Source organism: Aythya ferina, assembly GCF_964211825.1.
Source record: "Aythya ferina genome assembly, chromosome: 16".
Lineage (NCBI taxonomy): Eukaryota > Metazoa > Chordata > Aves > Anseriformes > Anatidae > Aythya > Aythya ferina.
Genome location: NC_140315.1, coordinates 6,591,542 through 6,663,630, shown reverse-complemented (window position 1 = coordinate 6,663,630; position 72,089 = coordinate 6,591,542). Strand labels below are relative to the sequence as shown.

Below are 72,089 nucleotides of genomic sequence, written 5' to 3'. Positions count from 1 at the left end.
CTTGTGGTGTTTTCTTAAACTTTTTCTTCAGAAGCAGGGACAGTTTTAAAAGCGATATCTGACAATTTTAGTTTATCTACATTTATAGATAGAGGTGTGTATATATTTATGTTCATACAAAATGTATTTATAATATGTGTGTTTATAATATGTAAGATCAAGTGGGTAACTGCTTATAGTCAGTGGCTGTGGTTTACCTTGTTTGCATAAAACCTGAATGGAACCACTTGAATTCAGTGTCCAAATATTTTTAATAGATTTCAATTAAAATACAAAATCAAACTCTTAAGAGAAAATGTGGCTGCCTTGCAAAGGTTATGAGAGCTTTCATGTCAAAACCAGGAGGTTTGAAATTGGAGTGAATACATCTCCAGTCATATGTACCAGTGTGGTGGGGCTGTTCAAGATTGAAATATAGGACTGGTTGTGACCCTGTGGTACAATACCAGATACCAATAAGCATTTAAACATTAGCTTTTCTTAAGTGTGTTTCATCCTGTCTAAATGTGGCAAAGATGACCTGAACCCTCAGGAAGAATCTTCTTCTGCTTTCTTTTATATTTACAAATAAAATGTCCTAAAGAGAAGCTACAATTATTTGCAACTAAACTACCATCTGCTTATGTGTGAAAAAATTTCATAGTCACATAGTTCTGGGGTTAAAATGACAAACTTAATTATCAGAAAGAAAAAGAGCAATTCACATATAGAAACAACAAATTTCAGCAGTACTCAATATTTAACTTTAAGGTACTTCCTGAAAGTTCAATAGATGCTGTGGTTTTCTCCAAATTCAACACAACATTTGGAGCAAAACTGTTGAGATGTTGCATTTATGAAGCATAACAAAATGTAGTTTATTGCATGCCCCAGTGTGGCTGCTATACTCATTGAGTAATTTCCTGTAATTTCATCGTTTATACTTTTGTGTCCTTTATCAGTGGCTGCCTACATTGCCAAATAACTTAGTTTAGATTACCCAAACTCATTTTGTTAAATCAAATTGTGTGTGTGTGATTTTTTTCCTTTTATTCCATTAAGAAGGCATGCTACATATGGTCCAATATTACACTTGGTCTGAATTGATTAGAATTCTTTTTCTAGTTATTCTATTACATGAAAAATATCACTTATATTTTTTCACATCATGGTTTCTTATAGAGAGACATAATACTAGAATGACAAATAATTTGGCTATGAATAGATTTTTTTTTTTAAAGTTGCTTTTATACTTAACAGATGTTCTTCTCTGTTCTGATTAGTATCCACATCACTCTGAATTTGAACATTTCCTTTTATTTCTCTGTATGACAGTTTCTTTATAGTTTTAACATATTTTCAGATGTTGCTTCTTCAGGTGCCTCAGTCTTTATTCTCAGATATCCTGGATCGGTACCACCAGGCCCCAGTGAAGTGCTCAATGTTACATAATGTAATGAACTTCTGTAACTCTTTTGTTCCCTCAGTGTATGGTCAAGCTATTCAGCAATGCATATCTTTCCCTTGCTACATGCTGAGATATGTTCTAGTTTAAGAGCATTTTTCTAACTAGGGAAAAAGTAAGCTTTTGTCAAGCTGCAGTATTATTAGACACTTTCTCTTCCAGTGGTATCTGCTGAAGTCTTCTAAGATTTCTCAATCACTTCAGTCTATGCCAACTCAGATGAAGCATTAATACTATTTCAAAGGCACTGAAAAGGGCTGTTTTGTTTTTCTCTAAAGAAGTTGGCCTACCATGCAGGTCAGCCACTCTAGAGTTCCATCAGGGAGCAAAATGGTAGATCCAAAATCCTCTCTATCAAGGTTTTTCTTCCAAATTCATTCCTTGAATTTACTGTTGAGGGAAAATGATTCCAATGTAAATTGATGCAACTAAAGATGCAGGCAGAACCATGGAGCCACATTTTTGTGATTAACATTCCTTTGCCCCATCTAGAGCATCTGTATATAATGTTAAAAGAATTTAAAATGCCAACAGATGACAACCCAGATTCCAAAAATTTTGTTATTACTTGGATGCTGCTTTCCACTAATTTTTAGATTCTGGATATAACTAAAGGAGGGTAGATTTAGATTAGACATAAGGAAGAAATTCTTCATTATGAAGGTGGGCCACTGGAACAGGTTCTCCAGAGAGAACCCATCCCTGGAATTGTTCCAGGTCAGTTTGGATGGGGCTTTGAGCAACACTATCTAGCAAAAGATGTCCCTGACCATGGAGAGGGGACATGGGGTTGAGGGGTGAATTAGATGGTGTTTAAAAGGAATTCCAGCTCAGACTATTATATGATGCCATATAGACTCATGCAAACATACATCTTTACGACATAAGTCAGCACTAATGAAATTGCTTGAACTCCTTGTACGGTCCCTTGGATTTGCTGTACTGAACATTGTTGTGTTCACTAATGGCCAGAGTTTCTAAACTATCCAAGTTTCAACGGCTTTTTTTTTCGATTTCTTTCTTTTCATTCAAGACTAAAATTTTGGGTTCCACATTCATTTTTTTTTTCAGTCTTTACATGATTTCTAAGACATAATATTCTACATCTTAAGAATCCTCCCTCTAGTGGCTTTAAAAAGTATTTCCAATCCTATGCCTGCTGCTCCCCTCTAGTGGGTACGCTTTACTCCTTATGTATTTGACATAAATCTCTTGCTCTGTTAATAACATGATTTGGAAATAAATGCAGTTTGGCCTCTCTTGTATACGTGGCTTGACCTGCCTTCATCCACAACACTAACTCACACAATCATTCTCTGGAACAGGGCAGGCTTTGCTTTTGATTTTTTGTTGTTTCGTTTTTCAATTGAGTTGCTGAATGTTCTTGATTTTTACTAAATGATGAGAGAAAGTTTGTCCAGATTGCTCAGATGTTTAAATTCAATGCATAAATTGCAACTCGTGCATTTGTAACTGAAAAAAAAGTAATTTCTATATTGGGGAGAGAGAGAAAGGAAGGATAGGAATGAACTTTTTTTTTTTTTTTTTTTTTTTTTTTGGAATAGCAAAAAGACTATTTTTTATATGAGCTTTTCTGTATTTTACCCTTTTATGTCGCTTGTAGTTAATTTTCAAGTATTATCCCTGAAATTTCTGTAATACAGTTCATGGCTAGTCTCCTTTGCCCAGCTTAAAAGAAAGCTATTTAAAAACATCAAGTATTTGAGAATAAGCTATTGTTGGGGAAAAGGAAAAAAAAAATAAAAGAAGGCCCTCTGACTATCTTTCTTTTTACTGGCACTACTCCTGGCTGATTCAAAAAGGGACATTATTTAAGCCTTCTGTAGCTGCCCTCCAAATTACTGGAGAATTTCAACTTTTACCATTTTCTTTTTTGTTGTTGTTGTTTGATTTTTGTTTTCTGTGTATTCTCATATTTCTGTATAGGTCTGGTATTTTCTTCACTAATTACACTCTCTGACACATCCTTTGCTCAGTGCTTCAGCTTTAACTGATCAGTATTACCAAGTACTTCCAACTGTTTCCTGGGCTCCTTTGTAACTAAAATGCATTGTTTACTTTCAGGGTTTTCCTTCTAGGGTGATATACTTTATTACTTAATTGATCTTGAGAAAAACAAACAAACAAAAATTGTTTTCCTTTTGTGTGTGTGTGTGCGTGTGTGAATTTAATAATATAAAACCCCTTTAAGTATAAAGAATGTTCAGCTTTTGGCTTTATGAGAAGTCTTTGATGTTCCTATGAGATCTACCAATGAGATTTTACTGCAGGTAAAATAGACAAAAGGTTTCCTTTGAGTTGTAAGTGCCCAAACCATCATGCATCTTGGCTGCTTATTAAACTAGATTATTAAACTAGATGAACCAGTGGAAACACAACCACCTGATTTCTTAGCCTACTAGTAAGGTGTTTCTAATAGGAAAAATGGTCCTATGTATTGGGCCAGTTATTCAAATGAAATGCATCCTGTGAATATAATTAGGCATATAATGAATCAGAAGATACCATGCCTGTTGGCATGGAAGTTGTCCTGATAATCTTACCTGCAGCTCAGATGTCTTTCAGATAATGGGAACAGGCACTATCTCTTTAGCACTATCACCTGTATCAATCTATATATGCCGGGAATAACCATTCTCAGATGCACACACTCTGTAATGATTAGGCTGAGAAGAGTTAAAATGAACAGGTATGTTAAAATTGATTGTGCCATTTGTGGGTTTTCATTGTTTAGTAAGAGAGTTGAAAAAAGGCGTCCTTTCCTTTTTCCTTTTTCCTTTTTCCTTTTTCCTTTTTCCTTTTTCCTTTTTCCTTTTTCCTTTTTCCTTTTTCCTTTCTTTTCGTGCTGCTAAGATACTTGAATGTCTATATCAAGTCTAAATTTGATCTAAATATCATCTAAATTATCCATTTCCCCTTTTGAATGGACTGTTCAATCTTCAGGAGAGATTTAGTAATAAAAGTGCCTCATATTAAACAGGGCTAAAAAGCTCTGCAGGTTAAAGCTGTATCTTTCAAAAACTAAATTTTACATTAAATTTGCAGCGGAGACTTATTTCATTTGGGGTCAGTCCTATATTTTGCTGGGTTTGCACAAGAATAAAATCATGCAAATAATACACTGAAGAGCCCTAAAGAAACTCCCTCGCTAACTCCTTTTCCTATCACCTTCCCCAGCTTTCCAATGCCTCTATAAACTTGCGCTTCTATTTTGCACAGAATTGAATGATTTCAGAACTCCCTTTCTCTGTATATTTGGGCAAAATTTCCCATCACAGTTGCAGCATCAATGATCAAGCTATAATTGGTTGTGATCTTATGCTCCTAGTAATTGTGTCTCCTCTAGCTTGAATGCAGATAAAACTTCTATTAGACTCTGAAGGACTCAGACTTCAACCCAGTCTTTCTAACTGAAAAATATGAAAAAGTAGAAGCAGCAGAATATGCTCAGCAGGAGCAATATTGCATTTGAACAGATACGCTTAATGCTTTCAGTTTACAGTAAGGCCTTAGTCTTTGTTGCCAGTGTATGGCACAGGCATTAGCTTTAGATGTGGTAGAAGGAATTTTTTCCCAGATGGCAGAATATGACTAGATATTTTCTGTGATCTTTTGTGCTACTCCAATTCTTTCTAAGGAGGATACATGCAGCAGAGAGAAATTCTTGTGCTGTTCTCAGCCCTTCCTCAACCCCTGTCCCAGTGCTTGAAATCTGTGGGGTAATGTGCCCTCTTAGAAGTGTGCTCCTTTAGAAACACCTCTACTACTTCACCTTAACTTTACCCTGCAATTCTTTATTGTCTAAGACCCTATACCACTCCAAAAAAGAACAAATCTTTGCTCTTCACTTCATAACATTTCTTTTACCTCTGTTGTAGGTTTGACATTTTGCAGAAGTAGTCTTTGTGGCTTTAAAGAATGTGAGAGTACAACCAGGTACTAAAATGTATATAGATTTTCCAGGGAAATGCAAACAAACGAACATTAAAATAATCTTGTAAAATGGAATGAGACCATATAGTCTGATCTTCAGCAAAGGAAAGAATAGAAATTTTCCCATAGTAATTTCTGCATCAAGCTCAGTGCTTGCCTGCTGTGAGCAAACATCTATATCAATATCATCTGTTTGCATACCAAAAGAATCTAGTATAATTAATTTACTGTTGCTTACCTAACATCACACATTTCCTGACTTAGATGTTTCACAGTAGGGCTGAGCTCCCGTCTCAATTTGCAGGAACATTCTGTAAGAAGATTCTCTAAGAAGAGCAGAACAGGGTTTACCAGACTCGTTAACTGTTTATTACAACTGCCAGTGTTATGATCAATACATAAATTTTGAGCTTCTCCAGTAACCATAAATGCTTTGTTTCTTTGACAAATATTGCAGAACACACACACACAAGCATTTGCAGGATTGATTCTATGGATAATATCTTTCATTCTAGTTGCCTTTCAACCCAGTATTGCATTCAGAAAGCTCTGGTGGACGTTATACGTATACATCATCCTCCTTATCCTTTTATTTTTGGACTGGCCAGCTAATGTAGCTCCTGCTATCCAACACATTTCATTTAAAACATATACCAAACTTTGTCTGTGGTTGTTTTTTTTTTGTTTGTTTCTTTTTTGTTTGTTTTTGTTTGTTTCTTTTGTTTTTTCCTACTTGCCTTCAGTGCTGAAAACTGCATAGAATAACTACAGTACAAGGCTGCCTGATTTCATTCTCTTCTCTATTTCTATTAATGCTTCTCTGCCCCCTGCTAGTAAAACAGACTAACTTAACATTTTCTACTAAGCAGGGCTACCAATTCTTGTTGTGAATGGTGTTGTGAAGCTTCCTGTTTAATTAAATGAAGTTATTTTTTGCTTTGGTGAGAACAGAATTTGGTTAGCTTAGTACCTGAATAACTTACTAATGTCAAATGTTGCTTTGTCAATTCTTGTATGCAAGACAGAATAAAATTACATATATGAAGACGTTTTAAAATACAGAAGAATAAAGTAGTAGAAAATTAAGAGACAGCTCATTAGTCCTTTTGGTGTTGTTACTGAAATGTCATGATTACATTACCACATTGAGACTGAAATTAAATGTAAGGAGTAAAATCTATTTTAATATTTGCCCTTGTATGTAATTCTTAGATAGGAAGCAGCTTGCATATAAAACCAGAAGAGAAAAACAAATATCTAATTCAAAGAAGCCTGAATGTGATAGTGTTGACAATACCACAATTCCAAAAAAGCCCTTGTCCTCTTATTTTTAAAGCTCAGTATGCTTTAAAAGAAAGCTTAGAAGAAAAAGAGAAAGGGTAGAGCAGAATTGCCATGAAACTGGTGGCTTCCCATATGTGTTGAGTTTCTGTGCTCATCTGTTCAGAGACTCTGTGCGAAGTGTAATAACATGTAATGTAAAACAAAATAAAATTGCATTTATAATAATCCTAATGGGATTTGGAAGGTATTTCTTAATTCATATACTCATTAAAAATAAATTCAAAGAGCATTCCATTGAACAACATATCTACAAGCAGTTATTTCCAACTTTTCCATTAACTGAAAGTATATCAGTGCTTTCTTGTTTCATGTTCAGAGTTGAGTTTCTTTGGCCCCACTGTTTCTGAAGTGTTCAGATCAAGCTAAATGGCTTCACATTGTTCAACATCTTTCCAATTTTCTCCTGCAGAAAAACAGATAGAATATATGCCTTGCCAAGTGCTAAAATGGTAGGATCAAGTGTTGAGTTTCAATCTCAAGTTTCAATCTGTTTCACATCTTGTCGTCTGATTTACAGTATCATTGTATCTGTTGAAATAGGTGGTTAAGCAGCCTTTATTATAAGGGTTTATGCTCACAATAATGCTAACAGTCCAAAATAGTATAATTCTCTGAAAAAGAAGCTTGAAGCAATCTCTGAAATCAGACACAACAGAGGCTCCTTGTTCTGGCACTCAATGAGGTAGCAAGGAAATATATGCACTAAATGGTGCTTTTAAGGTGCAAAGACAGCATGTCTTTGTGTTGTTTTTTTTTTTTTTTTTTTTTTTTTTTTATTATTTTGCATGGTATTAGGAGAGTACATTAAAGGAGAAAGTCTGGTTCCTCTTTTTCATATAAACAGTAAGACGTTAAAATATTTCATAAAAGATAGCTCTGTGAAATGTAATGCTTGGACTTATAGAAAGACCCATCCTTCCTTCCTTCCTTGCTTGCTTCCTTCCTTCTTTTCTGTCAATTCATTTTTTAATAAGGAAAGGTTGTTGCGGGGGTCCTTATGTCAAAGGCTCACTTCATCCTGGGTAATAAAAATAATAAAAATAAAATTCTTGTTTAAGTACAAGTTTATTACTCTATGACAATTTTTACTATAGCAACAGAGCAAGTATTGGTTTTACCTTCATGAAGACAAAGCTCTTTTGAGTTACAGTAATGATGATTTTGTTGTCTTCTTTTGTTGAATAGGAATAATCTGAAGGAAAGAACAGGGAAATTAATCAGAAGGAAAAAATGGGATGCTGTTAAAAGATCTTTTTCCTTGTTTTACAAAATAAATCAAAACTATGGAATAGAAAATCTAGAACACAGTAAAGCATGAAAAGGTGGCATCTAATTCAGGGAGAAGGTGAGACAAGATAGAAGTGAATTTTAATAATAATAATAATATATGTTTAAAAAAAAGCAGTTGCTATAGAAAGGACATTTAGCTGATCTCAAGAAACTATTTAAAGTTTTAAAATAAGTTCAATAGGAAGAAAAGTATCAAAGTTCTTGGAGTACTGTGTAGATATTAATGAGTAATGACAGTTATTGCAAAGACTGTGAGCCATCTTCTTTTATGTAAGTTACCAGAACTTTTAGTAATGGCTTCAAGTTTTAGTAATGGTTTTAACAGAGAGGTGAAAGTACTGGGTCTTTTATCTTCAAGGAGAAAGACAAGCAGATTAGCTAGCTGGTTACTCTGTGTGAAGTGGTAAGATCTTTCCTCTAGGCATCTTGAACTACAGTTTTTCATACTTTATTAAAATGTAAGTATTTGCATTTTTCCTTTAAAGATGTTGAAAATTGAGAATCTCACTGGAAGAGCCACCAACACAGACACACAGGTCCATATATTTCTGAGTTCAAAAACATAGCAATTCTGTGTTCAGGCAGTTTAAAAATGCCATTAATATGTTTATATGTACAATGTATTCAAATACAGATGGAAATTCATGGCTTTACATGACTGCTCCCCATACGGTCTTGAAGGAATTTGCTCTCTATCAGACTAACAATTGCTAACTATTGCTAACAAATTCAGGTCACTCCATGAGGAAGACAATACACTTCAACAAATTTGTACTGGTGCATATTCAGTATGCAGGCTAAAACTTTGTGGCTTCCTCATGTCACTGTTGTTGTCAAAGTTTGTGCTTTGTAATTATTCATCTTTTACTGTACAATTAAAATTAAAAGCAGTAGAGTATCACTTTTTTTTTTTAACTCTATAGTATTATTTTATTCATGGTAAATAACATTTGATCTTGATCTCCATATTTCTACAATTAAGACATATTACAGTGAGTAAACAATGCTCCAGGCATATCTGTCTTCAGAAACTTCACAGTTCTAAAATATTCCTGGAAAGGGAAACTGTATAGTTTTATTGCCAATTCAAATGGGTGAAAATAGATCCCATCAATCTTTTATTTTCTTTAATAATTCAGAAAATTTCATGAATCAGCAGGTAATTGGTTCTTACAGACAACCCTCTAAGCATTTTTTCTAGTATTCAAGAGTTCTATGGATTTATGCCTCTGCATATAACAGTTAGTGCCTTTAAACAGGGACATTAAAAATTTTCCACTTACATACAAATGACCTTTTAAACAGCACCTATGATTGATTTGCAGTAGGTAAAATAACATCCCCTTACTCCCTGGTATTTAATTTACCTGACAGAACTGTCTCTCCCAGGTTTTCTCAGGGGATTTTGAGCAAGCTATTCTCGGGATTATTGTGTATCAAATTACCATCATTTCTAATGAAGTAGTAAATTAGAGGTGCTGAGTAGATAACTGTTAATTTGGATATTCCTAGCTGACTTGAACGCTTGTCAGTCATTCTCATACATGTATTTGGGTCTGAAGGGGGGGAGAGGTTGAGTAGACTGAAATATATATAGTAGTGGTTTAGAAACCCATAATGGTTTCATGTGTTTCTAAAAACTAAAAATATGTGCATGGGATTATATATCTTCCTGGATGTCCAGGGCAAATTAAGCTCCTAATTCTCTTTTGAAAATAGTATCTAGTTGTTAAATCATTTGATAGTTTTTCCCCAATGTTTCTTTATTTTCTTCTGCTCAGAGTTTGCACTGGAAATCTGCAGGCTGACTCCAGGGCAGGTGGGCTATGAAGAGCGCTCTTCATGAAGGGCTGCTGCTCTCTGGTTCCTTCCCTTGCAGTTTTGAAGCATTCGTATCTTCACATGAGTGATGGCTCCCTGCATCTTAATCCTCTTGTTGGTTAGACTGATCAAAGTGGAATTATTCATCCATCCACTGGACTCCACGCCCTAGTGACAGCCACGTGCCCATCCTGCAGGGACAAGAGCATGAGCTCCAGCACTGGTGAAGCCTGGTTTCCTGTGGATGATCCTTGAGACCATTCTCCTGGGTAGGTTTGCTGATATGTCTTAAGCATGGCATCTCGTTGCCATCACTATTAACTCAATCACTCTTCTCTGTCTACTTTGATGAAATTTCAATGAATTTACTAGCTTAGGATAGATCTGTCAAATGGAACAGGTTATAAATTTGGTGTAACATGTTTGGAAGTTATAAAGACAGCATGCATATGCACCTACATTATGATGATTAAAAGAAATAATTTATTTACAAAAGCAAGCTTTAATAAAAAGGAGGGGGAAGGGGGCTATTCATTTTGGTCACAAAGTTGAACATAATAAGGTTGAGTTAGAATAACTATAATTAATAAACCAAAGCAACTTAATTGAACGAAATCAAATTGTTAGGTTTTCTAGATGTCTACTTCTAAACCAAATAAAAATCAGATTCCCTGGCTTCATTGCTGTTTTAACCTGAATGAAGAATGTTGCATTTTTTCAGTATAGCTTTAGTCTGCCTTGTTTTTCTCATTCTCTATTGAGCAAAAATGATAGTAGAAAATATAAAAAAAAATAAATAAATAAATTGGGAGGAAAAAAAATAAACAACCACCCTTGCATTAAAAAGACCAAAAGGCATAAAATACCCTGGAGAAAATGAAATAAATGTAATTAAAATGACCTTTTCCATGTTAAAAACTATTTTCCAGTGAAGCACAATCTATTGAAGTAGTTCTATTACAGAAGATTCTTCATCATAAATCCTGTATTACAGGATCAGTGATTTAATCAAAAAGACTGTCTTAATGAAAATGCTAATTCTTCATTTGGGTTAAAAAAAAAAGGCACGGAAGCCTTGAATAAAACCCCCAAGCTGGCACTGTGACACCTGAGTCCTGCATCAGACCTCACTCCTGTAGACAAGATCTCTATGCCACAAAAATATATGTTCTGTTCCTCTTCTGTGCATTGATTTGTTAGCAGTGATGTAGCCAGTCTAAACTCAAGACGGAGGATCACTTCGTGAGAAGTAATCGTTGCACAAAGCCTGGGGTTGGAAAGAGTTATCTGTATTTCATATCTAATATTCTTCACAGGCTTGGTTCTAGAATTTATGTATTCACAATGGTGTCAAATACTATTGCTAATAAAACCTGAGGCATGCTGTTAGAAAGGTACATATCACAGGGGGCATGACAGTGTAACTGAGGATACATTTTCCATTCTTTGTGTTGCAGAACGGGAGTTCTCTTCCAGGAGAACAACTTGCAGTCACAAAATATACCACTAGAAAATGAACTAGAGGCACAAATCAAAGCACCTGCACCAGTAGCTACACGCACAGTATATTCGATTGGAGAGTTTTCCTCTCCGAAATTTGACCCCAGCTGTAGTTCAATCAATCAGCATCAGTCTCAACAACTGTGTTTAGGGCACGTCTGCTTTTCTTGATGAGACACTAGAAGCAGATCTATTCGTTTGCAAATGAGCTATTAGATTATACCTTTCTGTATATTTGCTTACTTTATAAGACCTTAAAAGTACATGTAAATGCATTCACCATTGGGTAGACCTTTGCAACATTAATTAATCTGCTTGCATCTCATGAGGAAGGGATGACCTGTTTGCTGGATCATAGAGAAGTCACATCTGTGAGAACTGATTGTTTTGAATGAAGATTCACTTATGGGACAAGCACTTCCAGTTTTACCAATCACTAAAGCTACAAGGACCATATTAATGATTAATTCATAATCACTTTTGATTTGTAATGTAGAATCAGGCCACTTACAATCTTATCAATTTCTTATCACTGCCTCCAGACCTGAACTGAGAAATCTAAATGGTTGCAATCTGATTCTGAAAAATTCAATATAAAATGAGATTCTGACATAAACTGTCCATGATATGATGAAAGGATGTGTATGATTTTTCTTCAGCAGAATTAAGCTGTTTTTGAGCTTAGGAGGCTGTCTTCAGGACTCTGATAGGGAATTTGTTTTTATAGGACTAGGGTGTTTTACAGAGATTGGTATATTGCATCTAATATCCAATTCTGCAAACACGGAAACATATGACTTTGACATCAGTAGATGTACTCACACAAGTAAAATTGCTCTCTGATTGTCCTGTTAGTAGGTTCCTAATTAATGACTGTGGTTCTGGTGTTTAGTAAATTAAGACAGAACAGAAGATTGCTGTTGATACAATTATGTCAGGGAGTTTTGCAATTACTGTTCAAAATTTCATCTTAGTACTTCATTCAACTCCTCCTTCCCATGCTAATGATTAAGGTCCCTAGTCACAAAACATCCATTAAATCGCGTGTGTTGTTTGAAGCATTGATATACAGTCCCATCAGTTACTGTATAAGCTCTTATTTCACCTTCATTTACTAATATAGTCTTCAATATTAAATACTTATGCAAGAAAGTAGAAAAAATGTCCCCATCAACATTTCACATGTTGTGTAAACAAGACTGATGAAAACTGACTCACCTGTGCCCACTTAGAAGATTAGTGTTGTACAACCTTTCTTAATTACTTTTTAATCTTATCTTTGAATTCCTTCCTATCCTGACTGTAGGCAATGCCTCCCATCCTGTCATACAAACTCTTCCCTTTCTGCTGAGCAACCAGCACTTACTTCATCGGCACTGAACTTATCAGCTGAAATGAGGTGACACATCTCTATGTTGCTATGTTGCTATATAAGGCAAAGAGCCTTTCATGACACACAGCTGCTATGCAGCCCCTGTAAAGTTTATGCTTCTCACAGCCCCACATTCTTTATTCCATTGCCAGCAGGGACTAGTTGTGTTGCCTTCACTAATCACAACTTGGTGGTAAGACCTGAAGATATTCACCAAACTCTTACTTTATAGCTTTGGGACTATCTCACTAATATGTAACTGGTCCCCATGCTTGTTTCACATGCACCTTCTCTTGCTTGCTTCTACCACACCTTCACACTGCCACAAACATGAAATTCCCTTTATCTCAGTGTAACAAATTATCTTAGATCCAGGACTGATATTTCTTTTGCCAAAACCAGTGAGAAAATGCAGAGGAAAAATATTCTGTGTTTGGTGGCCAGACATTCACCACTATCTGTGACTGATAAAATGAGATGAAAATTGAACTTTCATTCCCAGGCTCTTTAGATGAGCATGCTAACACAAGACTGTTCTGTGCTAGGCTTTCTCTTCTTTTTATATTCACAGAGAAGCTTAGAAGGGACTTGGTTTTATTCAAAGATGAAAGAAGACATTTTTTTCTTCCTTTACAAAAAGAAAAAGTTTTTCATTTGGAGTCTGAACATATACGTGATGTGAAGAAGGATCTCAGTGTGATAAGAGCAGCATCTTTCCATCGTGTGGCTGAGCCACAAAGAGCAGTACTAATGGGATGGGGAAGTCCTACTCTTCCTGATTCTGGCCCGTTCAATTCTAATTGTGCACTGCCAAACATCACGACATTGCCAGATTATAACAATGTCAAGGTAAAAATTCACAGTAGAAAGTGCAAAAATGTCCAAACCCATTAACAGACCTTTCAAAGCATAAAGGATTTCTGCAAGTGAGAAGTAGCTAATGTGATGGAAATAATTATAAGCCTGTAGTATCATGCTTGCATTTAACTGAAGTATATCAGAATTGCAAAGGACACTATTTGAAATATACTTAGCAATGTAGAGCATAGATACTATTAATAGCATTAAAGGAATACAAATGTATTCAACCAAATGTCACAAATCTTACTAAGTGTGTATAGAATATGCTGGTTTCGCACAAGGATTGAAATTAATAGGCGTGACCTTTTTCTGACTTGCCTTTCATCCTCATAAATTCAACATGTTTGCAAAACAGGCTCAGCGGGATTTGTTTGTGATTTTTTTTTTACATCAAACACAACAAAAGTTACATTTTTTTTTAAGTCCTAGTAGTCTTTTAAATAACAAATATTGTAACAAGCTGTATCCTCCCTGAGTCATAGTAGCATTAGAAGGTTAGCATCTAGATTAATTTACAAGCAAGCATCCATCCTTGGATTAGCTTTTCCGTTAGACTGTCTGGAGGGTATTCATAGACAATAGACAAAAGTGAGAAAGCCTAACCTGAAACATAGATGGTATTAATTACACTGCATTCAGAATGCAGTGAGGGCACTTTTAAGTGGATGATTTTCAGCTTTCAGTATCCCCTGGTCAAACATATGCACAGGTATGATGATGATAAATCCTGTATCCCACTAGGCACTCATTTAATTCAAGATTTTCTATTCAATAGAGGCCAATGATAATATTTCAGAGAGAGAAGCAAGAGCTCTGCTGCAAAAAAAATTATTTGTTCCTTTAGAGAATATTTTCCTACCTCCTGGCAACCTGCAATAAACTAATGTTCTTAATCTCACTGATTTGCATCATTTGTGTTATTTTTTGTATTTTAAGTTCACGTTATCTATTTGTACAATTAATCCTTTCAGGAACAGTGGTAATCTCTGTACTTGCATGTTGTGAGTATTGCAGTTTGAGCAATATACATTGTAGAACATATATTTCATTTTGCATGTTTTTAAGGTAAGTCTTTCCCTAGTGGTAACCATTGTGTGTCCTATAGTAAGTAAAGGGGTAAACAGACTGAGCTTCCATGAATTTCTGAATATTTCATATGGGTATTCAAGTGCTCCAGGAGTTTCCTAAGCATTTGGTGTCATTAGCAATGTTTCTTCTTCCAACCATGTCAGCAAAAATACCTCTGAAATATCACGGGTTCTGTTTTTCTAGGCATTGATTTTCTGGCAAGAGACTATGGGGGTCCAGAATAAAATGCAGCTTCTTCATACAAATGACATTAAAATACAAAACATCAGACTTCACAGCTTGAGATGTGGTAGACTGAGCAAAGCCATCAGGAAAATACTTCCGAGAGGATACTTAGAGCTTGGAGTTGTGCGGTGCTCTGCTCTACTGTCCTCTCTGGGTAGCAGCCAGAATGAAATTGGGCATAGAAGAAGACCTGAATGAGGGTGGCATCACTGGTCCTTGAGAGAATAGTAGAGGGAGACTCCAGTTTTAAAAGCCACCAGAAGATCCTTCTTTCAGGCTTAACCTAATTTTCTGATTAAAAGTTGTGAATTGAAGTTTGGGTCTCACAGGTCTCTGCTTTTGGTAATTGCATAAACGACTCTCTAAGGACCCTGTTGTATCACAGTATTAACGGATTTCAGAGGTGTTCCTGAGAGACCCATGAGATACTTCAGGGGAACAAAATTCCTTAAAAACACTTTATTTTTATACAAAACCAAAGCTCCTACATTTAAGAATGCCCAAGTCATGAAGTTTTATAAAAGGATAGGTTTCATGTTTAAAGCATAGCTTTGGCAGATTGTAGCTGAAACATAAAGCATATAGCATGGGGGGGACAGGACATGACATGACAAATACATTGCATTAGTAGGCAGACATAAATTAATTTTGGAGCTCTATGTACAGAAATAGATGCAAAATGCCTCCACTTACGACAGCAGTTAAGGGATCAAAACTTTGTAAAGGCATCAGTGGCCAGAGGACTGTTGTCCTGAATTGTTACCCATAATAAGTCTATGAACGATTAAAAGAAAAGTTGACTTACATTTATTGTCTGTTCAAGCATGAGCTTTTAAATTGGTAAACATTTCCCAGATGGACTTTTATTAATTGTCTGATTTTCAAGTCAGAGTGCTGTACCATTTCTTGTGTTAATTGTTTTGAGCAACAGCCTTTAGTTGCCTAACTACCATATTCTGAATATTTCTAGCAACTGCTTTTTCCCATGAGACCTCTGTAAGGAGGCAGAGAGGCCATGAAAATAAGTTAATAAGAGGTCAGATAAACCTTTCAGCACTTTATGAAAGCCTGACAAATCTTTTGGCCCATGGAAAGCTTGCTATTGAGATAGTGATGTTAAACTGCAGGCAAAGACAACAAAAATAGAAGGCTTTATTTATTTATTTGTTTGTTTGTTTATTTATTTATTTATTACAATGGATCCAATGGGTGTCATACTCCTATGTGCTAAGATTTTTATTTCTACATAGATTAATTTTTTAAACCTGTAACATCACTAAGGAACTGCATATTATGTTAGAATAACTTTATAAGGGAGACAAAAATAATTTTGCTCAAGTTAGGAAATGCCAGCATAAAAATGCCACTACAATCTCTACTTGGTCTTTCTCCCTTTTGCAGAAAAAATGCCACATTTAATTACATGCCTGTGTGCTGCTTTTTTTTTTTTTTTTACCAGGTATTTGCCTTTTTCAATATCTGGACTGAAATTATGTTTGAGCCTATAATAGGCTGTGCAGACAAGATAGCAGTTTTCCCTTGGAGATGTTGTTACACTTTTACTCAAAGTTTACAAGTGCAATGAGGTACCATCTCTCTCCAAGGAGGAGATGGTAGAAGGAAAAAGAGTTTCAGATTAGCCTGTTTCAGTTGCATTGCTCTGTCTGGGTGTCTCTGTGTTCCTGCTGCAGCTCATCACTGATGGTGTTCTTCAGTTTCCAGATTCCCCACTTGGAAAGCAAAAGTAATTGTTGTAGTAAGAGCAATCCCATGCTTCATGGGCATGAGGCAGGATTATTTGTACAAACAAATTTACCCCACTGGATTTTGCTGTTTGGATACTGTTCTGCCAACAGAGCAGTTGTATAACATAAAACTGTGTATATGTGTATAACAAAACTGTATGTATAGAGTATAACATACTCGGAATGTTGATACACTACTGTTGGAAAAAAAAAAAAAAATAAGGTTTTAAGAAAAAACAACAACAACAACAACAACAATAAAACATGATAACCTCGATCATTTTCAGCTCCTTTTTTCCCATGCTAGCTTTGTTTGCCAAAGCTATATTTTCACTTGCAAAAGAGCTGAAGTGTGTTAAGAATTCACTATCCCCCAGTGTGTTACAGACCTACCTGCTGAAGAGCAGCCACAGAGTGGGTGAGCATCCCTAAATTGTTGCAACATAAAAGAATATGAATTTGCTCAAACTCCCTGCTGCAAATGTCTGGCTTAACCTCTGGAAGCCTTTTTCACTTTAAAGTTTTAACCTGCATGGAAGAATTACCATAATTCGTGCAAAGCTGTTCTCTGAGCTGTTCTCTGGCCCAGCCCAGCAGGTAATGCATGCTGTGTGGGTGGTTGTGTGCCCAAATGGCTGCTCCAGGATCTCTAAGTGAGCCCAGGTCTCCACAAATTTGAACCTGGGACAAATCAAGGATCAATAGGAGATTTTTCTTCAGTCTATCCTAAAGGAAGATTGTATCCTCTAATTCCAAACTTGTCTTGTGAAATTTCAGATCCATGGATTAAATGTATATTTTTCTTATTCAGCTGTTTTTTTGCAGCCAGACCTCCTGCACTAGCTACAAGTAATTCACAGCACTCTAAGAGAAAGAGAGAAAAGACAGAGAGAAAGAAAGAAAAGAGAGAGGGAGAAAGAAAAGAGAGAGAGAGAGAGTTAGGCAGTTTCTTTAAATTGTTCTTGGGAATGTGCTGCCACAATGAACAACAATTTTTTTATCATGGAAAACATCAAATTCCAATAGCTCAGAATGTTCTGATTTCTACTTGATTTGTTTTCCTTTGAAGAGAGGAGAGGTTTTAGAATAAACACTTCTATCAGTGAGAGGAAACTCTGATCATAAACCTATTCAGCAGAAATGAAGAACAAAGACTGCAAGAACAATTTATTCTAATGAGCTCATGTGTAAGGATTTAGTGGGTTTCTGGTTCCTTTCCTGTTAACAGTAGCAGTCACACAGTACAGCAATAACTGTCGTGAACCAATCTAGTTAGAGTGCTGTATAGGTGTGAGATAGAACAAAAAAATGCAAGGAATTTAAATAAGTGCAAATATCCATGCATGTGCTGATCAATACGTGACATTTGATGAGTATCTGCTACTTCAATAAAGAGTAAATCAAGTACTGGGTATTAGATAATGGGGCTAGACTGCTTCTCGGTTATTTCATCTAAAATGGATACAGCTGCTGCAAGATAGTTCTTACTGTGGAAACTGCGGTGCAATGCATTTATTTTTATATGATGCATCTCACAGAAGCTGCACAAGCACAGGAAATAAAGTTTCTACAATACCATATCTCCTCCTTTCTTCTCCTTTGCTCTTCTTGGCTGCAAGCAGTGCCAGCTACTTTTTCCATATTTAAGTGTTACTTCTGAATTGTGTCTGCCGAACTAGGTAAATTTGAACAAGTTTTCCAGTATGCTATCAGAACAATTTTCCAGCATTGCCTAGAGGATATATTAAGAACAAAAATTCAAACACAATTCCAATTTACTTTTAAAGCAGACGAACTTTTCACACGTGTGAGTTTTATTGATTAGTAGTTGTAAAACAATGGAGTTTTCTGGGAATCAGTTCTACTTTCTTATCTATATAGCTTAAGCAAATATAATGCTTTTGTTTGTTTGTTTCCTAGAGAGAGAAATATCTGATTAACTTTATTGTGTTTTAAAGGTTTTATTTATTCTCTTACGCTAGATGTAATATTGTACAACATACTGTTTAATAATTCTTTTAGATAATTCATACTAGTGATGAAATAGTTTGTCAGTAATTCTAAGTGTTTTGCTCTATGAATTCATATCAGTCTAATGCAGTAAAATGGGATTGAAGAGGAGCAATGTTACAGTATGTACTGGAGTTCTTCAAAAAGGAAATTCACTGCATTGTTGCTAGAAATGCCATGCGGTGGTATGGTACTTTATGCACTGGTTTGGTATTATATTTAAAGTAGAACTTTCTTTTCCAGCATTGCAATAAATTATTTCCAACCACCCTGATAAGAGTAGGAAATAGATTAGCCTGTCTTCTAGGTCTAAATCTCATTTTCCCGTACTACACAGTTTATTAATTGGGATCACAGGCAATTGTTGAAAATGATGGTACAGAACTGACATTTTTGATAATTTACAACAATTCTGATCACCTGAATCAATCTGAATTTTAGAAGCAGAATGGGAAATAATGTCTAAGTAGGTTAGATCAGAAAGCAATTACAAGATTTGCTTTGTTGCATTTATTGAGGAAGCCAAGTGAGAGCAGCAGTAGCACTTCAGCTCAGTTAGGTGGTAAAAAAAAATTAGAGGTGAATATATTTACCAGCAGCTGTGCATGATGATGGAGCTGAGTGATAAAAGCCAGGTTTGAATGATAGGTATTTTTTAGCAAACAAGCTTCCTGGTTGTTCCTGAGGTATGTCTTTTTCCTCTGTAGTTCACTTCATCCTGGTCCACATTGAGCAGTGAAATGAAAAGTGCTGGATTTTATCCCAGTGTCCAGCTGAGTGTCGCCCTTACTTTTCTCTTTAGCTTAGTGGTAAATTTCTCTTCTTTGGAGGGGATTTTCAATTCTTGAGGTGTTTTCTCTCACACTCCAGATGCTTATTAAACATTTCTAATGAAATGTCATGGTGGCCAATTGTTTCACTACTTCTCCTTTTAGGCCTGATCCAGTACAAACTCTGCCTACTCATGTAGCTTGAAACCAGTGACTATCCCCACCAAATTTAATGGAACCAGTCTAACTCTTGAGGCTCACCAGATCCACCTCCAGTTAAGAATTTTTCCAAAAGATTTTTTTTAATTATTATTTTATTTTCCCTGGGGGCTTCTGTTTACCTGGAGGACTGTAAGAAAGAATTTCCATAGCTTTGGTGAGCACAAGCTGGCAGGAGGATTTATAGGGAACTTGCCAGGGATGTCAGCAGTATGGTGCAGGTCAGCTGGAGGAGACTTCAAACTTCCACTTTGCAAAGCGACTTCAGACAGTAGCAGAACAGGGCTTCCAATTTGTAGTTGATGTGTTGCAACCTGTTTTATAGACAGTGGTGTTAATCACAGGCTGAACTCTGCAAACAGGCAACCACTGCCCTCTGTCTCCTTAGGACAAAAAAAAAGGGGGTGGGGAGATTAATTAATTACCAACAACACATCGTCACATTCTACAAAATCACAGTTCCAGAATATTGTGCTCAGTGGGACCTGCCATTTCAAAATTAAAAGCTAAACCATTTACTAAAAAGCTGTCATCATGCTTGTTTAGTTGCCTAATTGCTTCATCTTTAATATGTACTCATACTGTTACAAGCCACTTTTGCCAAACTAAATTAGAAAACATATATTACAAAGAGCAGGTGACTTACAAAGAGCATCATTCTAATTATTCTCTCTCATTTTTCCAGTAACAAACACTGTAATTGTTATGGGCTTAGGTTTCCTGCAGAGCAGCCTAGAGGCAAACCTTGTGCACTAATACTTGAGCATAACCTTCTCTCTGCCCAGTCTCATTATTATGCAAAAAGGTGCTGAGAATAACAAAACTTGTATTTGTTTCCTTGAAACATCATCTATCAGGTTGTGTCCTTGGAGACCCAGGAAAAAATGCAAACACGCTAAAAATAAAAGGAACAGTTGTGTCACATTCAGCCTTTATCATCTTAATATTGAAAGCTTTGAGAGTTCAAACTATTTAAGAACCTATACATGTTGAGGGAGTAGAGTTTATTGGCTGACTGTCATAGAGATAACTGAATTTAATTTTATTTTCATTCTTGGAACTAATTGCAGGCATATCTAGACCTTTGGATAAGTGCCCTTCTTGTTATGAAATAAATACAAATAAATAAATGATAATGTACATGTATAACTGACCTAAAGACAGCACTTTAATTCCACCTCAGGCCACAGAACTACATGATGGTCTAGCTAAAATGCTAACTAATTGTTAGCTGAGATTTTTCTTGTCTGTTATAGGAATCTTAGACTATTCTTGAATTTGCAGGAAAAAAGTTTTTGACCAGTGACAATATAGTATAATGTAATTTATTAAATGCACGTGAACTTTCTGTCACTTAATTTTATCATCTTATTTCATGAAGTCCTTCACTTAGTCACATTCAGTCTTCTTTAGACTTTATGAATAACATACAATTAAGAAGCACTGATCACAACCATTTCCCGTACTGTTCAAAGAGTAACTGAATTAAGTTTTTTCATATTTCTGATGCACAATAAATTTCAGATGTTTGTTTAACAATGAACCAAAAATCAGCATAACAGATTTACTTATTTGTTATAGATTTATATAGATTACTGGTTTTGAGGGTTTTGCTTGACACAACAAAAAATATACAAAAAATAATGTAGGGCGTAAGCATTTGTGCTGGACAACTCTCTGTGTTTGAGTTTGAGTTCAAGGGAAACCGTTGAAGCAGTTACCACCAAAGTTGTCCTCTGCTAGAAAACAAGAGTGAATGGAGATAAGGACGGGGAAATATAAATTGCCTGAGTGGAGAATCTCTTCTTTTTGCCTGGCTAAATGCATTTCATAGAGCACCGGCCATATTTTTAATCAGCACCAGCACAGCTAGCATTGTCATCTTCCTGCCCATGCATGACAAATCTGTGTATCTTATCATAAACTCTTTTTTTCCTAAAACAACGCTCTCCTTCCAGTTTGCTACATCTCTCGTCTCCTCACAATAGTAGTTGCATGTGCCTTTGTCATCCGTGTAGCATGATATGCAGAGACCTCTCTAAATAAAATTGAAATCATCACAGTTCTTGCTTAAAACACTGTTCATCTGGAGTATTTTAGTCTACGTCTAGTGTATTTTAAAACATTCTTATAGATCTCTTCATATTCTCTCAAGCTTTCATTGAGTTCTGTGATCTTTAAATTATGACTTTTTAACTCCTGTATGATGTAATTTTAAGATCTTCGATTTATAAAAGCTTTGATTTATTTTTTTAAAGGGAAAAAGAGACATAATCGGGTGCTTTATAAAAGATGACAGCTTCATCTCAGGTTGAGTAGGCTGACCAAACTTTAAGCTTCCATGCCAAGTAAACAATGTGTCTTTCTCTCCACATTCATGGATGCTTTTCTGTATTGTTATTTTTGCAACATTTTGATAGTTTTGTGCACAGAAAGCAAATAGTGAGGAAATAAGTTCTTTTTAAATGTTGATTAAAAAAAAAAAAAAAAAAAAAAAAAGTATAATTATTTTGGAAGAAAATTATTCTGATGGAAAACTGATTCTAAAATCGTTTTCCTGTAATTAGTTTTAAAGTAATAGATTCTTTAATTCGTATTATTCTCTGCTTTGCCTCTCAGACGTTCCTTTTGAAGATATTTGGAGGACTTTGAGAGGTTATAGGACAGCTGGTTCTCTTCCTTTTTCTTCCCCTTTGTTTTCTTTCTGTTGTTTTGTAGCTGAAAGTAAAAGGGAAGCTCAGACAAGCTTGGAAAAATAAAACTCTTTAAGGTGGTGTGATTTCTTTTTCTAAAAAATACAGAAAACAGACAAAGATGACATATTTTGAAGACATTGTGACTATTGTTTGAAACTCTGTATATATATATATTTACATATATTTTTATATTTATATACTTTTAATCACTAGGTATATTCAGTGTTTTCTTGAGATTTTTTTTTTCTGCAGCAACAGTTCAGCTAATTATGATAGATCAACATGTCACATTATGTGCAGATTGTAATTCAGAGAGGTGCTAAAATTCTGAAGATTATGTCAGATGAGGAATCCAAATACATCTGTGCGTGAATTTATCTTGCCAATAATTCAATGAGTAAAAAGGGAGGAGTTACCTATTTCCATATCTGTCATGTATTCAGTGAAGTTAAGGAAAAGTTTTTGAGGGGTTAGACTGCAAGGAAAAAGGACATAACTCTACCACTTTTGTCTTGGTAAATAATGCAGCTCTCATATTAAATTATGTGTAATCAGATAAAACAGGTAGGCTCACTTAGGGAGCTTCTTGGTGATACCTAATTATTACTGGCATGTACCTCTGTGTGTGCACACAGACAGCAAGGGTTTATCATGACCCTTTTACTCAAAAGTGATGGCAGTCATGCAGATCAATACAAATGTGTTTCAGCTATTCCATTATCCCAGCATCACAAAGGCCAGGCATTCTATACAGTACAGAAATATTTGAGATGTGGTTTGGAGGTTAATTATAATTAAATGCTTTGTGAAACAAGTAGTTAATTATAATTGTGATCTTTCCTGTAAAGCTTAGCACCTTTGTTAGTGTTTCTAACTCTACAAGTTATATAAGTAAATTAATAAATAACACTGAAGAATCTGAATAAATAAAAGAACTAATTTATGCTGAAGAGCGTGTAGCTGTTCAAATCCAGCTGCTCAGGCCCACACATATGCAAAGGTGTTGGTATCTACTGGGTCTTGTGTTATCTTCCTTTAATGGGTACAAAATTTACAACAGTTTTAATTATAGCAAAAATCTAGGTATGCTTTGGTCTCACTACAATATATGATGCCTCTTGCCCAGCCATTACTGAGGGGTTTCTAGAGAAAGCCAGGGATAACAGCTTTGGGAGGGACTAGAGACTGAGGCAGAACTAGAGACGTTGAGGCATCTGGTGGCTGATTCTACAAAATACACCAGGAAGAACTGGGGTTTCTGCACTGGGAAATTGTAGGGATATGTGGGTTAAATCCCTAGGTATCAGGCCAAGTCCATTCTGATACTGAATGAACCAACTTGTTTTCTGCGGTTTGGCTGCAGAGACATTTGGACTATGAATGTGAGCCTTATGATGACGGATTCACAGTCAAAGTAAAGATGAAGTGATCAAAGGTGCTTGATAAATTGATGCATTCATTTATCATACAGTTCTCTAGTTTATCACACGGGTAAACAGCAAACTGTGAGTGATGGCAAAGATTTTATTAACAATTATCTCTGGTAAATAAACTTTTTAGGAAGACACATTATTTGAAAACACCTCCATCAAATGGGAATAAGCAAAGCTTCCATTTCTGGTGCACAAAGTCTCCTTCCCTGAGCAATCTCTGTTCCATGATGTACACCAAGATCTCAGAGGTAGATCTGATTTCCTTTTGCCACTGAACATGAAGGATAAGACAAGGCAAAGGTTTATTCAGCTACAGTAGCATTCAATGCAAACACAGCTTGAAGTGTAATGGCAGAGTAGTAGGTGGGTAGATGTGCACTAATATTGACCTTCTTTCTTTACCACAGGATTATTTTGGGACTGTGTGGACCAAATATGCACTTCATGCAGGTAAAAGAATCACTTGAGACTACTTCAGACCTTCAGACTATATTTTGATAGTCCCAGGGAGAGGCTTTGTTATTGAACCTTATGATGTTGAGTGGTACCCCACCTTATCTATATACTAGACTTGGCTTATGATGGGAACTGTGATTCATGATGGGAATTGCCAGCACAACCTGGGGAAAAAGAAAAAAAAAAAAAAAAAAAGTGATTTTAAAGTTGTTTTGTATTGTTGAAGCAGTATAAAATGGCTTATTATATGAAGGCTGAGATCTAGTCCCTCGTATCATGATAATTCAAGATCTATAATTCTTAATGCTGTTTATGTTAAGGAGAGTTTTTAGTCCTTCCTTCCAAAGTTCATTATTTTTGTTGTTTTGGTTTTAATGGCAAGATAGGATTAACTATGCATGTCAATTTTTTAACATCAGTAGAGCAGATCTAATTTTACCTAAGCAGTTGAGGGTCTGACAGATCTGGTGACCTTTTATTACAACGTCATTTACAAGTATGATTAAATTATTCACCATGGCTGAACTGATACCCAGATTAGATATATTTTTCTCATGAGGCATTACAAAATATACTACTTTACCCTTCGCTGCTCACTCTCTGCCCAGCGTTTTTGAAAGAAGATTTCACATTTCATTGTTCACTTCAGCTAAGGTGACCCTGGTCTGGGTAATTTATTCCAAGTCAGTTTAGAAAACTAATTTCTCTGGGAAATGCATATGTTTGTGCTCCATGCTGGGGATTTAGGGTGCGATCCTACAATCCCTTTGCTCTTGACTTCCTGCTGAGTTTGTTTATCTGTATGAAGAAAATGTGTGATGTTGCTAATATAAGAATCCAGACAGTGCAAGCAGGCAAAGGAGATGGGCTGCAGCTTTGTCAGAAGCAGACAGAATAGCATTTAGGAGTTGTTATCAGTTGTGGACTCATACAACTGTGTTTGAAATATAGCTACAATGTCACTCTGATTGTTAAACTGTTTTAGCTTTTCCACAGTCTTGGATAGAAAGGAGTCAAAACTTTGGGGAAAACTCTTAGCACCCTTCAGCTGTGTTACATTAGAGTAATAGTGCCAAGTTCTTCTGAGTTTGCTGACTTCCCCAAGCTGATGAATGTGCGCTTGTCATAGGATGTGGCAGGGGCTCCAGATGACACACTTTTTCCATTTGGTGCAGCTCAGATGTCAACCGTACCTCTGCCAGTGAACAGAGTAAAAGATATTATTGCAATTTGGGTCAGTTCCCCTAGATTTTGCTAGAATATACACAGATAAATCTGGGAGCTTACTTGACCCTGATAGTTAAAATCCTAAAGTGATCCCCCTGCAATTTGATTGCACTCTGCTCTGTATAGTACTGCCAAGAGATCAAAGCATTAATTGTCCTCAGTGTTCCCATAGATAACCCCTTTATCCCTAACTTGCACTGTGAGACTTTATTTAAGGTGTGTGTTTTTTCCATGCATACTCTCAAAATACATTTCTCTCTCACACTGGTACCTTTCTGCACACATTGTATTTCTAAATGCCTTTATGAAAACCAGAGTCGCAACTTGCTGCTACTGCAGAGGTGTCAGTCCTAAAGATTTATTTATTTTTATTTTTTTCCTGGTGTGTTATTTTCCCCCTATACTCTTATGTGAGAAAACTGCTCTGTACTCCATTTACATCCATTAATTTGAGAAATAAAAATGAAGAATAGTACAGACCCTTCCTTCTGCAATGATTATAGTTTCTAGACACCTTCAAATTTTTCAAGGCTCTGAGTAAAATTGCTACAAATTTAGGCTTTTCATTGGTATTTAAAACCTAGTTCTTATTTTATAACAAAAATAAAGCTACAAATTATTCCCATTAATGTTATATGTAGAATCATATTTAAAATATCATAGAATATTTTGTATGGAGAAGAGGAGGCTCAGGAGAGATGTTATTGCTCTCTACAACTACCTGAAAGGAAGGTGTGGGGAGCTGGGGGTCAGCCTCTTCTCACAGGTAACTAGTGATAGAACTAGCAGGAATGGTCTCAAGTTGTGTCAGGAGAGATTTAGGCTGGAAATGAGGAGACATTTATTTTCAGAAAGAGCAGTCATGCATTGGAACTGGTTGCCCAGGGAGATGGTGGAGTCACCATCCCTGGGGGTGTTTAAGGAAAGTTTGGACATGGTGCATAGGGACATGGTTTAGTGGGTAATTATGGTGGTAGGGGGATGGTTGGACCAGATGATTTTGAAGGTCTTTTCCAGCCTTAATGATTCTATGACTCTGTATTGAAAGACATGTTCAAATTATGTTTTAATCATATTAAAATCATATATAATTTTATTCTGACTTCTAATGACATTTTATATGTCAAAATATATGCAAAGATTTTGCTCATACAAGTTCATTTTTTTATTATTATTTCTTTAATCTTTCTCAAAGGTAAATGTTACTTTGTTGTTATTTTTTTGTTTGTTTTGTTTTGTTTTGTTTTGTTTTTCCTGGGCCCTATTCCTTCCCAAAACAATTTTTAGAGCACATATATTAGACAATTGGTGAAAACATGGAAAATCAAGGATATGTTTTATAGTAAAATCCTTTGTGGCTTGATTGTTATTGTTGTCATGAACATGCAGATCAAAGATGGAAGCTTTATTGCCAGAAAACATTTATTTAGGTTGCCACCTGTGCAGCGTATGCATAGTGACTATGCAGTATGCAGTGACCTAGCAGAGCTTATAGGGAAAAAAAAAATCACTTTCAAACACATCACTCAATGGGAGGAAAAACATTATGACTTATTCTGTGCTAGGAGTTCCAGGTTTACAAAAATAGGTAATTCCTAAAGAACTGAAGAAAATGAGTGTTATTAAAATCTACAAAATACCTTAGAAAGTCTGCCTTCCAACATCTGTGCTAATGTTACGATTAAGAATGTCTGCTGTGTTTCTATTCATTACCTATATTTTAAGTATTTAAAGCTACCAATTACTATAGAAAAAATATATAAGTGGTTTTGGTTGTTTGTTTTTCTGTTTGTGTTGTTGTTGTTTTGTTTTGTTTTGTTTTTCTTGTTTATTTGTTTTGTTTTGTTGTTTCTGTTGTGTTTGTATTTTGTTTTGTTTTATTAGCTTTAGAGTTTCAACCAAGACTCTTTCTTACAATAATTTTTCTCCCTCTTTCATCTTCTAATTAAAGAGGTGCCATCAGGAAATTTGGACTAATCTAATCTAAAATATTATTGCTGCTGTACACCAGAATATAGTGTGCTTGGTACAGACCCAATAATCTGAAGAGAATTCTGCCACTGTAAAACAAGCATGACAAGGATGAGAAAATCAGGGTGCAGTCTGAGATAAATTCCAGAAAGAAAAGAAATGGTTGAACAAAGACATCTGAAATCTCTGCAGAGAATTCAAAGCAACAGCTAGTTTGGAGATTAACGTCAGTTCTATGTACAGGCCAGCAAGATCAGTCTTGTCTTCTTTAGTAAAAAATGTCTGGCTGAGCAACCTACAGAGCTCTACTCCAAATAGTTTCTGAGACTGGCCTTTTCTTAGCAAGAGTCATCTGAAATAACAGAAGGTAGAAATTTTTGAAAGAGAACAGGGGATTTATCCTCGTTTGCTAGGTAATTGTGCCAAAATCCAACCTGGTGGTCTAATAAATTGTCCTTCATTTATATAATGCCCTTTCTAGAGTAAGGTGTTTATTGGTTTGGTCTCTAATTAGAGGAGTTTGACCTAACTCCTGCAAGACCAGCTCAGTTTCTCAGCTTAATAAGAGTGTTTTTTTTTCCTGATCCATAACCAAACTGTAAGCTGAGGTTTTTCTTTTTTAAAGAGTTCAGCAGTCTTTAATTTCTCTCCCTATTCACCATTTCTAGAGCCTGGGTTACTGGGTGCCCAGATATGGGAATATGCAGTTGATTAACTACATTTGATTGGTCTTAAAAGATTCAAGGTATTAGGATTTTTCATACCTATACTTTTTAATTTAGTTGTACCAATTAATTTTTATTACATTTGCCTCCTGGAGACAACTCTCCTTTTCACCCTACAGGAATAACTACTTTCTGAATAACAAGGGCTTGTTTCTGCTCTCACTGAAATCAATTGTAATGTGCTGACCTTCCAAAATCTAAGCATCAGTGTAATAAATCTGAAATCAAGTCTCCCTATAGGAAGAGGTCCTTTCTGATTTATTTTCCAGCTTGTACTGGTACATCTGGAATGCCTAGGTGACAGTATATTTCACATGCCCAATTCTGTTCAGACACATAGCAGCAGATGAAATTGGCTTGGTTTCATGTAACAGAAAGTGATGGTATGAAAAGATAAGACCATTTCTTGGATAAATTGGAAATGGAGCAGAGGAGACATAGGAATCTGTGACTCACCTACTAGGAACACACATTCATATCTCATATCCAAAAAAAATATCTTGATAGAGTTCCCTAAGCAACAATTTCTAGTCTTATGCCAGATCATTTTTTTTAGTAATATCTCTTTATGGCTCAAATGATTAAAAGCACATAAAGACCAGAGATGTGGTGTTTCCTAATTTACCAGTTTTCCTTCTTTTACAGAAAGGAGATGACACTGAGAATGGCAGCACTGGGTCTCTCATTTCCTCTACATTTCATGTCACTGAGCCTATCCTGCTGGAAATCATCCATACCACATAGTTTTATTCTGAGTCTAACTCCATGGGCTGCTTTAACACTAATAATAATTCTAAGAAGGGAAAGTAACTTCAGGATAACATGCTCCATGCGTAGCAGTCACATCCACTTGTAACAATGCAGATTTTCAATGCTGTGTAGTCAGTGGCAAAATTCACTAAAATATAGTATTGAATTACATTTACAATATCCACAACTTAAAATAAAAATAAAAATAAAAATAAAAATAAAAATAAAAATAAAAATAAAAATAAAAATAAAAAAAAGAGAGAGATGTTTTGCATGAAGGTGGTTTGAATCTTGTAAGAAATCTTTTTCCCAGATTTCTTGCCTCTAAGAAGGCCATACTGATAGCATTTCTTGGGCCTGGCCAAAGACTTTCAAACATCGAGTTGTGAGCAGCCTCCTCCCAGCTGTCTCCTGTGGTAATTAGTCTTCCATCACAGCACTAGAGCTATCTTTACATTGTTTTATAAGCCCTGTTTCTTTTGACACTATCTAAGTTTGTGTCAATGTTTTTTTTTTTTTTTTAATTGCCTAGTGTAATTCCTTGGGATCTCATGTAATTTGTCATTTCATCCCCTTTTCTTTCCTTATGAGACTCACCACCCTTTTATTCATTTATCTGGATACATTGCAGAGAATCTCAGGCATCTCAATGTGCTACTGCTTCTCCCTTCTAAGCAAAGGACCTTCTAAGCAGGTCCCGAGGAAGTTAGTGAATATTAGAGCACACATCTTTGGAGATTTAGCTCATTGAAATGCATAAAGGTGGCCCACTGCATATTATTAGTACATCAGCTCCCAACCAGCTAAAACAAAAGTTACTAGTAGCTGGTTTTAGGGAGCAAACTGTGTTGGAAAGGGATCAGAGAGTTTTGAGTGAGAGCACAGGGTACAGGTGGGTAATCACAGATAGATGAACATGTGGATAGAGAAAGAGAGGAAAATGCAGAATGTCCCTTGCAAACAACAACACCAAAAAAAAAAAAAAAAAAAAAAACACGAATACAAAAAAAAAAAAAAAAAAGAAATGCTCCATGACTCTTTCTGCACATTTCAAAACTAATTATTATAACGAGGTCATGAGCAAAATGTGAAGGTTAAGGTCATTCCTGATTATTCATTTCTAGGCTTAGCCATGCTTCTCATACTGACTTAACAATTTTGCCTTTAGGCCCTGGAGAGCTAACCCATAGGTCCACCTTTACTAGCATGAACAGACAGTGAGTACCAACACTAATTTGGCTTCTGAATATGCTTGCAGATCCTTTATAACATTATATCAGAGGTGAATAACAATGCTACTTCCACACTGAGTTGAGAAAACAGCCTGAGGGCTCAAGAGCACCAACCACAAGTTAAGACTAATGTAAATCTTATCATAAAAAATGTAATACAAGATAAACCTGGTCTGGCCTTGGCTTATTTATGACTGCATTGCTTAGAATTTAAAAATTATATTCTGTGAAGTGGGAGCTGAATTTCCTCTCAAACCAGCTTCTTTACATATTGTGTTACCTAGTGGGGACTTCTTAAGCATCACTTTTATCAATGTATAAATTAAATATAATCTTTTTCTTTCAACTTGTGCATTCTTAGTCCTGAGAAGAATTTCTGAACTTGTGAAATCTTTTGGTTACTTTGAAAATCAAATATAATTTACAGGCAAAGAAAAGATCAACTGTAGTGAGTTCAGATTCTCATGTAAGAGGAGCAGAAACCAACTAATTTGTTGCTTGTATTGCCAGCTAGGAGCCGGTAGCCAGTGATGCCTATTCCCTGCCTCCCTTTATTCTAACATTTGGTGTGGCGGTGAATCTCTAGGTAGATTGATCAATTCAAGCTACTACATTTTAAGTGTTTGTACCATTCTTCACTCCATTTGTCATTAGCATTTCATCTGCTCTCATTGCTCTCATCGTGACTCCTTTCCAAGTAGAAAGAAAGATGTTTTTCCCCACTACTATTCCTGCCTTAGCTCGTTCAGGCCCTTTACCAAGCTGCATTATCCATTCCTTGCTCTCACGTGCTCTTGAAAGCATGGTGACCATTTGATCGTTGCTGGATACAGCTTTCTGGGGGCGGTCTGCCCAGCACAGAGTGCAGTGTTGCTACCTACTCTCATTTATATTCCTCAAACAGCTCACTGTATCTGAGAATCTTGTTTGCTTTCCTCCACTGAGCCTCTACAATGAGCAGACAGCTTTAGGGATTTTTCTGTAATCACTTATAAATCTCTTCCCTGGTCAGTATTCTATAGCACCTCCCCATTGAACAGACACTTCCAGTTCCTATTACTGCTTTATTGTTGGATTTGAACTCAGTATTTTACAGCAATGATCTGCAACAGATCTTTTGGCATTTCAGTTACTGAAAGGTAAAGGATTCATTGTATCCCGTTTTTTTTTTTTTTTTTTTTTTTTTTTTTTTTTTTTTTTCCCAGTGCAACTCTTCAAGTCCATTGGTAATGAATAAGATGGGTGACACCTGTCAGAAAAGAAAATTTATCACCAAAAAATAATATTGTTTTTGAGACGAGGGAAATATTTCTTCCTATGTCAAAAGCTCATTTAATCTTTTTTTTAAGATTAAATTCCTGATTATTCATTTCAGGAATGACCTTCTAATTCATGTCAACAGTTTTATTTAAGGGTCTTCCAAAGTTATTTGTGTGTCTGGCTTCCTTGGCTCCTCTATAGAAAATTGGCAGGAATTTATTCTAGAGGCTGGTATCCCTCTTGAGAGATGTCTCACTCTAAAACTGAAGTGCTATACCTCTGGTACCTCCTGTGCATGATGGCAACCATAAAAAATGGGTCTCAAAAGGTTTACCTTATGCATAGGAGCTAAAACTCAAACCTATTATTCACAAATACTTTCTTTTTAAAATTCATTTAGTATAAGCAAATGAACACACTCTGCCATACGTTTTCTGTATTCTGACCTGACTGGAGTGCCATTTGAAAAGCTCTTAAATCAATGTAGTTCTGATGCATTTATCTTATATGAAGAGATTAAAGTAAAATAAAACAACTATGTGTGAAAAAGCAAACTGCCTGGGTCAAGAGCACCTGTAGTAGCAAACCAGCAGTGGCAGACAGCTTTGTTGTGATTTTTTAGAAAGTACGGTACATCAATCACTCTCTTCAGCCAACAGTTGACAGAAAGGATTATGAATTCTTTGCTGATACCTTCCCATGTAAAAGAAGGCCTTTAAAACTGAAAAGGGAAATTGCCAAAGTGATAGTGAGGGTAATGAACCATGGGGACCAGATTGGAATGAGAACTGGGGAAGAAAATTCTGTTTGCTCTTCACAAGCAGCTGTGGCATGCTCTTTCTCGAGGGCAGAAGAAAGCATCAGATAAGAAAAGCAGCCCAGGATTCCCCCCATCAAAACAAACATCTGATGGTAATGAATGTCCCCATGTCCTGATCAAACATCACCCTTGCAAACTGCTCAGTCGTGGAAAAAATGAGTTTTTAATCCCAACTGAGAACATTTCGGTCTAATTCTAAGCGCACAGATACTTTAAGCATGGTAGCATATTTTTAGCTTTCTGAACAGTTTTTTGTTTGTTTGTTTGTTTGTTTTGTGAGAAATCTGTTTGCAAAACTTTTTCGTGCCATTTCAAAAGGCATTTTATTGTTTTATGGGTCCAAGAATTGACATTTTCCAGTGGTGAGATTTTCAGTATGCTTTTCGGTCAGTTCAGTGTACAATTCATTTACAGCTCACTCCACTGAAAGATGACCACTTAACAGAGTGACCCATCCAGCTCAGTACAGAACAACACAGAAAAAACATACTCTTTTCACTCAACTGTAATGAAAGATGATCCTTCATTTGCTTTTAACTTCTACACAGTAAGAGCAAGTCCAACTTGTTTTTGTATCTATATCTTTCAAGAATGGAGAGCATTTCATTTCTTCCTCCAGTGTAAGAGTGTTTATGACTCTATGGTGAGCTCTATTGAGTTCAAGATCCTGTTAGAACACCATTTTCTGGGTGATTTAGATGTGTAAGCTTCTCTTCAAAGCTTTCTTCTGGCACTATTGACAAGAAAAGGAGTCTGTGGTGTAGCTCATAATGCTGGTTTCTCATTCTCATGGATCCTTCTCGGGTTTTGCTTGTTTCTGGATAAGGGTTTTGTTTTTTACTTTGTGGTAATGCTGGCCTACTCATTGTGTTTTGTTAATTGTGTAGAATGAATTATGGGTAGTTTTGACTATAGCATGGTCTTGGGATATTTTTCTGATACTAATATGCCAAAATATTAGCAGTTACATTGAGAGTCTGTAAATAACAGAAACTTACTGGAAATGAAACAATTGTAAAGATAAGACAGTAGCAGATATCCACTTTTAAAGTAACCGAGGGACCAGTAGCTACTACTGCAGGATGATACTAGTTTCAGGCACACACAAAGTCAGTAGGATTTGTGCTAAGGCTAAGATCAAAAACCCCAGTGCTCCTGCCTAGGTGGCCGTGCTCCTGTTGGGGTTCCAAGGCTACACTTGGCAATGTGAAGCACCATTTCAAGTCTTCTCTTGGCAAGCTATGGAGCTAAACAATCCCACTCACAATCCCACAATCCTAGCCTGTCCCTACCATTTGCAACAACCAGTGTGAAGCTGCTCTCACACAGCATTACAGCTGCACATCTCCAGCCATGTCAGGGTTGTGACTTCTGGGGTTTTCATGTAAATCAGGTCTGCTGATTATAAGAGGGAAGTTATAAGAGCAAGAATATTTTTAATTGTTTTATATTACCTACTTGACGGACTCCTCTTAATTATAAGTAATCTTATTAAGCATAGTAATAATGAAGTTGCAAGTAAGCAACTTGTAACCTAAGGAAGTTGATATTTGCAAGATGAGAATTCATCTCTGAAAAATAAAAGAAAGAAAAAGAAGAAAAAGGAAAAGAAAAAAAGAATTAGTGAGAGAATCAGCTATATGTTTGCCAAATCACATCTTACTGTTCCTAAGGTGAAAATTCAATGTTAAGGGTTTAAATTTGTATTTTCTTCTTTTTCTATATCGGCATAGGATGGAAGGAAAAATTATGCAGAAGAATGCCAAGCAAAGGGCATAACAAGCTGCAGCATTGCTCATGTCACAGACTAGAAAAAAAAAAAAAAAAAGCCTTTTAGATTCTTTCTTCGAGTCTTTCTTTTTTCTTCTTTTGCCATTTTCTCTTTGTTTTGCATGATGATGCACTTAAGAATTCTCTTTATTTCTTTAGGTAAGTAAAAGATTAAATTCAGTTAAAAAATATAAGGCACCGTCTGTCACTACTATGGGAAGACAGAATCACAACATCTCCAGAGAAAAATGATCTGAAGTTGCAACGGCAGCTGAAAATACTGGTTTGTTTGTGTTAGTTTTCTTCCAGGATTTTCTGAGGTGACAGCCAAACATGGCAGAGCACTCCAAAGCTGCTAAGTAGTGACAAAACTAATATTTCTTATTTTAAAACATTGCCGTTTGTTTGATTAGGCTGTCTGTTTTTAAGATGAGTCATTTAGTTTTTGACTGGCTTCGAATGATGCTCTGTGCATTCTTATGGAGGCCATAAAAATGTTTGGGCTGGCTACAAGTGCCAGGTAGTCCCAGACACCCCTGCGGCACTGCTGTGTTCCAGTCAGCAGAGCCATCTCCCCAGCTCCTGCACTGAGAACGGGGACTCCTCAGTGCATGCAGTAGGAATGTACAGGTACTCTCATAGATGTTCTTTATATGCATTGTAAATCTGCTCTGCAGCTGGTAGAGAAAGAAAACTGCCTGCCTGCAGTTTTCTGAAAAACATAATTTTGGCCACAACTGTTTGCATTCAGATCTCAGGCTGAACGTGCTGGCCAAATTAAGTTTTAATGTGGTGCTTGAAACACATTGCGGAAAGACTCATTGCAATGTTTGGATCTTTTCTTTTTGCATCCATAAGACGATGTCTCAGCTTAGCTCTTCCCCTTTGTTATTAGTTGACATAAGAGAAAGAAAGCAGTTTACTTAAAAATCCTTCTCATTGCAGCCTAACGTAATTTTAAACATAACATTTTGTCTTTTGGCCTGTTCTGAGTGCTAAGGGAAGGACCGGTTCTGGCCTAGCCTTGTCTTTGGGTCATCATTGTGTGAGTATCTTTGTGTGTGTGAACGTCTATATTCAGACCAGGTAACTGCCCTGGTTGCTCAGTAATAGTGGGAGAAATACAAGGCAAAGGAGAAATCTTCCAAAGCTTCTGAATATGTAGCGGGAACAAATTTTTTTCTGTAGCTCCTCAGGTCCAGGAAAGTCAAGCAGCCCAACAGATAGTAATAGATCAACTGACACTTGTCACTCCAGTATATTTCCCAACAAATATTTTAAAATGAGACTGTAACCTCCAGAATTATAGTTTATGGTGGGATCTCAGCTTTATAAGTAACATCACCCAAAATTTCTTGTGATGAGTGACTTAAATAATGGAAGCAAGTGTACTTTTGCAGCAAGATGTTTTAATGCTCAGTACCTCTCTATCCATAAGGGAAAGGTAAGTGCGGCTCAGGTCACTAGATAGAGCTAATTTTCAGGTAGTCAAGTAGGCACTAATGAAAGAGAAGACAAGACTGAACATTTTTACCAATTTTAAAATATTTATGCACCCAGCATTTTCAGATATAAACTGCATGGAAAAACTAGTGCAAAGTAACCATGACAGCACACGCACTGAGCAGAAATGAGTATAAATAAACAGTAAGACTTACTTGCAAATACAGTTAGCTGTGTTGAACACACACAGTGGGAATTAAAGGTGAAAATGGGGCATAGAATTGCCAATCAACTTAGGTGTGTTATTGTGTGCCTCAAGTTTCTAAAGAGCTTCTCCTATTTTCTGCTAGGTTCATTTTAGAGACTTTTTTGACTTTTATGAGACTCCTTCTGTTAAGCAAATCGGCTTTGAAGTAATTTGCCAGTGAATACTCACTGCAAATTCTGCTTTTAGGAACTTGAGCAGATCTGTCTGGACAGATATGCTTCACCATGGATAATAAAATGAAGTTGGTTAACTTACACATCAGGGTAAATTCACTGTATCTTTGAAAACAAAAAGTGGAGCATTCTTACTATTATTTACGCCTACAGAGACCACAGAAACAATAATAACAAGAACAAAATTCTAAGACCATTTCTTTTTCTTCTGAAGTTACTTAATATAGTTGCAAATCTTTACTGCTCCTGAACAAAGCTGGTGTTTTATTTTGATTTCCAATTTGTCAGGTTTTAACAACATAATTGAATTAGCAAGAAGCATGAAATAGTGTTGAAATAGTATCTTTTATCTGCTTTCATATTCTTATTTCTATATTTATTTTTCTGTTAAGTATAATCCAGTAGGTTTCTAACATAAGTTTACACAGAAGGTTTTTTCCAGCCATGAACTGTTCACTTTGAAAGGGCCTAAGAGACGTCTCAAAAACAAATTATGTCATTTTACTGTAGATTGTTCTTTTTCTTGGTGCTGCAGTTCATCAGGTAACCTCTCAAGACTCCAACATATCCATGATACAATGCAAAGTGTCAGCCACACTAAGCTTCCTTTTCTAATGCTTTTTCAGTGGGTCCAGAGACAATCAAGAAAGCTGAAATTACTTCACTCTGACAGTTGTAAAAGGTCACCTAGTTAAATTAATTCATGTTATTTCCAGTACATCATAATATATGGGAACAAAATTAGCAGACGTTTCAAACTCAACAAGAACAAACCACTCCAAACCATGAGATTTGTGAAGAAAACGACTATGGGGAGGTCAGCATTGTCACTGCTGCTCAGAGGAACAGGAGGCTGAACATTCGCTGGCCAGGGAATATGTTATTTATTGTGACAAACCTTCAGGGTCTTCAGAGCCCTGTGAAATTAGCTTACATCTGATCCATTATAAACTGAGCTTTTTCTGACAAAAGCTTCTTTAACTGAGAGCTTAACTCTTTCCACAGTCCAGTGGGGAAAGGAGATAAACATCTTCAGGTATCTCTGATTAGTGAAGGCTTAGACACATTGGGCTGCTGTGGGTTGTTGTCTGCTTGTGCACCATTTTTACATTGCTGGTTGGTACAATAAGATCCCCTGGCATGGATGTGAAACTTGCAAACCTCTTAAAATGAGATATTTGTAGTATGGTGAGATTTTATAGGCTTTAGAAGCCAGAAGCATTTTATAAAAAGCTAACTAAACTTCTAAACCAGATTCAGATTGTTTGTTCTGGTCATTAGCATGCTTATACCAATTATCAGTTTAATTTAAAATTGATTTAAGGGAAAGGAATGCCAGAAAAAATAAGTTTTCTACTATTAATCAAAAGACTGGACAGAATCTAGACTTTGAAGCATTTGTCATTTTTCTCATAAATTGAAGTAGTGAGATGTCATCACACAAATATTAAAATAACCATGGAAAAGGAGGGTTAGTCATCTCCCCATGCAGGGCTGTATTTGGCTGGCTACTTCGTATGGCAGACTGGTAGGATGGTGTTACCATAATAGCAACGTGTCCTACAGACACTGTTCTGAGTATAAACTGCTTCACCTGCCATGCCAAATCCATATGCCCAATCTGACATGCAGTATCCAATGTGTGAAGTCTCTACAGACTAGAAAGCTAGGGAAATGATCTGTCCTCAATGTTTACTACAGTGAGGCATGTCTCCTCTTGTAAGTATGATCAGTTGTACATTAGAAGTTTAGCACAGGACATTGTACAATCTTATGACAGGACACTTTCCTGCCCACACTGCTTGCCTAACCCTGCATGCATGTAATGTGGCAAGAAGGGCATGAAGCTCCCAGCTTATACCTCAGCACCTGCAAAGCTCCATGATGGTTCATTACTACAAGTCCCAGTGGTATGACGACCATTGAACATGGTGTTTGTCAGCCTGCGTGCCCAAATTAAGAAATATCTCTGATAAATGGCATTGAGCTGATCCTCTGTGCAAAGTAGCAGTGCTTAGCAGCTGATAAAACATCCTGTTGTGGTGAAGGGGAACAAGACAGCAGAGGTGCTTGCTGGTTCCCCCTGAGACTTCTAGCTTCTGCCAGGAAAAGCACAATACCACCTGAGCTCAGCCTTAAAAGACACTGCTACAGGAATGCTAAACAAATCTTTTATACCTTGGTATTTCCCTATTAGAGTTTTATGTGAGTCTGTTGGGAGCAAGTGAGATTGCATTCAAATTTCATTGGCACTCCTTACTGATTTCTGCCCTAAAGGGATTCATAGCACAGGGATTAAGGACTTCCTAAATCACCTAATCCAAGCAGTTGGTATGATAGAAATGCACTCATAAACCTCAAAGTATTAACTATAAAGCTTGTGGATTTCTGTTTGGTATTGTACCTGACATGTTCCTAGTGTTCAACCAGGGATCGTTCTCCTGATAGTGTTGAAGGTTCCTAACTGCCCTCTGAAATTTATTCCTAGCCAATGTCTATGCTTTCAGCTTTTATTCTATTTGCTGGATGAAGTCTCATTTTCCTCTGGCTTAAAAGCACTTCTCCCTCCCTTATGTTTACTCCATGAAAAAATCTCAGAGAGCGTTTTCATACCCTCACAACCTGCTTGTAGCTTGGCTGAACTTTCCAAGGTCTTCTTCCTATGAGACACTCTTCATCCTCTGTCACAGCTCAGTTCTGCATCTACCCTCATCTGAAGTCACCTTTCCAGGGACCAGCCCAGTACCTGTCCAGACGAGGTTTCATCAGTGCTTGCTACCAGACTTGCTGCTTCCTGTATTGCTTCCTGCAGATGCCTGGGCTGGAGATTAATGGGATTTCTCACCTGGAGTGCAAGAAATACTTAGGATTTTGCTGCCACCTCAAATGTGGTAATGAATTGCAATACATTCATACCCATCTTCCATTCTGCTGTTGTTCCTACGCTGAAATGTGTCAGCACTATTTTGGGGGCAATACCTAGATTACCTTTGCTCTTGACCCCATCCTTCCTGCATAGCAGGCCTTTTTTATTCTTGTTCTCCTTTTATTTATATTGTTAAAAAAAGTCTTTTACCCCTTAATACCCTTTGGCAAATTCTAACTCAGCTTGACTTTTGAGCAGTTTTTCACGTACTTGCAGTATGCTTTTTTCAACCCGTTAGATTGGAATTCTTCTTTTCGTTTCCCCGCTGGTTCGGCTACAGATTCCAGGTTGATTTTGCACCTTTGAATTAAAGCAGTTAGCTCTGTATTGCATTTATATTCCTGAGTTTGTCACTTTAATTTGATCATATTAACTGGTTTCCTCCATTCTCAGATTGAGTTTGCCTTTGATTTTGATCTGTTCTTTTCTTCCCATTTAATTGACACTGGTGTTTTGACTGGTCTGATTTTCTACTACCATCTTTTTAATAGCAATCAAAAGCCACTGCAAAGTATTATTGTCTTCCATTATTACATATGACACTTGCTGAAGATTTTCTCTAAACATCCATGCAATTTCTGACCATGCTTTTTTTTCTCTCAAAATAATTAGTTTTAATATATATAATATATACATGTATAATAAATAATAAACAATGATGATTTTACACTATGCATATACAACTTTAACCTAGAAGACCCTCCAGGATCTCTAATCATGTTAAAGCAGGATTTTCTCTACCACCTTCCCCCCTGATTTTGTGCTGTGGTTTCCCCAGCATACTTAAAATTATATTTTTGTGATACTTCTCTCATGAGAAGAGTGAACCTGGGGAATCTTACTGGATTCTGGAGAAGTGGAAGAGATCCAGGAGGGGAGACAGAAGTTTTATTATCTATTCTACAACTTTCTACATTCAGATCTACTAGAAATGCAATGGATGGCAAGTTATACCATCTAAATCTACTAGTTTGTCCTTCCATCAGAGCAACATGTGGTAAACAAGTGGCTCTGATATTCTGTGGTCACTTTTCATTTGGGAAAGTAGAAGGTCACTTCTTCTTTTGAGGCAAAAGAATAAAAATAAAATGTTCCTGAATTCACAGTTCCACTTAAGGGAACCAGCTCACACCAGGTCTTTTCACACTTACCATAATTCTGATTTTATCAGATGTGCATTTAATTTCTTTAAGTAAATATCCAAAGGTCACAAAGCATTCTGGCTGGTGCTTATACATGATTTTAGAGATGTTTTCTTTTCAAATTAAGCTGACATCTTGATGGGTACCAGATGTCTGATATCATAATGGTGCATATGGGATCATTCATGTGCCAGACCAAATCATCAGATGTTCTAGGGGATATAGGGAAGAGACAAGGGAAATGAAATATTCAGTAATATCCTACCCCTTTCTTAATGCGCTAAAGTATATTATTTCAACCAGAGATTCAGCCAGACTGGCATTTTAAGAGAAAGATCAGTCATTCAAGATCACTAATTTCAGTTACTGCTTTTTTTTTTTTTTTTTTTTTTTTTTTTTTTTTTTGTGCAGGCAGTCACAATGACTAAAATGTCTAGAAAGATTTATAAATGTAAAACACAATAAGAGGTAAACTCTAAGCCATGCTACACAGGCAGTGAAATACATGACCCTTAAATCTGTCATTCATATAGGATGGCAGGATATTTTCTTGAAAATCCTGGCACACAGAAGTCCTGCCTTGTGCTAGGCACTTTGAAATCTGGGCTGACTTAAGGGATCCAAAAGGGGCTTATGAAAAGATAACACTGGGCCCCAAAGCTCTGCTGAAACAGGAAATGAAAGTGAATTCTTTACCATCAAATGAATTACAATCTGCCTGGAAATCTGGCATTTTGTTTATAATCATCTACCTGTCCTGGTTCAGACAGAAATGCCGCAGAGCAGATGAGCAAAAAAATGAATGGGCCAGTATGTGTGAAGGTTAGGCTCAACTGCCCCCACAGGGTCCAGCCATCACTCATGCTACATCATATGTACCTTACCTCTAGTTACTGTTTGCATGAGAAGAAAATCACTCACTGAAACAGACAGCTAATGAAATGGTCTTTAGAAAGGGCTGGAGGGAATTCCTTGAAGTAGTTCTGTGGCTGATAAGGATATTTTTATTGGTAGTACAACTGAAGGTCCTAACACTATTGAAACCTTAGTTTATATTGCGAGCAGATAAGTAATTTGTTTGCCTATCATAATCAGAAACTGGCTGCATGTGCACTGAAAAAAAAAAATGCTCAGATTTACTTGAGTGTATAGTATAAATTGATATCTATGCCTTACTTTACATTTTATACCCATCAGTTCGGTTTTACTGCAGTATTGTAGACGTTGTGAAAACATAACCAAGCACAGGCACTGATCAGAAGGAAATGTCTTCCTCACAATCTTTTATATTTTTTTATGCATGCAGGAAAACAAGATCCATGCTTCACAAAGTTCTGTAGGTTATTACCATGTGTTAAATTGTGATCTGCAAACACAAGCTGTTCTTAAACAAGAACAAAAAAGAAAAAGCAGATGGTTTCTTTTAACGTCATGTGAAACTTTTCTTGAACACAAGCGTATGTTTTCTCCTCTCCAGCTGGCAATTCCCACATGTAAATGATCAGATTTTACCATTTCAGGAGACTCATAAGACCCCCTCTGTTATAAAAAGACACATTATCCTAAAAGACTGAGGAACAAAGAATGCCAAGTGCTTCACAATAAAGCTACAGAAAATATTTTTTCCTCGATTGTCTATTTGAAAATGTGTCTGTGCTAATTAAAAAAAAAAAAAAAAAAAAAAAAAAAGTGAGAATGTGAGAAAATAAAAAACAGTGACTTCAGCATCACCATTGACAGAACTTTAGTGGCTGTGACAATTTCAAATGTCTGTCTGTCTGTCTCCCTGCCACAGACAGAGTGACCACTGCCTGCCTGTATGTGCTGGGGCTGCCCAAGGGAGGGTGACTGCAGGTGTAGAGCAGTGATATGCTGCTTTAGCACAACAGAGCATTGCTTTCCTGCACTTTCCCCCACCTCACGCCTCATTCTATGAGGCATTGAGCCAGCAGAAATGTTTGGTTTCTCCTGGAAAATATGTGTGCCTGTACTGGAAGGACTCTCATTTGAACCCAGGCTGGGGAAATAATCGTTCCTGATGGATCTCCAGAGAATAGAGATGCTTTTTATTTTTATTTTATTTTACTTTATTTTACTTATTCTAGTGTTCTTTAGGTCTGAACATTACGTATAATGTTTTTCTGGATGGAAATAATGTTTATTTCTGAGGAAAAAGAGAAATCCGTAATCATCAGTGCAATGGGTTTGAGTGTTTAGTGCTAGAGAGTGATATTTGCCAGTGCATTAGTGAGAACAGATATAGCTGTCATTTTGCATTCTCTATGTTACCTTAGTTGGACTACAGGTGTGAAACTAAATAAATGTTCAGAAAAACTCTTCACTACTTGTGTTGTGTCTGTGCTCACACAAAACAGATGCAATTTCATAGCGTGAATGAAAGACTGAATTACCAAAAAACAAGCTTAGTAGTAAAAAAGAAAGAACTGCAAGACATAAAAATCAAAGGATAATTGTTGCACAAATACAGTGCTAACACAACACCCACACAAGGACTATCAATTCTACCACACTGCAGTTGCCGGCATGCTCATGTTTAATCCTCGCCTTGTTCATTTGTTTATTCCTTCTTTTTTTTTTTTTTTTTTTTTTTCTCCTCAGTTTGATGTCCTTGGCTCAAATGGAACTTTTCCTGGTGTTTCTAGGAGTAGAGAGTAGACATGATATTGGCTGTGCAGTATAAGATACTTAAAAACGTAATCTAAATAAATAAATAAATAAGGTGTCTCTGTATCCCAAATGCCAGTTCCTCACCCTCTTTTTCCCTGCAGCATTTCATTGAATCATGATGAACAGGGAAAAAAGTTCTAAATGACCACTTCAGTACAGAAACAAGACATACAGAAGAGCGGCAAGGTGACCACAGAGGTCTGAGAGCAATGGAAATGCTGTGCTGTGATGGGAGTCTTTGATGACTGCCTCCGGGGCAGGACCGTAATTGAGCAGCACCATCTATTGCATTTGAGTGAGACTGTCCATCATGTTTCCCTACAGGACTTCATATAAAATAATGTTTGGCACATAAAATGGCTTTGGAGGACAGCATGGTGGGAAGCGAGTTTTTCTGGACCAAAACTTTTGGAGAATTATGTGTTTCTTTCACTTAATTCTATTAAATTTTCTTTGTTAATGGATTTCTCTGAGGAAAACGAACAGCAGAAAAAGATATTTAAATATTAGTGTTTCTACTCAAAACATGAGAGTAAGAATATTCCAGAATTGCTATCAGTCCTGTGGTTGAAATTCAGGCTCCGAGGTTTGGTTCTCTATTCTGCCTTTCCTTATATCAAAAAAGAAAAAAAAAGTTCTGCCTGGCAGTCCATTGATCTTCCCTGCACACACCCTCTCTGCATTTTTTTCTGGAGCTGTCCCACTTTGTGTTTTTAATTCGCTGTTCTGTTTTGTTTCTTCACATCCTAATCATTCCTTTTTATGTACCAAAACTGAACTACTAACAAGAAACCCTCTGATTAATTTTAAAGCTTTCTTTGTGAGCTGTTAAAATCCAGGATATGGCCTAATTTAAGGGCCAATAAGCAATCCCTCTCTGCAAGCTATTCAAGAGAGTTTCAACTAGTGCTTACACTTTATCCTCTAGATGTTTAATCTATACAATTTTAGAGCCAATATTTTTAAGAAAGAAGTGGCACTAGTATAATAACACCACTTAGTAATCAAATATTAATGGTTTTCTAAATGTTTATTATGCTGTTGAATTAAAATATTTCCATGCATAGGCAGAACAGATGACTTCTGTTCTGCAAGGGAAATGGCATTTGGCCATTTAAAAACAGTTTCATTGTCCTCTCTTCCCTCTTAATTTCCTAAACTGAAAAGGAAACCACAGAAAAATAAGAGAACCAGAGAAAATGGGAAAAAATGGAAAATGGTGACAAGGAGTGTTATATGATCCAATTATGCAACTATCGGAGTTCAGAAGGCACAAATTGCATCTTTTCATGGTGTTCAACTTGCTTTACTAACCCTTTGTTCAAAAGTTTCTTATCTTCATGAGTGACAGTTTCCGTTTTGGAAGACCATGCTTTAGAATGTGTTAAAAATCCAAAATCTCTCTTCTTACAGACACGGAGCTCAATTAAGTCAACTAAATTAAAGCACCTGCTATCAAAAGCCTGACAAATTCCTCCTAAGAAGGTATGGAAACTCACTGTAGTGCTTTATTTCCTTTTGTTTGCTGATTATACCCTTCTTATGCTTTGCAAATCTTCAGCTGTTGAATGCTAATGTCATGATTTCACATGAACGGATTTGTTTCACAGTATTTCTGATAGTCTTGTGTGTTTTTTTTCCCCTAATTTTTTTTTTTATTTTTTTTACTTTTTAAGAGTTATTAATTTCCACTTGGCTGTTAAACAGTTTAGGCTGCTCCATACAGCAGCCGGAGGGAAGATGACAGAATTCTTTTCTACTGTCCCGTTAATATGTACTAAATTAACTTTAGAGAAATGACATAAAAGGTTGGGATAAGGAGGGTGCAATTCAGTGGTCTTTAAATATTAGTCTTTCTGGGGAGCTAGCCTAAGTTTCATGGCCTTTTTTTAAGAAAATATTTAAAAGTCTTTTTCTAAAATCACATTCATAGGCAGCTCTGCTAAGGAAAGAAGGTCTTCAGTGCCCAGTTAATGGAAATTAATGAATTGATCCCAGCTGTAGGATCAGTTAATACCTTTTTAGACATCAGAGAAAGCTGAGAGAAATTCCTTTTAAATACTCAATCAGTTAGGAATCTTCAGTCAAAGCTTGAATCTGCATAGATGTTAAAGCTAACTAATACAAGGTGTAAATTCAAAGACAATCCCTATGTTTGAGCAACTTTCTTAGTTCTTTGGATGTTATTACTGTTTTACAAAACTTTTGGGGTATGAATTTAAGCAGTAGTTCTAGTTGGATGGGCTTTATTGTGTTGACCGTGTTATTTCTCAGGAACCAAAGAAAAGCAATGTGGTCATCTGGAGGTAGTGATCCACAGGTGTCCTCAGCCTGGCAGGACCTGGTTTCTGGTAGGTGGCTTGTCTCTCTTGCTCACAGAGATGTTCAAATGGATTTTGTATTTTGAGAAAGAAATGAAAGCTCTGCATTTCTTAAGAAAGAAGCTTTATTTTCTTGCCCTTTTAGGACCAGTCTGAGGGGAACTGCTGTGGTATCCTAATTTATTTGTAGTGCTGTTAGTGTTTTTTTTTTTTTTTTTTTTTTTTTAATGGGAATCTCCTGTTTGTTTTGAATCTAGCTTACTGTCCAATAACTTTTTCCCTCAATATCATAAGGGTAGCTGCACTCTGCGATTTGCCTTGCACCCACTAGTTATATGGGTAATGCCTGAGCACATGCTATTTCCTTGTATTTCGGGCTTTGCACTGGCAGAAAGTCTGGGTGGGAAGAAGAAGAAGGTGAAAATTGCTGTGTACTTCCTCCTGTAGCACAGGTACAGCTAGTGTGGAGCTCAGGAGCTCTCCATATTGAGCAGAGTAGAAGGAAAGTTCTGCAAAATATAAATGTTTCATGATAATGTGGATCATCTGTGCTCTTGTTGGGACAGTTCTCTTGGAAAGAGAGATGAAACACGGGTTTCATTAAGTTCAAGAAATTAATTGTGTGTGTGTCCCCATGCAAGCCTTCATCTGTGAAACAAGCAGTTAGAAACAATGTAAAAGGAGGATGATCTTACCCAGGGGGAGCAGTGCTTTTTGGAGTCTAGTATATGATAGTATTGGGTGATGAGCTCTTCAGTTTCAGAAAGTAGGAAATTCATTATAATTCATAAATTACGTTTTTGTTAAGTTATCAGTTAAAATGTGTTGAGCTAATATGTTTTTATCTCTAGTCTTCAGAGACGATAAAATCCTTTAGGTATGAGCATCAGGAAGTAAAAATGTGTTGTATTCAAGCTCGAAAGATACCGTTTTCTAAGTATTTGCAGTTGCTTCAGCAGCTGTATGTTTTAACTGCTTTCCCCAAGTTATTATGAAACTAAGTATAGTGCTTGTATATTTGAGATACTTAGCAAAAAGTTGTGTGGCAATGAAAGTTGGTTAAATTGTCTTTATTATTATGGGGGAGAAGGGGTGAAGTGGTTTGCCTTTTAGAGAAAAAATTTTACCTTCTTCAAATACAAGCTGAGTTTGTCTTGCTTGCTTCTACATAAGAGTTAAAGCTTGATGAGGGGGCTTTGCATCATGAGGCTACCACCCTGATCCAGCCCAGGAAGAAGAAGAGAGGTAATAGGCACAGCACACACTCTGACCCTACCCATCCCACTCCCCTTCTAGCTGCTGAGACAGCCATTTGGCATGGGACACTACCACTTCCAAAACTCCTTAAAATTTACTCATATCTCTCTGTAGCCCTGTGGCCTGCAACAGACTATTCCCCTCCAGTAATGCCTCCAGGCCTGGACTCCATGTCTACCTGCCAAGGAGTAGTTTTCTTAGGCCAGGTCTCTAGATGTCCTGTCTTGCATCCCATCCTTTGATTCTTGTTTGTTCAGCATTACAGACTTCCAGGCTTCCATCATACTTTCAGAAGTCTGAAAAAAGTCTGTGTTCCTTTTCTGCCATGCTCTTTTGCTGGTCAAATATGTATCCTGGGTTAAATCAGCTCATGCTTCAGGTTATTTTCTGTAATATTTTTTTAGAATATATTTAAAAACAAAAGGCAGGGAAGGGGGAATTATAGTGTCCAAAATCATGTATTGTGGGAGGGAAGGGATCGAATGTTGATTACATTATGATTTAAGATCCTTAAGATATCACTACCTGCTTTGTCAAGACCTAGTGGTGTTAGAAAGAACCTTCCTTAAAAAAGGTGGAAGGAAAAAAAATGTTTAAAATTCATATTTCTATACATCATCCACCTTTCATTTTTGTATCAAAATTGGGAGGAGAGGGCAAGAAAGCCCTATAAAATACTAATATATTGTAAAACATTGAGGTCCCACAGATTAGATGCATTAAAAAATCCTGTATTACAGACAAGCAATGCTATCATTTCATAGGCATCACGGCTGCAGTGCTAATAAAAAAAAAGTAGATGCTACTGATTAGAAAATCCTCTCTGGTTGGTTATTTCACATGAGCGCTTCTACAGCTGTAATGTGGTAGTTGTCACAGTACATCTCAATAAATTGCTTCACTGTTTAAGGGTAAAGCCATCATTGCTGAATAATCCCCTCCTTTGGGCATAAAGCTTTGTCACAAATTCAGCTTCTCAGTGTCGCTTCTTAAAATGTGTAATTAAAATGATGATCTCTCAGTGGCTACTTTGCCAGGTGACATTGATTTTAGTTCTTAAGCTGCTTTATGACTCTGCCACAAGTCGTTTAGAACAGGCCTTTATTAAGAGAACCTCAGAAAAGTTTTAGTACTGACTATGATGCAGAATTAGCAGCAGTCCTTTCAGAAAGTGTTGAGAGCCTGGTACTGAGGGCACATTTCTGGAAGTCCTCTCTTCATATAAAACAACTCTGACAATAATAAATGGGGACAGACGAGGGAGAGAGAAGAACAGAAGCCAGGAGATGAGTAAAACAGCATTGGGAAAACAGCTTAGGTATACTTCGATCTCTTGTTATTCATATTTTCTTCCATTTGGGAGACTGATTGCTCTGAATTCAATCCTGTTACCAGCTTCTTTGTCAAAATTGTTTTCAGAACTACAGGCCACTGGAAGAGCCATTAAAATAAAGTTGTTATTCTCCTTGCCTTCCAGCACAAAGCGTAGCCCGTAGCAATGACAATAATCCAGAGGAATTGTATTTTTAAATGGAAAACAGTAAACTGCCAGCATAAAATTTAAGTCCTGTTGCATGGGCCCTGTAGGCTTTGCACCGCTGTGTGTGACCGCTGGTAAGTGGCACTGGGAACTGGCCAAATTCTGCTGTGGCAGACAGTGACGTTATATGTGGAGCTCGTGTAGAAAGCCTTCTTTGGAAAGTTTATTGAAAAGGTGGCTTCTTTTTTGAGGCAATGCAGGCCCTGTTGTGGTGGAGAAGGCCTCCAGACAAATCCTGTTGCACCCAGTTCATCTGTATGTGATTGCTCTTGAGACAGGAGGGGTGTCCTTTCCTGGGTTGCTGGACACTCACAGCTTGTAAGTAGTGCAGAACACTCTTGTGAAGAGCAATACCTATGAAAATCAATGAAATGAGAAGGTGTTTTGTTTTATTTTTCCTAAGCACTGTTTGTTTAAAGAAGGCCTGGTCGCAGGATTTCTGTTTTGAACATGAAAGCTTTGGCTATCCAGATCAGTCAGATGGGATCTATGGATGCTCATTTACTGTCCATTTCAGACTTTTGGATGAACATGAGATGAACTCCTGCCTTTTGGTTCACCATAACCACTGTAGGGATGTTTGCACCTTAGGGAGACTTTCCTACTTTCTTCAGTGTAGGATCCATGTAAGGGCCTCCTTTTTGAACATATTTTCGCAGTGAAATTGTTTCTATCCCTTTCCATGCACATACTCAGAGAGAAAAGGAAGCATAACTGATGATATTGCTTGAGGAGTTGGAATCCCGTAAGTAGAGAGCAAGGATCAATGTGTTCTGTATTGAACTTGGATTCTGCAGTGGACACATACATAGCCTGAGAACATGCACTCAAAGGGAGAGTAAGGTCGCTTCTTCAAATAGATCTGTGCTCCTATCCAAATTATACACTGTCTGCCTTTCCCTGTTCCAAGATTAACACACGTCAAGTTCTGACAGCCCTTGTGCTGCACCATCCTGGGTCTATGCTGTGACTCATCACTCAATGGAAGAGCAAAGCCTTTGGGGGGGGGGGGGGTACAATCCAATTTCTGCACTTCCAAATAGCAAGCAAATGTTTGAATTATGGATCACAATTAACTACTAATTGGCCATAATGTAAGCCCCTTCTGAATGGACATGGTAAATATTGAAACAAATGGGTTGTTATTTTTCAGACCTGAATGCTAGTCATTTAAAATGAAAAGCTAATTTCAGCCTGGGAGGCAAGCTCTATATTTTAATCAAGTGTGACAGATCAAGAACAATAAATGAGCACTTAAGGTGAGGGGATGTTTATTTCCCTGCTGCAAGTTTATTTGTGGTAAGTTATCCAGCCCAATGCAAAATAAAATTAAACTGTAGCTTTGATCCAGATCTCTGAGAAGTCCCAGCAGAAAGCCTGAATAAAGAATGCAAAGCAAAAGAGACTATTCTTTAAATAGAACAAACCTAACAGTTAGGAAAGCTTTTGTAGATTTATATATCTATTATGCAGTTTTGCTGCTAAATCAGTGCTATAACGTAATTAAGAAAGAAGTTTGCTAAGAGCCATAAAGAGCTGGGACTTTGCTGGGGTGTCATCCCAATCTGCAGCTGTCCCGCAGAGTATGCTCAAAACTCATGAAGATCTTTATTACTACAGTAAAATTCCTGGTGTTCCCTTTCACTCAAGGTACATCTTCCTCTTCAGTAAATGTAATTGTTTTTGTTATAGGGAGGCAGAGATAATGTTTATAGTTGATGGGCCTTTTTTTAACCTACTTTCAAAGTGTTGAGCTAAAATTCCAATATTGTTCTTCAAAGCATGAGTCTAGTATTGATTTTTAGAAAGGGAAAAGGAAAAAAAAAAAAAGAAATTAAGTTCAGGTGGATGTTTTCTATCAGATTAAGCTTCTACTTAAATCAAGGATTGTATATAATCTATGTAATGTTCTGAATAACTCATATCTCTTCTGTGTCTGTATATAAATATTTTATACTTTTTAATATTTCAGTACAACCAGTAGATCTGATGTTGCTCTGAACCATTTTTTTTCCATATCCAAGCAACAAAATCAGCCTCAATTCAACACTTGGAAAAGGTTTTAATAATTGTATATAATATGGGTTTATGCTAAAAACAAATTAAAAATATATTTCTATGTAGTACTGTCCTCAGATGAGATCTCTTATAAGCTATCTACAGAAGCATTTTTTACCTAGTCAGAGAATAACTAAAACAAACTAGTATGGCAAAAGTTAATGATAAATTGGGAAACAAGTTAGCTAAAACAACTAACTCCCCAGTGAATCCAACATTTAGCATTGTGTGCATATTGTTGCAGACTAGTGCATTTTTTATAAATTGTGTTCAGTTTACATCTCAAGTGTATTTATGTCCTTTCTGGTGCTTTGGCTTTCTGTTACAATTGTTGTATTAGAATTCCTACTACAGATGCTGGAAATGCATACGTTTCTTGCCAGGCTGTATGCTTAGCACCTAAAGGTGCTTCTGCACACTTCTGTGAAAGGTTTAGAAATGAGCTGGCCTTTACAATGAAAAGGGAACATCCATTTTATGATGCATTACTAGGCAAATATGTGAGCTGACAGTGTGTGTCTACAAAGTACTAGTATTTACTTAGCTGTCTCTGGTTGTGACAGCAGGAAACTGCAGGTCCTTGTTTCTTTCTGTTAGAAGGGTGCTGTGGTGAATCAGCAACGAGCTGGTAGAGTGAAACATGGCTTTGTCTTCCCAGGTTGCAAGGAAAGCTTCCAGGTTAGCACTGTTTTAGCACTGTTATAACCTCAGCCAACCTTTTAGTACCTAGTGCTTCATGGGTAATTCATGTTGAAATTACAGCAACTCTGCAATACTGTCTTGAAATGTGAATGGTATTAAATGTGAGAAGCTGGGAACGTGTGTCTATTGGCTTTTGTGAATACAGCTAGGGCTGCAGCAAAATGTGAACTAAAAGTAGATCCCTAGCTGCATGCTTGTGCATCCTGCCCCTCTCCCAAAAACAGCTCTCTGGAGCACCTCAAGAGCTTGTGGCTGGCAGACTAATGTCACTGTGGTCAGCCAAAGCTGTGGCCAAGTATGTAAGCTTCAATGTACAGCTAAAGGAACAGATAGGAAAATCTTCTTTCCCCACCCTGGAGGACTTTGTCTGCTTTGTTATATCCATCTTTTTACCAGATGTATCCAGTCAGTAGCCTGCAAATGGCTTTCCAGCTCTTATATAAGCACTCACACCAATGAATGACAGACTGTTTTAAAACAAAACGCTTTTAGAAAGAGCTAAGATTAAAAGATTTAGTTAAAAAGCACCAGCTAGGAAAGGTCATGGTAGACTAGACACATTGGCAGATGTTCACTTCTAGATACAAATGTTTGTTATAAACTCCCTGTACCCAAACTAGCTTGCCTTTTGTTGGAAAGGGAGTGAACCAGCCTGCTATGTAATCCTTAGTCTGTCTTCCTAAGAGGCCTGGTCATCAGTTGCTCAGCTAGCTTTGCAAAGGGGGACTGCTAAAACCTGTACTCTGCACCAGAGAGCTGCAGCTCATGTGCACTGAGGTCTTTCTAATACTGAAGAAACTAAAAGAAAATCCAATTTAAACAAAAATTGGGCACAAACACATGCACTTGTGGCACTTCCTTGCTGTGTTTTTTCTTCTCCAAGGACTAATCCCGTGGTGGACTGAACATTTCCGACAAACTGCAGAGCATCCCCCAGTTCAGAGCTGTTCAGTTATTTCCTTACAAATAGTGTTTCTGGAGAGGAATAATTCTGATTCACCAGCTGTCATTTTACTGTTCATATAGCTAAATTAATAAATATGTTAATAAATGCCTTCACTGGTAATCTTCAGGTGGAATTATTGCTGGTGATTTCAATGAGCCTTTTTTTTTTTTTAACTGAGAATTAATCAGCCTTCCCTCTTTAGCTCTGACCAAGCCCTCACAGAGCCCTTCATTTGTTGCTGTCAGAGGCTTTTAGTTTCATGTGCTGCAGGAAAACCAAAAAATTGAGCATTACACAGCTCTCTGTAAAACAGAAATGGTATTTCTCTCGCACTGCCAGTGAAACATTTTCAATGTTTTTTAGCCTGTCAGGCAATTTTTTTTAATGCATCTGGGTTTGTCATGAACAAGTGGAGGGATGCATTGATTTCCATACTGCTGAGAAGCACTGTTATTTCTAAACTCTTCAGTGAAGGGAATATACTTCTAAACTCCTTTTTTTTTCTAACTAGGGCTACAATTCAGTAAATAACAGTTCCACAAATGTCCTTTCTCTTATATTAGATATTAGGAGCATATTCACACTGCCTAATGTTTAACATCCATATCAGATGCTTTATGTTGTATTTGGAGCATCTCAATTTCTCTCCTGGCTAAAGACAAAAGTTAAGCTCAAGTACTTTGGCTCAGCCCCATGTTACATTTCTTTAAAAGGAAAATGAATCTCCTCATTCAAATCAGTTTTCCAGTTCTGAAGTTGTGTTTTTGTGTGTGTGTGTGTTTTTATTTATTTCCATGTCATTTCCAAATCACCTGGCAGATTTCAGTAGTGTGAGTGATAGACTCAAGATCCACAGCCTGCACTGCCTCCCCCCTCCTCTTCCTCAGTGCAGCCACCTAGCAGCAGGAGTCAGAAGCTGTTCATAAGCAGAGGCATTTTTTTGTCACATACCTCAGACGCCAGCACTCGACAGATGGAAGTTAAAAAAGAAACGTGTTGGCTGCCTGAGGCACATCTTAATTTGTCGCTCAGCTCGGTTTGTTTCACTTTTAATGGTTCACTTAGCTGAACTTGTGACTGAAAATTAACACAGAAGGAGAAAAAAGTGAACTGAAAGTTTTGACTTGATGGGCTTCCGCAGCCATCACATGGAAACCATCACAGGGGCCAGCTGCCAACCTCCTGCTTCTTGCCACAACTCCTTGCAGGCTGTAGGAGTTCTCCCAGGGGTGCTGGGGCTCCTCGGTGCATCCCAAGGACCAGCCACGATCCATGCTGTGGAGGGGCCTGGGTGATGGGCAGCACATCCAGTCCTGCTTGGCTCCTGCCATCAGATGCACTGCTTTCCTCATTGTGGTGTCTTTCCTCTCTGTATTGCCTCAGCAAGGTTGGCCAGCTCATTTGCCTGAAGAAAGGGACAAGAACCTGTTGATAGATGCTTTCTGGCCATGCCAGCTTTCAGAGAAAATATAGGGAAGGCAGGACTGTTTCTGCCTGCACCACTAACCAACTGGGTAGGAAAAATGCTTTCAGCTTATACAGGAGCTTGTGAAAAGTAAGCCTTTGTCTCCTATTCACCAAGGGGAAAAATAGTTTCTGATCCTTCACAATGAATACATGCCATATCATAAAGCTAGCTTGCAGAGAAAGGAATAAAGAGTATTAGTATAGAATATGGGAACTATACATTGAAGACTGCATTTCCAGTCGCCCTCAATTTGCTCTCTGGTTTTGCACACTGGCGTTCAGACCAGAATTGGTCAGAACTGCCAACACAGAGCAGAGTCACTTTTAGGTGCAAAAATGCACTTTTGTTGCCAAATGGCAGTGAGAGAACTCAGGATGTGGCTATCAGAGTAGCCTCAGACACGTGGACACTGCATAGGCACCAAGTTTGTGTCCTGTTTAAACTTTTAAAAATTGTATTTATTTTTAATAAATAGCAGGTGAATTTCTTAATTGACACATATAAAGATGAGGGAAGGTTGTGGGAGGTCTATTCTCTTGTTGAAAACTTCAAATAATCTGCTAAAATCAAAACTACACTTGACAAGACAATCTTGGACTGGTAGGGGTATCCCATGTGTTTGCAGAGGCTATTTCCATCACTAGCTACTATTATTAATGGATGAAGATGGAGCCAGCAACTTACAAAGGCATTTTAAAGTTAGCTACATGTCTTGCTCAAATCTCCTGACAATATTCATTTTAGCCTTTGTAGTAACTCTTCTCTGATAGCTAATAGGAATGAGTTTTCTTAGTTAAAGTAATCTCCATGGGACAGATGGGGGAAAAAAATATTTGCAGATACTATTTGATGAAAACAGAGAAATCACTTTGCATTCATGAGGCGTCATCCATTCTATTTGTTTCCTGTAAATATTTATATGAGTGTGGCTTTCCTACGGAGGATTTTGGGGATGCAAAGGCAGTTCTCTTGGAAGCATTTCTCAGCCAGGGCTGTGCCTGCCCAAGGGCTCCTGGGGAGCCCCAGCCACAACTCCTCACGGAGCGATGCTCTATGGTGGGAGCTGCCTCTTGCATGGAGCTGCTAATGAGTGCCTAGAGCAACAGCAGGCATGGCACGTTCACAGGCTGCTCTGCATTAGCATAAACTGTCTTGAAAATAATTTTTAATGAACAAGTTAATTATGAAATCCGACAAGTGTGTTTGTCAATAATGGGGGGGGGGGGGAGAAGAAGGAGGGGAAGGAAGAAGCTAAATATTAACAAAAGAAATTGTTTGGCCAGCACTGTTACCCACAGTCTGGACTGACAGCCATGTGTGTGTTTTCTTTTAAGGTATTGTACCCTCTGAGGCTGTATCTGCTGAGATGTTATATGTCTATTTATAGTTTGCCTGAAAATTGATTACAATGAAGGCCGAGCTTGTATAACCACAGTCAGTGGGAATTTTGCTGCTGTCAGCAATAGGCCCTGCTTTGGGACACAAACAGACCCCCCTCAGCTGGCACAGGTAATAACTTTACCAGCTTATGTTGAATAGTGAGGAGTTTCCACTGTTTCATAAATGCTTCCATCTTTTCAATGTCAGTTTCTGTGACTGTTCAAATAGAAAATTCTTCCGTATATTTTATATTTCTCACTAAAGACAAAACATTTGGTTTACATGCCCCAGCCCTTTGTGTACCCTCGTGGGCATATCTAATTATCCACTATTGCAGCCAGTCCCTACTAGATGCCCTTCAGCTTCAATTTTATTTAGTATGCCTGGATTTCTTCCCAAGACTTGATCCAGTTCCCTCTAAATGTGTGAAGCTTCTCAGAAAACTAAGGAGGAAACTCTGCAGCACCTGGAGAAATACCTTTTTCTCTCCAGATTCCTTTAGAAATAACTATTTTATGCACACTCAGATAAATCTCCTGCAATAACAACTCTTGTATGTTTGGCACCTGTGCTCAGAACTGTGCTGTGCCTCTTCCCACAAGGCTCCCTGTGATCACCTGCAGTCCAACAGCTAAAATCTTTTTCCATAATGAGGACACCCCATTGACAGACTACAAAGAGGGGCATGCCCAGAAAGCAGCTGAGTCCACCCAAAACCTGTCTTATTCTGGCAAAGACCAGTTCAGCTCCTCTGTGTGCATGGTGTGGCACCTTGGAAGACTTTCCAACAGCAGGTCCTGATTCTCTTTTGCTGTTTATCAATGAATATTCACATCTTGTGGGATTGTATTTATTTTTTTCTACCCCTCAAATTATTTTCTTCCCCACTCATCTTTGTCTGGTCCTCTTGTAATGTACATCTCTGGTATGTTTCTTTCAATACTCCAGCAGCAGAAAGTTATGCTAAGTTTCATTTATTTCTCATGCCTCTCTTATTTGTAATACTTTACGCTAAATTAGGCGTTCAAAATGTGCGTTATTTGGAGTCCTCAGAGAACAACACGCATCTTTCCATTTGTATTTGCTCAGTGATAATTTCAGGACATGTCTCTTCAGTATTAGTCAAGCTTGTAATACAGCAGCAACACGAACCCAATGTTCAGACAGCTGATCAGGCTGTTAAAACAATCCCTGCTGCACAGTTGTGATCTTGTGTAAGAGAGCTGTGACTTTGTACTCAGTGCAACACACTGGAACAAAACCTCTGCTCAGTGTCTCTAGATCTGAGCTTTTTTAAATCTACCTGTGTTTCTTCTTTGGCAATGCTAAGATAATCTGCTTTAAGAAAAGCCTCAGCCCATAGTGAGTGATCCATGAAATGCATCATCCCTGCTGCCTGGGTTGTTGATGGTGAGCTGCTGTCTCTGTGTGTGCAGGATTTGTTGTGCCAGTGTGTCTTCTCCAGAGCACTGGCAAACTGCGTGGAAGCCAGGGAAGCCTTTCATCCTTGCCTGCCTAGCCAATATTATTAAAAACAACTAGTAGGTTCAGAAACTATTTTCATATTGATTTTGCAAATCTTTACTAAGCTGCATGTTAGTAGGAGTAAACCTGATGTGGGCTTATCTAGTTTTTGATTTTAAGATATTAATGTTTGGGGGATGGGAGTGATGTTCATGTAATGTGTTCTGGATTTGGGCATCCCAGTTGTTCCAGTATGCAAAGTAAAGGCGGAGGCTGCTAACAAGCTGATGCTCTGTATTAAAGCAACACTTTAATTTGGAGTGAGGTCACAGAAACTGATTTAAAAACATAGACAGCAGCTCCTAGGCTTGCCAACACTTGCTTTTGGTAGCTATCAGATTTCTGGTATCAAAAAACTAATTTGATTACACGGTGTTACTAACTGTATAACTAAGGACTCTACCCATGTAAGCAAGGATTTAGTAGGATTAATCTCAGTATTAAAATTAGAAACCCCATGTGGCTAGAGTGAGAGAAAGTTGCAGAAGGAAAAACTATTTGTTGTTTTTTCTCACTTGAAATCCTGTTATTCATTCGATGATCCATACCTTTCTTTAGGTATAAACAGAATATTAATCAGTCCTTCCATGGGGATTTTTTCTAAACATGCTTTTCAGCTATTCTCTATATGAATATCAGAAAGCGAACATACAGTGGAATAAGATTCCTTCAGACTTCTGCAGATTGATTTCTCTGAGTTGTATGTTCCCCATACATTGATCCTTCTGTGTTCTTCTGTTTCTGCCTTCCATTTGAGCAATTCCTGTAAGCCCTGAGGACCAGAGCTGCAGGAGGTAAGGAGGCCTTTGCCCCTGTGCACCGATGAGCAGGGAGGGAGGATCTCAAAACTCTTCACCTACATTAGCAGGTGAACTGCTGCCACTGCCCAAAGTGAGCTGCCTCGCTTCCTGATGCCTCAGACAACAGGAGTTTAGACTGAAACAGCTTCTTTCTCTTCCACTTTTCATTCCACTTTCCTCTATTGATGCTTTGTGAGCCAGCGTAACTGCAAAAATGATATGAAACTGGTTAAATTGATGTGAGCAGTTTAGGTCTCACGGATGGAAATGATAGTCTCTGGTAAGGAGGGTGTCTTGGCCACTGAGGACAGAGTCATGTTTTTATGTTTCTCTGTCCTTTCAAACAGTGCTTCTGCACTACAAGGAGAAACTAAAGAACCAGTGACAGAGAAAATATGGTGCTCCCACTATCCCTTGGATGTGATACCAAGGACCCTTACACCCCTGTTGCAGAGGGCTGCGATGGGGGGAGAGGGAATTTGTGTAATGTTGCTTCCATGGAGCCACTGAGCAAAAGCTGCTTTGAGAAGTGGGCTTCCAGAACTGGATGAGACACCATTTCACAAAGTATGGGAGTGATCTGGGCCCAAAGCTTCCTCAGGACTGTATTCCCACTGTCAGCATTGTGTAAGTGGAGTTCAGTAACAGGGAAGGGACAAAGATGTGCAGGGCTCACAACACCTGCCTGAGATGCACTTGACTAGTGCAATTAGTTTGCTGTGTTTTCCAAGCTAACGACAGTTTTGTCATTTTTTTCTATGGATTTGTTGTTTTTCTTTGGTTTGATTTCTGTTTTTTTGTTGTTTTCTAAAGTTTCCCCCACTTCTGAGACTCATTTCTCGTAGATGGTGAATTGTGGTTTCTTGCAGGTTCTTCTCAGGATGGAATTCCCCAAATTTTAGAAATTCCCCTATGGTAGACTGACGCTACTTATACCTAATACATGTTGCTGACAGCAATATCTGGCATAAAGGTGACAGGGATGTCAATCATGTATTGCCTATTGCTGCTGTCCAGCTGAACAACATGACTTCAGATCATCTGTGATTACATGTCAGTATGTTTATTATTGATTTATTTAATTTAGCATTTTTTTTTCCAACTGTCCTTGATACTTCTAACCATGCTTGGAGATGAGCGTCTGACACACAGATCACTGCTTCCAAGATGGTATGGGCAGCTGGCAGAGAACTCAATAACACAATTTGCTCTGCTGATTTTATTGAGTATGTAAGTAAAAGGGTTTTAGTTCATCTCGGTGAATGCTTTTTTATGATCTGCATCACTGCAATCATACTTGTGATGAAACGAAATAATTAAGAAAGATATTCTCCTCTCTTCATTGTATTTATGATTAACAAAGTAAATGAAAATCCAGCCTTTTATCTGACATCAAATGGTATTGCATTTTTGAGCTAAATTGGACATTCATCTTTTTTTTGGTGAGTTTTTTGAAGCTTAAACATACCTTTCTTTTTCTCCCTATCCTTCTTTCTTATGTTTCTGAATACCGGTAAATTAAAGATAACTAGAAACTGGAAATGCTTTCAGAAAAGGTCTTGAAATTCACACACATGCACATAAAAAGAGGAAGAAAGAGAGAGAAATGTAACTCTTCTTCTTTCATATTAGCATGACAATCAAGCAATTACTTGGAATACTTCATACATATTCCACCAATCTTTTTTTGGGGAGGTGGGGCACAGTCTGCATTAAATAATGTATTTTATGCTAATCTGAATTTATAGAATTGTATAGCACCGTTGTATCACCCCTCCCTTCCAAAGGTTGGGAAGCAACCAGTTCAGTAAATAAGCTCTGCATTCTGTAAACCCCCAATGAATGTTTCTTATATGAGAAGTCACTTAAAGTGACTTTGGGGGGGAAAAAAAAAATAGTTGGAAAAAGTCATAAGAAATAATTGCACTTCACTGAAAGTTTAGCAATTGTAAATTAAAATGAGAGGATTTCAGGAAAGAACTTTTATGCCCACAAAATAACCATGTACTTTTGTAGTACTATGAGGGAATTATCAATGTAACTGAGTCAAGAGTCTATATCAATGCCTCCAAATGACAAAATAATAATTGGCCAAATTTTATCGATAGGAGCAAAACTTCCACATAACCATATGAATGAGTTAGTCACAGGATATTATTGTAGAAGAAATAATGGGTAAACAGGAAAAGGAGATGACTTACACGATACTTGTGACTCATAATTCACAGATCTGTTCTCTGTGACATTAGTTCCAGGTTGACTTTCAACTCTTCTCATTCTCTAACAGCCAATGTAAAACTGACAAAATCAGGGTCTTGGTACTTTGTCAAGTGTTTGACAGCAACATTTTGTTTGTAGTTTGCCAATACTTACTACCTTTGAGAGATCAGCCAAAATCATGTTACTATAATCCACCTTGTGCTAAAATTCATGAATTAAATTTCCAAAGAGATCTGGTCAAGATGAGGGCAAATTCAAGCAATTCTTCCATAACTTTCTGAGTACTGAAATGTGTGTATCCTTGAGAAGGAAGGGCTGCAGCAGGCAGACCTGAAGGTGGCTGCAGAGCAGCACTTTCCTAAATACAGAAGGCAGTAGGATAATGTGTTACTAAAGATCTTTATTTTCTTCTCAGAGAGGTAACAGATAGTTGCCTAAACAAAAACCAAGTAAAGATATGGACAGACAATCGTATGTGCTGTCATTCTGTTTTTATTGGTGGGGATGTATTGCAACCCATCCACTTTAAGGTGGAAGTAGGGCAAAATTTTCCATGATTTCAACTGATATCCCACCAGCTAAATCACAGCTGCTCACAGTCCTTCCTAACAGCATCTAAACCCTGCAGATCCTTCTTTTGTGACTTTCTGCTGATGAGCTGCCACCTCATGGCTGAATAGGGGTCTGTTCTTGAGTGCCTTCACTTATCTTTTTACCATTAAATCTCATCATCTGTCTCCTACCTGGTACATGAGCTGTGCACTTGTGTGTGCTGTTGAGGTCACGGGCCATGGGTTTGTCATTGGCATATGCCTTATATGTGTCATTTGTTAATGAAAATACTAGGATCTGTCTCAGAATATTTCTTCCCTTCAAATTTTGTTCTAAATCTTTGTTTACAGCTGAAATTTGACTTAGAAGCCTTAGAATTGCCAAAATTTCTTCATACATTTGTATATTTAAAGTTATGCCCACACACCTAATTTTTGGAAGAGTTTGACTGTAGAAGAATAAAGAACAGAAGACAACAAAGATAACTAATTTTTTTGTTGTTCTTTTGATGCAGTATGTAAATAAGTTGAGGCCATGAGATCAAGTGAGATTTTTTTTTTTCTCTTAGTAAAGATATTCAAGAAGTCCTTTAAATAAGGAGCCTGGGTTGTAGATGCAGACTTTCCAGCAAGCAATTAAAGCTCAACATTTACAGACACTTAGATAAACCAGATGTATTCCTGGCAAGGGAGAGCTTGAAAAGCAACAGATTTTGAAGTACATTGACAGCTCTTAAACTTCAGAAAGAAAAAGCTCTGCTTAGGAAGCCCTTCAGTAAGTAAATTATTTAGTTCATTGTGTGTTGCTTAATAGTTCTGTTATTTAGACTTCTGATTGTTGAGGACTTAGTAAAAGAGTAAGAAAGAGGAAGTGAAAGGAAAGGTTCCCAGGGAACTAGATTAAGTCTGTAAGAGCAATGTGAAGTGTTTTCATCTCCTACCCCATTTTAAACCAAATGACTCTGTTTTCTTATCCTTGTCTCTTAATGACAGTAGATCTCCTGTAATGTAGAGACACTCAGCAGAGAAGTAATGCAGTGAAATTGTGCTAACAACATGATTTGCCAAAAGCAATCAGTTTTTGTTAGGTACGTTGTAAAGGAGAAGACGTATTAGCAGACACAAAATGATGTGCCGTAGAGCAGCTGCAAAATCAAGGGGAAAATATTGACCCTTCATTGCATAAGTAATAGGTGGATGTTTTAGTTTGGAGGGAAATGACAGAAGAACAGTGACATTAACAATTTGGGAGAGGTGCAGTGGACAGAGATGCTATGGGAGTTAGGGAAATCTTTCTGGCAACAAAAGCATGTTCTTAGATCCAAAGCTGACAGCTCACAACTGCTCCATCAGAGCATAAGCCTTCCGATTCTTAAATGCTAAATGGATCCAGCCTTTAACTAGATGTAAGCTGTCAGTTTGAGAATGTCTTATTCACCCACTTACCACCCACTTTAGTGGCATCCTCAGCTGAGAAGTCTTCCGTGGTCCTTGCCAGGTATAACCTCTGTGAGCTTTCCGCTCCTAACTGTGGGCAGAGGGTGGACACAACCTGGCAGTTTCTCATGACAGGTCTGAATCTTTCCTGACCAGGAGTAAACTTGGATTTGTGGGGTAGGAATTACATGTCTCCAAGGAAAAGAGCTACAACAGAGAGGTTCAGGGAGTATTCTGCATAAAACTGATGTATTTTCTGGGCTTGCTTTATAGACAACCAAAGCTTATTTCAGTTTCTATTATAAAGCACAGTAAAATAATGAAATGTTATCAGTTTGCCTTGCCACAAGACTTGTCATTCTGCCTCTGCCCAAAGTAACTGGCATCTCCATTGCTTTACTCTGTCTGCCATTGTTTCCTAGAAGCATCTTGGTTGGAGCACAGAAATGCAATCACACTCTTCCTTATATTGCACAAGATAAGAGGGAGTGACAAACAACATTAAGTCCAGGGTTATTTTTCATTTCTATTTATATTTCTTTAGCTTTTTTATGTGATTAAACTCTTCTTCTGATATTTCAGGGCACAAGTGTATGTCCCCCCTATCCTTAACTAAATATTGGAGAAAAAAAATATATATCCTTTCTCTACTGAATAGGTTACTTGAGAAATAGCCAGGGTCACCCAGGAACAAACTATAGCCTTGTCAGAACCATCCGATCTGCAGTAACCTGAGCCTTTCCAGCCTCTCCATAGCTGATTAAAACTGAATCTTTGCCTAGGTCATTTTGGTGAAGGAGGGCAGTGGGAATCCTTTCTGCACTACTGTGTCTGCCTGGAAAATTATTTAACACTTATTTCATAGGTGAAGGAGTCTATTTGCCTTAAGAGCTCCACTTATTTTGCAACTATCATAGCAGAAAAAATAGACTTGTTTTCAAAACCAGTCTCTATTTGAGAGGGTATTTTGCTGTATAATGAATTCTCTGATTTGTAGCAGACTCAGAGGATGTAAAAACTCTTCCAGCTTGCAACCTGAAGTGCTATAAAAGTTTTAAGATATTAAATATTATTTAGTGAATCATTGAAAATGGTATTGTTTAGAAGTCTTGCAAGTTTAGCAGAAAGAGGTAAAAAAAAACTGAAGTTTGGATTAACAACAACAAAAAAAACTACCAGGGGATTGTCACTGAGCCAGTGAAGGAAGAGTTGTCCAGAAGAGTGCTCTACTATCTTTCTAATGTACAACGCAACTTCTACACACAGCTCTTCTTTGCAGGGGGAAAGCAGGACTGGGCTTACATGCAAGAAACATTCTGAATAAGCAACAGTTTCGTACTTAATCGCTTTTGTCTCTGGCTACGTGAACTGTGTGTTGATGCTATTTGAACAGGTACAGAGGAGCAAAATGCTTGCCTGCTATAGGATTTTGTTGAGACAGGATTATTTCTTTCTAGGATGTGTCCAGCAGAAACCCATCCCTGTATCTTTGACTTTTACCTCTGGACACACTTGGGATATAAATCTATCGAAGTAATTAATCTGTCCAGAGACCTGGGTTTAGTTTCATGTTTCCTATTGACCAGTTGTAGGCAGCTCTCAGCTCAGCAAGCAGAGGCTTTGAAGTGCCCTTTGGAAGCAGTTATCTTTCCCCAGCTGCCTAAAAAGTTGAGGAGGCTTGCTTAGTTTTGGAGTTGGTTCAGATGCCAGTTCCTGCAGCATCTCAGTGCTAGGCATTGAATTCCTTCACTAATCCTGGCTGTTTGACTCCTTAATGTTGCACACACTGCAATTGTGTGTGCAGTTTCAGGTAAATCAAATTCCTCGGCAATCTTTCAAACATTAGCCACAATGCTAGCTGCACCCTAGTGATATTTGAGTCATGTTTTGTCCTGCAAGTCAATGAAGATATGAAAATTAATTACTGACTGGAAGAACTGGCTTCTGTGACAAGAAGCAACCAGATCCATTAGTGTATTAGCATTACAAATATAAACCTTAGTGTGTGTGTGTATATATATATATGTGTGTGTGTATATATATATATGTGTGTGTGTATATATATATATATATAACTAGAACTAATATCTAACCTTGCTCTTATTTCACTAGAATTGTTTGAACTCAGGATGCAACTGAAAATCATTTCCACTGAGAATTTTGTGATTTGAAAAAAAATACATTCGCTAAAAAAATGTTTAGATATGAAATCAGTTATTCAGCATAACAAAGAGTAAACTAGGTATCCATGTAGTCACATAATACAAATAAAACTTTAAAGAGAGCAAAATAGTTTGAGTAAAGACAAAGGTTATGTTGTGTTTTGTTTTGTTTTTTTTTTTTTTGTTTGTTTTTGTTTAAGTCTTAGGGCAAATAATTCACTTAGCCTAACAGTTATTTCAGAAGTTCTAGATTTCTTAAAATAGAAATTTCTGGGGGATGCTCTGTGCAGATAGTTTAATAGTTGCCAAGTATAAAAATCTATTATAGCATTTTATTCTTACAAAAAGACTTTGTACTCCAGGCATACAATTAGCCACGGAGCACTACATTCATTGTTTCTTTCCCAACTTACTACCATTATTTGTCAAAATCTTTTCTGGAAAAAAAAAAGGCTCTGTCAAAACTGGATTATTTTCCCTTTAAAAGGGCAAGTGATTCAGCTCTACTGAAGTCAGGAAGAATACATATATCTGGATTAATTTAAAATTAGTACTGGTGGTCCTGGACTTACTGAAACAAACAGCAAAATTCACAATTTCAGTGGGGCAGGTTTCATGACTGCATCTATTTGGTTATACTTTGTCGTCTTTTTTACTTCTCAGCCATAAGATATTTCTATATTACCACTTAATATTAATATGGAAACAGTATTCAGAAGGAATATTACAAATAGAAAAGATATTCATGTTTGCTAAAATCAAGTAGCATGACAAAGCACTCTTTAATTTGTTTTCATTTCATAGCTCTGTGCAATCTGTTTATTGTCTAACACTGATTGCAACTGTGCTTTTAACATGTTCCTTTTTTTTTTTTTTTAAAGAAAGTTACTAAGATAATTCAGTAGCTGATAGAATAATGCAATGTCATGGGAAGATTTTTAAGTAGAAAATTATTTCCTTCTATTTCAACTCTGTGTGAAGTACTTATCAGAAAAGTTAGATTGAGTGAACTGCAAGACTGACTTTTTTCCTCCTTAACTGATCAATTAATTGTGTGGATATTGTGGTTTAATAGGAGGGAGATTGGTAGTCTCTAGACAGAGATTACTAACATCTATAAACTTATTCAATTTGTATGCCCTGGGATTTCACAGAGAGCAGTTCAGTACAATAGCAATAGAGAAAGGAACGTCCTGATAATTTTCCTTAGCAAATTCCAGCAGAACCTTTGCACATAATGAACTGCAATCAAACGACAGTAAATCTGAGAACAGGAGAGGAAAAAAAGAAAGAAGGGGGTGGGGGGGGAAAGGAAAGGAAAGAAAATGCAGCTGTATTACATCATTTTAGAAGGATATAAGCATTCTCCATAAACACTCTTGGATATAACATATTGATTCCTAACTGCAATTTATAGTTCAACACAATCATATTTATTCACTGCAGAGACATGAATTATACAATTTGTAGCTGCAGTTAACCAAGAGAGAGGAAAGAGTCCATTTCAGACCTTAGCCACAAAATTTCAAGGATTCCATCATCTGTAAAATCAATAAAGAAACAGTAATAATCTTTAAGGGATTTTCAGTAATGAAGATTTCACTGTGGAATGGGTTCCCAGAGTGAATTAGATTAATCCAGAATCTGATCACTTATAGAAAGTGCTGCAAGGCCTTCATTGTAAATTTACAATATATTCAAAATCCATTTACATTAATTTCAGGGAAAAATAATTCGATATTGTGCAAATTCAACTTAAATGATGGGAAAAATGAAAGTGTCCAGAAACAGAAGCTTCACAATGGATAAAGCCCCTGACTTCTCCTAAACAAGTAGATATTTTATTTTATTTTTTTTACATTCAACTGAACAGATGTTAAATTGAATAATGTCTATAAGCACAAAGATTCTAGATATGCAGTAATAAACAGAAACACAGAAGCACAGGAAAGAAGTGCCACCCAGTTCTAAAGGAGAAAATTGTACAGTGAGCCAAAGTGGGTATGAGTTGCATGAGGAGCCTGGTGCCAATCAGGTGAACAAGGCAGATGTACACACTTTGGGTCATGCCAATATATTCCCATATATATTGTTCTCAAATTACAGTATAGCAAACTATTTTCTAGAAGCTCTTAAAGCAGCGTGTAAGAGTGCTTGCTCTATGTTTTTAGTAGTAAGTATATTCATTTATTGTGAAAATTGAGTGCTATTTTTACAGCACTGAAGCAGAGCACAAACTTCACTTCAGACATTCAAAGTGGTCTGTGCCACTCCAAATACAAGATATACTTAATATACAGAAAATAATCCTGCCACAAATCTTGGTAAACATTCAGCTTGCATCTACCATGTGATATAATACTTTTCTGAATGTTGTACAGCTGGGAAAAGGAGGCACAAAACTATGAAATGACTAGTGCCATTGGCTTCCAGGGTGTTCTTAAAGTCTTGGTTCCAAGTTGTGAGTTCTAATTAATTGATGACAAATAACAAGCTAAAAAAAAAATACGTCAAGTGATCCTCAAGCTCTGGCTTGTGCCAGTTCTCTTTGTGAAATATTGATAACTGTAGCTGTGTTGAGTTGTAATGACAGTATGTATTTTCTTGCATAATACTCTTAAATATTTAGTGACAAGTGATAATGCTGTCCCATAGAAAATCCCTGGACAGAAAATCTCCATGAAAAGCCTTTCACAGAGACATTTCCATTACACCTTCTGCCTCAGTGTAAGTGTGGGGAGAAGGTTCAGATCCTCCTGTTTCCCAGGAAAACCTTCAAAGCTAAGTCTCTGAGACTAACTGTTCACAGATCGTTTCTCTGCTAGTCACTTGTCCCATTTTTCTGTTTGGTTTCCCAGCATGTTTGCTGATCTGGGGCCATGCTATCAAACAACTCTTGGGACCAGCAACCCAGAGACAGCCACAGGGCTGACAGAATGTGTCGTCCCCCCCTCCCCCCCCCCCCAATTGCTCTGACATTGCAAGCCCTGCTGCCGCTGAGCACTCAGGGTTATGGTCCCCTGCAGCCCCAGTGCTGACACCTCGATGATGCCTCGTGGGAATGGCTGAGAGCTGGTTCTGCCACCAGCTCAGAAACACAGGTTCCCAGGATGAGTCAGGATCATCTTTATAAAATTTATTCAAAGCTACCCTACAAGTTTGAGCTCCAGTCTGTCATGAGCATGCCATATCCAATAAATAATGATAGAGCTTCCCTCCATTATACACAGTAGTACTCTCTGCACTATCAGTAAGATTAAAACACTAAATAATTGAATGATATTGATCTTAAAATTGAGTTACCAGAACAAGAGCATTTCCTGTATATTTTCAAAATAAAGTCACCGTGTTCCTGTCTATAATCATTGCATGAGCCCATTGACAGGTTCAATAGTAGCAGCTTGGCAGGTTTTAAAAGTCAATAAAGAAAACAAGTGTTTGTTTTCAATCATCAAATACATTTTAATTGTTCTTATTTAAAGCTACAAACCCTCAATCAAACAATGCCCTTTCTATCTCAGAGCAGACCCTGCTGCAGTAACACAGGCATGTGTTACCTAAATCAAGTTTAAAGACTTGCATTAACCATGAAAACTGTAGCACATCTGATTTAAAATACCATTTCCCCCTTGTTCAGTATGTTGCCAATTTTATGAAGACAGGTTTTTTCCTTTATCTTAAGATGAGCAATACAGCTTTCACAGGTAAATATGGGTAGTATTCCACTTGGTGTGTGTGTTGCTAAAGGAAGGTCAAATAATATGAGTTATAAATTTGGGGTTTTCAAAATATCCTTTTACAATGACAGAGATGTTAGTTACATTTATTGGCTGTGTAATAGAATAACAGCTACTACTTGAAACATGGGACTTTGCCTGGGTTTCTAAAGGTTTGGATGCTGGAGTTGTATGCGGAATTGTCTCACAATACTGTATCTTTTCTTGTTATCTCACTAGGGCCTTGTACAAGCAAGTATTTGTGTGTGTTGAGATCTCTCACAGTTGTTTGCATAAAATTTCTTTTCATATAGAAATGTTCAGATCTAGTGCTTGCAGAGGCTCTCCCATTTTTGATGTCAGAGCTTTGACTTTCTGAGAAGGGTCATAGATAGGCATGTAGACTATGCCTCTGTAGGAAATGGACCAAGGTTATAGGTAGCTTCCCAAAACACAAAACTTGTCCCTTTCTAGGTGGTTCTGTACAAAGATAGATATGGAAAAGCTCACACTCAAATCCTTCTTTGATATCTAATCTTCTTGCTGTTCTTTCAGTTCTCTTATTTTTTGTTAAGAGATGTGCAGCCAAGAGAAATGGCTGTGGTCAAGATTTCCATTTTTGCTGGTGGCTGCATTTTTGAGAGGGCAATTCAGTTTCATAGTAAAGTTCTTTGCTGGGTAGGGTTTTTTCTTTTTTATTTATTTATTTATTGTAAAGAGAGAAAATCTACTTTTAGGGTAAGACATTAACTTCCACTGTGGAAATCCTCAGAACAAAATAAGAAAGAAATCTCAAAGTTAGACCAAATATTTCTTTCCATTAGCTTTGCTTGGGACATTAGCAGGTGTTGCTGAATGGTGGTTCCATTGCAGTCAAGATATTTCTGTCTAAAAGATGTTTCTTTCTTTTTTTAGTGATATTGTAAATCTATGGATTGCCTCTGCAATTGATTTATTTGTTTTCTTTATAAATTCTTATATATTGAGGGCAAAATTTTTTGTGTGAGAGGCAATGAATATCTGTTTATGTCAAAGGAGCTATATTGGCTTATTCTAGGTGGTGCACTGGGCCCCAAACCCTAGCTTTGTGTTTAATTATTCTCAGTTGCAGACCTATAGACTTAATACAGGAAAGAAGAAAAATGTTTTCCAATGTGACAGTAGTAACCTGGACAGCAGCTTCTTCAAGGTTATGGACAAAGTGATATTATTGCACTGTAAAGCTGTCACAAGGGTACAGCTTTTCTAACTATTGCTGAGAATACGCTGCTAAACTTGAAATGACAGGCTCATTGCCAGCTTGGGAGAATTCTGCAGGAGTTTATTGGGAGGTAAACCTCATAAAAAGCATCTCCAGATTCATTTTGATACAGAAATGTTTTACAGATTAAAATCTATTAAATGTGAAAATAAAATTTGCCACATCAATCATCAGCAATTGAGAAAAGCCCAAACCTAGGGAAATAACTTATAATGAAATCAGTTTCTTATAGACTTTTGAGAGGGGCATACTGGGGCAATTTTCTCTTTTAAGCTCTCATAATTTCCTATTTGACTTTTACTGCCAATTGCTTTAGCTATTGATTAGAAAAGGAAGAATGTGAACACATTTTTGAATGATTGTTGTACAATAGTGTTAAATATGACTTGAAATTATCAGCAGTCAGGATTCATCTGTATAAGGAATCATAGGGCTATATGAAAAACCCTTGTCACAAAATGTCAGAAATGTGAGGCCAAACAGGAAATTCTTACTATTAATAAAACTTTTGGTATAGCTTTACAAGGAAGGTAGTCCCTCTGCACACTGATTCAACAAAGAACTCCAGTCTAAGCCTTTAGTTTTAAACTAATGAGTTCTTAGGTTCTCAGATTCTCCTGTGAGTGCTGAGGGCATCAGATACTCCTGTTGATTTATGCAAATTGAAATAGCCATTTATTATTAAATAAAAATGAATTATATTAATGAACTTTGTAAGTTGAAGAATTAGCTGTGCACCTCTAGTCATAACAATCCTTCTGACCTGGGGTCCTATAAAGAACAAAAACAAATCAGTAAAAAGATGAACAGAAAGGGTCTGTAAAATGGGCAGTTTGATAGAGCACCAGCCTCTGAACACCTGGTGCAAGGACACAAGCCATAGAGCAGTACAGTGCCCAACAAGTGGCATGGGTAAGGTGTAGTGTTGCTAAACTGGGGGATTTGTCTGTATTGTACTCACTGCCCTTTCTGAGTCAAATCTGGCAAGAAATGGCAAAGGAGGTGTTCACAAGTTCTCAGAGTCTGCTTCTGCGTAACATCAGAGTAAAACTATTTTTCTGAAAATATTTACTTCACAAGAAACTCTATGGACTCTTCAGAATGACAAGGATATTCTGATTCTTATGCAAGATTTTTCCCAGTTAATTTGGAGTCTGCTGTCTTCAAAACATGTACTTGAGTTACCAAATACAGACCTCATGAAATTAAAAATATTAAAACCTTTCCTTGATGGTCCAAGCAATATGAATTTCTTCCTGTGTGGCACATTATATTCTATGTCTTCTATCAACATATCATTTCTGAGCAATCTCTTGACCAGATGTAAAATCATGTTAAGGTTCTGTGATGGTTCTCTTTTGAACAGTGATTAGGGCTTTTATTCTTTAAAAATGTAATGAAAAATCCAATCCCACCTTCTCACAGGTGACTATTTAGTACATTCTGTAATTTTGTCTCTGTCATCACAGACAAATCACACTTCCTCAAGATGATTTCTTGAGTAGGCTGGGAAGGCAAAGATTTCTTTATTGAACAGGTTTTGATATCTTTATCTGATTTTTCTTTCAGTAAGTTTTGACAAAAAGAAAAAATAACTGATCTGAACTTCATCTGTTATTAGCATCATTCCTTTTGAAAGATACTGGAGAAGGAGAGACTGGAGGTAAAAGAGTTAAAAGTTAGAGGGTTGAAACAAAAAGATATCAGTGCAGGAAGAGAAAAACTTGCTAAGAATTGGGATTTTTGGATGATTTGTTAGCAACAGTTTTTCTGTCAGTCGTCTTTGCATGCATAATTAGTTCTCTCTGGAGATATTACTAAGAGATGTATCTGGAAAAAATTATAAGGATGCATACTGTGAATCATAGAGATGATGATTCAAATAATATCTGATCAAGAAAGAGGTACAATGGACACACACATCTCTTTTAAGACTGAAAGGCAATTTCCGTAAATGAAGGAGTAATTTTATATGATCATATTTATCTACATCAGAAGCAGAAGGATATAATTTGTCCCTTGGTTCTCTCTGCTATGAATAGGTATGGGTCAGCCAAAAGTGGATATGTTCAGCTAATAACGGTATGGATTCTTTAAACAAATTATAACACAGGTTGGTCCTTGTAAGAGAACATAATAGGACTGGACCTGTATTGCCACTGGAAATACATTGCTATGGGAAAACTGGCAGGCTGAACACTGAAAAGGCTATGGTCCGCTCAAGGTTGGTTTTCTTCAAACACTGAAAACTGGGGAGTAGGCAGTCTGGGTTTTCCGCTCCTGTTGTCTGAAATGCCTTTCCCCTGGGAACGTTCACATTGGGTGCCAGCTGGAAACTGGAAGGGGTGGCAGAGGTACCCAAGCACCCTTGGCACAGTTCTGCCTGCAAGCAGAGCTGAATTCAACCAGCCAAAGCAGTAGCCAGGCATGACAGGTAGCGAAATGCTTTCATTCTATTCATTTAGAAATGAAATTTAAGTGTTGCCATATTTATCATCTTTACCTTAGGAACAAAGCTGTATTCTTTGTGCTTATTCTAGTTTTCTAGTTAGCTTTCCATTCATGAGTGTATGCTAGCATGCTACCGCGCGCGCGCGCGCACACACACACACACACACACAAAAAGCTCTATGTTTTTGGGAATTTGGGGGCAATAGCCTTTTTACTACCTCTATTTTACTGTTATTCAATGTTAATATTGCTATTTATCAACCACCGCGGTGGTTCAAAGATGAATAGAGAAGCAGCTCAACAACCACAAAGAACTCAAAGTTACGTATTGTAAGGATTAGGACAGTCAGGAAAAAGGGAATAAAAGCTATGAAGTTTCAGGTCTGTTTCCAAGCAAAATTTCTGAAGGGAGAGGGGAAAATTTACACAGCAGCTAAAATTGAAAACAACAAAATAAAATATACACGAAGGTGAGAAACACGTATTAACTTTGAAATTTGATTTCTTGCTTTCAAGCTAGAGAATTAATTTTTTTCTTTTAATTTTTGTTTGTTTTTTTTGGAAGAAGGTCACAAACCAAAGCACTGAGAGTGAGAAAGAAAGGAGAAGAGGAGGTGATTAGTAAATACAGTGGTGTGTTGTTTTTTGTGTGTGTGTGTTTTTTTTTTTTTTGTTTTTTTTTTTTTTTTAATGAGACATCTCTATTCTGTGAGACTCTGGAACCTGGTACCATTTAAGTATTATGTGTATTGTGCTCTCCAGCAGCTTGCTCTTGATTAGTTCCTCATCCACGCACCATTTCTGACAGGTATGGCTGAATCTTCGCATAAAACAACCAAAGAGGAGCAACAGTATCAGCAGCATCCTAGGTTTTTCCCATGAAGAACCTACAGGGCAGTGCTTCTTCATTACCTTCAGTACCTTCTTCATTATATATGCAAATGTTTTCTTTCCTTGTCTCAGTACAGATGACAAGGTAGACGAGGCTGTGATAACGAGCACTTTTATAAGGCAGTAGAAATGCCACAGATACAGAAACAAACCATCACATATTTTTCTTTCTTACTCATGCCACATTCTGTGTGAATCCAAGCCTTGAATCTTCAAAGATTTGTAGGGCAGGGAACTGTCAAAGAATTCACTGGAAAAATTCACACCGTTAAGGTACAGAATGTGTCCAAATGCTTTGCTGATATGGGGTATGAGCAAAACTGTTGGGCGAAGACTTGTTCAAAGAAAGTTGTGAACATCAGTAGAAGAAACATTCACGCAACCCTACACTTTCTGCCTAGATTGTCACCTGTAAAATTGAGAATAGGCCTCTCCACTGAGGTTTTCAATGAGGTTGTCAAATGTGCCGAGATATTTTAGGTTGTAGGTACTCATTCCTTTTTGAACTGAGCTCCTTTCATGAAGAACACCAAAGAGCCCTCAGATGACAGCAATGTTCCATTGTATTTGGGCTCTATTTTAACAGCTACTTGGAAATCTAAACCCAATCACTTGAAACTGAATTTTCTATTCACCGTATAAACCTGAGACAGTGAAATTGTTCTATAATCTGTGCAGGAGAAATAAAACTATTACAGCCCTTCAAGCAAAAGCCTCTGGACTTTTCCTTTTTCCTCTCTCAGCTGCGCTTTATATCTTGGACTGCAGGTCTGTTAATAT

The 72,089-nt window shown here is 37.2% G+C and overlaps 2 long non-coding RNA genes across 2 annotated transcripts in view; both read left to right on the top strand.

Annotated features, from left to right (window-relative positions):
* The window catches only part of LOC311445538, a 172,073-nt gene extending 133,147 nt beyond the window's left edge, over window positions 1-38,926 (top strand). The window contains exons 2-4 of the long non-coding RNA XR_014698486.1: window positions 9,814-10,122; window positions 24,181-24,223; window positions 38,559-38,926. This is a non-coding gene — a long non-coding RNA (uncharacterized lncRNA). The remainder of the gene's footprint in view (window positions 1-9,813; window positions 10,123-24,180; window positions 24,224-38,558) is intronic.
* A 5,798-nt stretch (window positions 38,927-44,724) lies between these two features.
* On the top strand, window positions 44,725-71,351 carry LOC311445540. Its single transcript, XR_014698488.1, has 3 exons — window positions 44,725-44,752; window positions 44,899-44,975; window positions 71,227-71,351. It is a non-coding gene; the product is annotated as an uncharacterized lncRNA (long non-coding RNA).
* Window positions 71,352-72,089: the final 738 nt, after the last annotated feature.